Source organism: Arachis hypogaea, chromosome 14, assembly GCF_003086295.3.
Source record: "Arachis hypogaea cultivar Tifrunner chromosome 14, arahy.Tifrunner.gnm2.J5K5, whole genome shotgun sequence".
Lineage (NCBI taxonomy): Eukaryota > Viridiplantae > Streptophyta > Magnoliopsida > Fabales > Fabaceae > Arachis > Arachis hypogaea.
Genome location: NC_092049.1, coordinates 89,384,495 through 89,456,583, shown reverse-complemented (window position 1 = coordinate 89,456,583; position 72,089 = coordinate 89,384,495). Strand labels below are relative to the sequence as shown.

The following is a 72,089-nucleotide window of genomic DNA, read 5'->3' as shown; positions in this document are numbered from 1 at the left end:
TGCATGGACGACACGCACGCGTGGCAAGGCAAAATGCTGGATGACGCGAACACGTGGATGATGCGATCGCGTGACGTGCGTGATCTGCAGAATTCGCTGGGGGCGATTTTGGGCCCTATTTTGACCCAATTTTTGGCCCAGAAAAGCATATTAGAGCCAGGGAACATGCAGAGACGAAAACAACATTCATTCCGCATAATTTTTAGTTTTAGATCTGATTTTACTCCTCCTCTAAGTTTTCTCTCTACATATTCACAGTCTTAGGAATTTGATTTTTATTGCTTTTTGGATTGGGATATTTAGAACAGTTATTACCTTCGTCAAGACTTCGTCATTCTAGTTTGTTTCCTTACTTGTCACTTACTCTTTCATATCCTTAATTTATTCAGAGTTACTATTGGATTATTTTTAGAATTTATTAATACAAGAACTTTTTTTATTTTTAATTGATCCTTTTGATTATTATTCATCATGTCTTTTTTTATTCCCTTTTCTTATTTTGCGAAGTTTACAATCATAATGAGCGAGTAGTTCCATAACTTGATTGGGAGTTGGTTGAAAGGAAGACCTTAAGTTGGAATGCTCAAGAGTAAAATTATAGTTGGGTTTAGCGTTGGGTCGCCCTCTAGTCACTGACACTAGTCCTTCTCAAGGGAGAGGATTAGAACTTGTGAGTAGAAACTGACTTCCAACTTGCTTAACTTTCCTTTATCCGGTAAGGGATAACTGAGCAGACAACCTTCAATTATCAATTAATCTTGGGAGAACTCCAACAAAGATAGGCCTTCCGACTAATCTACTCCCGGTCAAAGTTTTTATTTAAATAACATAAATTCTCTGATTTAATTTCCTGTTTATCAACTCAACCCATTTTAGAAAACATCTTATTAATAAAATAGCACATCTTTCTGCAACTCGTTGGGAGACGACCTGGGATTCATACTCCCAGTATTTTAATTCTAATTTTGTGACAACCCTTCTAAATTGATAAGCGGATTTTTGGTTGGTTAATAACTATGCTTGCAACGTATCTTTCATAATAATTTCTTAACTCGCCAATTTCCGCCACGTCAATTTTTGGCGCTGTTGCAGGGGAGTTGCAATAGAGTGCTAAGTTATTGATTGGAATTTATTTATTTGCATTTTATATTATGTTTGCTACTTTGAGCTGCATGTTTCTTTCGTTAAATGACGCGTTCACTTTCTGATCCAAGCTTGCCAGTATTTGATCCTGAGATTGAAAGAACTATTTCCCGTATAAGGCAAGCTTGGCGTCGGTTAGTCCTCCCCGAGGGCGAATCTAAAATGTCACGTAAGGAAGAAACAAGCTCCCTTTATACTGATTCGGTTGATTTACGTGCAGGTGACATGGCAGCACCTAGGAGAGTTACTATCCAGGAGGCTGGAGCCCCTGATTTTACAATACAACCATTTCAAGCGCATCACCCAGTAGTAGCTACAGATTTTGAAATAAAGACTGCACTACTCAACTTGATGCCTAAGTTTCATGGCTTACCTACTCAAGAGCCTATCAAGCACCTTAGGGATTTCTAAGCAGCCTGTTCTACTGTCAGGCGTGATGGTGCAAATGAAACTTCTATTCTGTTAAAAGCCTTCCCATTTTCTCTTGAGAAAAAGGCAAGAGAGTGGTACTACACTCAACCCGCAACAACTGTTTCTGATTGGGATATGCTTAGAAGATAATTTTTGGAAAAATTCTTTCCAACTGAAGTTACTGATAAACTGAGGAAAGACATTTCCATGATTGTTCAAGACGAGTCCGAGACCCTCTATGAATACTGGGAGCGCTTCAACAACATTCTGGAAGCATGCCCTCACCATATGATTGACAAGATAGTGTTGCTCGGCTACGTCACACAGGGCATGAGGCCCCAAGATAAGACCACATTGGAAAGTGCTAGCAATGGGTCTATGAAAAAGTACAAGACCACTAATGAGACATGGCAATTGATCAGCGACTTGGCTGAATCTACTTGGAATCACAGGCAGAAACAAAGCCGGTCAAAAGCTGTTGCAGAGGTATCTTCTAGCAAGAAAACTACTACTCTGACTCAGAGTATATGTGAAATCACCAACTTACTGAAGCAGATGCAGTTAAGTCAACAACAACCGCAGCAAAGCCAACAGTTAGTCCCACAGAGAGTGTGCGGGATCTGCGCTGATTATAGCCATTATACTGACGAATGTCCGCAACTCCAGCAGAAAGACAACACTGTGGCAGCCACTCATAACTTCTATGACCGCCCTAATCAAGGATACAATCAAGGTGGCAGTTACAACCATGAATGGCAGGACAATTTCAACCAAGGTTGGAGAGATAATTCTAACCAGAGTTAGAGGGACAACAATAACAGAGGAGGCAGAGACAATCAAGGATATCAGAGGTGGAATAATAACAACAACAGGCAGCAGAACCAGAACCAGCCTTACAGAGCACCACACCTGAGGCAGTCCCAAGGACCACAGCACAACCAACAACAAGTTCCACAGATCACTCAATCTAATTCCTCTCCGAGTGACGAGGCGCTTCAATCCATTGCGCAAGGACAAAAGAACGTGGAAAGTTCACTTAATGGCCTAGCATCCGCTATACAAGCTCTCATCTCTCAGCTGGCATCACCAATACTTCAAACACTCAACATGCAAGCTCCAGCGAAATTCCTTCTCAACCCTTACCCAATCCAAAGGGTGGCATCAATGCCATCACCCTAAGGTCCAGAACCACACTACAAGAGATGAATCAGGAGGAGCCAATCCCATCAGAACACACCTCAGCTGAAGAGGTGGTGGAAGTAGAGGATGCTGAAGAAGAAGAGGACATACAAGACGTGGTTGAAGAAGAAGATGCCCAACCACAGAAGGAAGCACCAAATGATGTAGATGCTGCAAAAAATGTCCTTCCTATTCCATTTCCACAAATTGCAAGGAAGCCCAGGAAGCAGATAGAACTTGATCCCAAAATGGTAGAAACATTCAAAAAGGTTGAGGTAACTGTTCCCCTTTATTATGTTATTCAGCAGGTACCTAAATACGTAAAGTTTTTAAAAAATTTATGTATACATAAAGACAAAATTAATGAATTAGAAACTATTCCTTTAGGTAGTTCTATATCTGCTTTAATGGGAGGTATACCTGAAAAGTGTAGTGATCCAGGTCCATGTATGGTTAATTGTACTATTAGTGGTGTGATATTTTCTGACTGTATGTGTGATTTAGGAGCATGTGTTAGTATAATGCCTTTGTCTATATATGATACTTTGAGGCTCCCTCCCTTAAAAAGGTCGGCAGCTCGTTTTGTGTTAGCAGATAAAAGCATTATTACAGTGGTTGGAATTGCTGAAGATGTATTAATGAGCATTAAGGGACTCACATTTCCCATTGACTTCTACATTCTGGAAATACCCCCTAATGACTCAGGAAGGCCATCATCAATGCTTCTTGGAAGACCATTCCTGAAGACTTCAAAGTTCAAGCTGGACACATTTTCAAGAACTTATTCTTTTGAAATAGATGGCAGAATGGTGAAATTCAGTTTAAATGAAGCTATGAAGCACCCTCCGGATGATTATTCTATCTCCCAGTGTGACATCATAGATGAAACCGTGGCTGAAGTTCACCAGGAGGAATTAGAAGAGAAGTACACAAAACAAGGTCTAAGTGTGGGGACATTTTCAGAGGACAATGAGGGCACTTTGCCATTATCACCAGCTCCGGATGATCCAGAGCCTGGCCATGAGCAGAAATTAGAATTAAAGCCCCTCCCTCCACACCTCAAGTATGCATATCTTGAGGACAAGCAAAAGTTTCCAGTTATCATTGCAAGGGAACTCACTTCCCAACAAGAAGAACAGCTACTCAGTGTGCTGAGGAAACACAAGAAAGCAATTAGATAGAGCCTGACGGATATAGTAGGCATCAACCCTCAGGTTTGTGAGCATAGAATATTCCTAGAAGAGGGAGAAAAACCCGTCCGTCAACCTCAGAGAAGACTGAATCCCACCATCTTAGAAGTTGTCAAGAAAGAAGTGACCAGGCTACTTGAAGCAGATATCATTTACCCCATCTCAGATAGCGAATGGGTTAGTCCAGTACAAGTGGTGCCCAAGAAAGTCTGGGATCACAACAGTAAGAAATGAGCATGGAGAGCTTCTGACAACTAGAGTACAGAATTCATGGAGAGTTTGCATTGACTATAGGCGTCTCAACCAAGCCACTCGCAAGGATTATTACCCCTTGCCATTCATTGATCAGATGTTTGATCGCCTGTCAGGTAAATCACATTATTACTTTTTAGATGGTTATATAGGCTATTTTCAAATCTATATAGCTCCTGAAGATCAAGAAAAGACTACTTTTACATGTCCTTTTGGCACTTATGCTTATAAGAGAACGCCCTTTGGCTTGTGCAATGCACTAGCTACTTTCCAAAGGTGCATGATGAGTCTTTTCTCTGACCTTATTGAGAACTGTATGGAGGTTTTTATGGATGATTTTAGTGTTTATGGTGATTCATTTAGCCTTTGCTTGGATAGTTTATCTAGAATATTAGATAGATGTGTCAGTACAAACCTTGTATTAAATTTTGAAAAATGTCACTTTATGGTAAAACAAGGGATTGTACTAGGACATGTTGTGTCTCATACTGGCATTTCTGTAGATCCAGCAAAGGTGGATGTTATTTCTAGTTTACCTTACTCCTCCTCTGTGAGGGAAGTCCGTTCGTTCCTTGGCCATGTAGGTTTTTACCGGAGATTCATTAAGGACTTTAGTAAGGTAGCACTACCCTTATCCAGACTACTAGAAAGATATTGAGTTCGAGTTCAGTGAGGATTGCAAATAAGCGTTTGATAAGCTGAAGACCGCCCTGACTCAAGCTCCAATTGTGAGAGGACCAGACTGGAGCCAGCCATTTGAAATCATGTGCGATGCTTTCAACCATGCAGTAGGAGCAACGCTGGCTCAGCGTGAAGGTAAGGACCCTTTTGTAATTGCTTATGCGTCTAAGACTTTAGACGCTGCTCAGTCTAATTATACTACTACTGAGAAAGAGCTTCTTGCTATTGTTTTTGCTCTGGATAAATTCTGAGCCTATTTACTTGGTGCTAAAGTAGTAGTGTACTCAGACCACGCTGCTCTAAAGTATTTATTAGCTAAAAAGAAGTCCAAACCAAGGCTTATACGTTGGATACTGCTACTACAAGAATTTGATTTAGAAATTAAGGACATGAGTGGTAACCAGAATCAAGTGGCAGACCACTTGAGTCACCTTGAGCACATTACGGATACCTCCACTCCTTTAAATGATAATTTCCCATTCGACAACTTACAAGCAGTATCTGAAGTAGTCCCTTGGTATGCACCTGTAGCTAATTATCTAGTTAGCCGCACTTTCCCTCCGAACTTTACTAAGCATCAAAGAGACAAGCTGAAAAGCGCGTCCAAATATTATATATGGGATGACCCATATTTATGGAGATGTGGCACTGACCAGGTAATTAGACGGTGTGTGCCTCAATCAGAATTCCAGTCCATTTTAGAGGCCTGCCACTCATCTGAGAGTGGAGGACATTTTGGCCCTCAAAGAACAGCTAGAAAAATTTTAGACTGTGGATTCTGGTGGCCTACCCTTTTTAAAGACGCTGCTAAATTTTGTAAATCTTATTCCCCATGCCAAAGGTTTGGTAATATATCCAAGAGGGATGAGATGCCTCAACAGACTATGCTTTTCTGTGAAATTTTTTATGTCTGGGGCATTGACTTCATGGGTCCATTTCCAAATTCTAATGGTTATTTTTATATATTGTTAGCTGTAGATTACGTTTTTAAATGGGTGGAAGCAATTCCTACCCGCACTGATGATGCTAGCACTGTTGTTTCCTTTGTTAGAACCCATATTATTTGTCGCTTCGGATCACCACGAGCAATCGTGAGCGATCAAGGCACCCATTTCTGTAACAGGAGACTAACAGGATTACTGAAGAAGCATGGGATAGTTCATAAAGTGGCAACAGCCTACCATCCCCAGACTAATGGGCAAGCTGAGGTGTCTAACAGAGAGATAAAGAGCATATTGCAGAAGATAGTCAAACCTAATAGAAGAGACTGGAGCACCAGGCTACAAGATGCACTCTGGACATACAGAATAGCATACAAGACACCCATTGGGATGAGTCCCTTCCGCTTAGTTTATGGAAAAGCCTGTCACCTCCCAGTTGAGGTAGAGCACAAAGCCTTTTGGGTAGTAAAGGAGTGCAATATGGAATTTGAGAAGGCCGGAACTGAAAGGAAGTTGCAACTGCAAGAATTAGAAAGCCTTCGCCTAGAAGCTTATGAGAACTCAAGGCTGTACAAGGAAAAGATGAAGGCTGTGCATGATAAGCACATCAAGAGGAGAGAGTTCAAACCTGGGGACTTTGTCCTCCTTTACAACTCTAGACTAAAGCTCATGCCAGGCAAGTTGAGATCAAGATGGGAAGGTCCATATAGAGTAGAGAAGGCCGAGCCATACGGAGTTTTCCACCTGAGTCATCCTTCAAGCTCTGAATTCATCAAAGTTAATGGACATCGCTTAAAGCTATATTATGGTGAGAAAGCGACGAAAACCAAGGAGCTAGAGATCTTCCTCTTGGAGGATCCACCCACAGCAGAAGACTGAGCTAGTGGAGCGTCCAACTTAAGGACGTTAAAGAAAAGTGCTGGGTGGGAGACAACCCACCATGGTATGATCGTTCCTTTCCTTCTTCTTAGTTTTCCTTTTCCATAACTCTTCTCATTAATAGCACATTTCGTTTGCATCTTCATTTACACAATTGCATAAAAAAAAAGGGGGGCATGCGACGTGACAGCGTCGCCGACGCGTCCGCGTCGCAGGTGAGTAAGAAAGAAAAATAAATCGAACAGAAAGTCACGCGGGAGCGTGGCTGGAAGTGTGCCTTAGGCACAAATTGATCCACGCGACCGCGTCGCTGACGCGTCCGCGTCACCCACGCGGATGCGTGACCTGAAAATCGACGTAAGAAATGGTGCATGGTCGAAAGTTGTGCTGGAGTAGGGCTGGATTGGCGCTAGACACACAAGCCTTACCATGCGAACGCGTGCCTCACGCGTCCGTGTCGTCTTCCAATATTGGCCACCCACGCGATCGCGTCTACCACGCGAACGCGTCACCCTAGAATTTGGCAACAATACGTTTTGAACAGAGAGTTGTGCGGGCGCGAGGCTACCCTCGCGCCATTAGCTCCGAACGAGTCACGCGTCTGCGTGACCGATGCGACCGCGTCGATTCATATAAGCGCCATACGCGCGAACGCGTACCCCACTCGTCCGCGTCGCTTGCGCCGCACAGCTTATCCTAATCTGCCAAAATATCTTATCTTTCTCTTCCCCAAATCCTACTTTTTTCTTTTCCCTTCTTATTTCTTTCTTCTCCTTTCTTCCTTTTTCCCTCTTTCTCACTTTCTACTTTCTCTCTCTCTCACCACCATTATCAAGGTTTTTCTTTTCTTCTTCCCTCCCTACTTTTCTATTCTTCTTCTTTATTTTATGTTTTCTTCTCCCGTTCTTTTTTTTTTCCTTTTTACTTTCATTATCCATGTTTTCTTTTTCTTTCTTTTTCTTTTAATTGGTGTTGAAAATTTATTTGGGTCATTGTTTCTTATTATATGCTTGTGGATTGTTGCAAAATTGTTTGGCAATTATATATTAATTTTTAAGGATTGCTTGCATGTTCAATTTATTATTTTCATTAGCTTATTTACCATGCATGCTATGTGTTTGTGAAAATGCCCATATGGCATTGTGCACTGTTTTGCGATATCTTTTATCCTACTACTCTAAAATGCTTGCTTTTCACAAAACCCTTTTTCATATCATATTAATTCAATATAATTGTCATTACAAACAGGTTATTAGTTTGAAAGGCTTGGTAATCTAACTTGAACATTGAATGCTTGATCTATGCTATTCATGCCTTTGCCTACATGCCAATAAACACCTTGCATTTAATTGTCATCATATGCACCTGCTATATTCCCATTGATGATTTTTCATATGTAATCATGACCATGTGTTACCATCATTCATCTTTTAATGTGCATTGATTACCACCTTTTCCATTCTCTTCCTTGCTCTAACCCTTAACATTTTAACCTACTTTCTCTTTTCTCTCTTTTAGGATGGCCACCAAGAAAGAAAAGGAGAAAGCTACTCCCAAACCACCAGCAAGAAGAGAAACAAAAAGAGCATTAGTGGCAGAGCCATCTTCAACGGCAGTTAAGCCCTCAACAAAAAGAATTAAGAGGATTATAAAGGTTGATGAAAAAGAGAAAGCCTTCCCAGCAAAGGACACTGCACGATTTACCAATCGCTACTGTGAGAAAGGAGTTACAACAATGAATACCTCCTTATCCTCCCGACCCGTATTGCTGAATTTGTTGAGCCAGAAATTGAACGAAGACAATGGGGTTTCCTACAGAGACAGCCACATCAGGTTAATCTTTCCTGGGTAGTCGAGTTCTACTCCAATTTCCACCTGCCAACCCTGCAGTCTGTCTATGTCCGACAGAAGCAAGTCCCCATTATAGAAGAGGCCATTCAGCGAGCTTTAGATCTTTTCCCTACTCCAGAGGGACTAGACGCATTTCAAGAGGCCGCACTCAAGCGCCAGATGTACCAATTTGACTGGGACTCTGTTCTCAGAGTTATCGCACTACCTGGCAGCAGATGGATCTACGGATACCATCGTTCCCGACCTAAGGGAATATTGGCTTCTGCACTTACCTTGGAGGCTCGCGTGTGGGCATAAATTATGTCCCATTACGTCTTTTCGAGCACCCACGAGTCCTCCTTCACTGCAGACATGGCCGTTCTACTATGGTGTATCCTTACAGACCAGCCTCTGAACCTACCAAGACACATCCGGAATGCTATGGGACACGTACAAATTGTGGGCAACTTACTTTTTTCTGCCTTGGTTTCAGATCTCGTCTCAGCAGCCGGAGTCTCCTACAGAGCTGGAGACACCAAAGCCATGCTCCCACGGGATGATCAATACGTCCCTAACGGGAAGTATATCAGACTTCCAGCAGCCACTACAAGCCAGCCTACTGAACCGGCTGAAGACATTCCTCCTTCAACACCACAAGCACCTACAACAAACCAACTGCTCCATCAGATACTTGAGAGGTTGGATCGGCAGGAACACAAAGCAAAGCTAAGAGAGCGCCGTAACAAGCGTCGATTCACATACCTCAAGGAGCTACTTATGGGAAAATACAAAGACCCAGACACCCCGGACTCCACTTCATTTACCAGCACAGGGAGCCATGACGGTCCCGACTGTGGAGATACTGCTACCAACCCGCCTTTGTTCCTGACAGATGGCACCGAGGACGGTGCAAAGACTTAAGTGTGGGGAGGTCGGACAGTACCTGACTTTTGGAGGTAATTTCTCTTCCCTAACACCAATAAAATAGGATATTTAGTTAGTTTTTCTTTTGTAGAATAGGATAAATTGCATAGTAATAGGTTAGTTGCATGCATGTTCTACTTGATTGAAAAGACAATAAGTTTCTTCTAAGACCCTATTTTTAGAACAAAATTTCACTAATTTTAATCAAAATTTTTATGTTAAATTTACTTGAAGTTGTATTTGGAACATGGTTTTTGAGCTAAAAAACATACAACCTGTGAGACTTTGAGCCTAAATACATGGTTACATTATTTAACCATAATTATTTTATTCTTGTGTGTTTACTTCTCTATGATTGTAATCTATATTTTATTTCATCCTATATGTCCAATGTTTAATATATTTCTATGCTTGCATATGATTGAGACCATTATTTGTTTAGCTCACTTATCCCAAATCAGCCTACCCTTTCCAATTACCTTCGTTAGCCACTTTGAGCTTTTAAATCCCATTTGTTCTTTATTTTACCACATCACTAGCCTTAAGCGAAAAAACAATTATATATCCCAATTGAATCTTGGGTTAGCTTGAGATAGAATTGTGTGTTAATTGAGTATGGGAAGATTGTGGGAACAAAAGATAATAAGAGAATGTGTCATGATAATATAATGGTAATTTGGGTACCTACTCATGTGAAACTATAAAAGAAAAATTAAAATTCTATGTGCATTGATAAGCTGTGTTTATATTAAAAAAAATCCAAAAATATTCAATAAATAAATAAGGGGACAAAATTACCCCAATGCTAAGTTAAAATTCAAGGATCAATGCATATATGATAAAATTAAAATAAAAGTTGATACATGAGTAAGGAATGTGAAAGGGAAATTTTGGGTAGCTAGGTATGAAATTTAAGTTATATAGAATGTATATATGTGTGTTAGGTGAAATCTTGGGTTAATTAAAAATTCAATTTATAAGCCTACTTAGCCATATATGTACCCTTACCCTTACCTTGGCCCCATTACAACCTTGAAAAGACCTCATGATGTTTGCATTGGTACATTAAATATTGTTGATTGGTTAGGTGAAGAACAAAAAAAAATTAGAAAGCATGATTAGAGAAGGATAGAGTGATTACCCTATACACTAGAGAGATTAGAGCGTACATACATCATCAATGAGGGTTCAATGCTTAATTTCTATGTTTCCTACTTTCATGAGCTACCTTCTTGCATTTTTATCTATTGTTACTATATAAGAATTGAATTCGTGGAATTTGATTTGTGATTGTCTTGAAGAGCTTATTTACTTTTAACCAAGTGGACAAGAATCATATAGTTGCATTCATATGTATAGGTTGCATTGCATAACATGAGTTTTACATGTTCCTGCTCATTTACTTTATCTCCTTCAACTAAGCATGAGGACATGCTTATGTCTAAGTGTGGGGAGGTTGATAAACCATTATTTTATAGTTTATATTGTATTTAATTGTCTGGTTTTATCAAATCTTTACCCATTTATTCATTAAATTAGCATGTATTTACAATCCCTTCCCAAAAATTACTCCATGGTTAAAAACTTGCTTCCTAGAGACTTTTAATTATGTATTTTAATTCTCCTTTATTCCATTCGATGCCGTGATCTGTGTGTTAAGTGTTTCAGGCTTTATAGAGCATGAATGACTTGGAGATTGGAAAGGAGGCTTGTAAAAATAGAAGGAACACAAGAAATTGAGGAGATGACCAGCGAAAAGCGATGCGGACGCATGGCTCACGCGACCGCGCGAATTAGAGGAAATTGCAGTGACGCGCTCGCGTGCCTGACGCGAACGCATGGATTGGAAACTGCACAAGTGACGCGAATGCGTGGACGACGCGCATGCGTGGCAAGGCAAAACGCTGGATGACGCGAACGCGTGGATGATGCGATCACGTGATGTGCGTGATCTGCAGAATCTGCAGAATTCGCTGGGGGCGATTTTGGGCCATGTTTTGACCCAATTTTTGGCCCAGAAAAGCATATTAGAGCCAGGGAACATGCAGAGACAAAAACAACATTCATTCCACATAATTTTTAGTTTTAGATCTGATTTTACTCCTCTTCTAGGTTTTCTCTCTACATATTCACAGTTCTTAGGAATTTGATTTTAATTGCTTTTTGGATTGGAATATTGAGAAGAGTTATTACCTTCGTCAAGACTTCGTCATTCTAGTTTGTTTCCTTACTTGTCACTTACTCTTTCATATCCTTAATTTATTCAGAGTTACTATTGGATTATTTTTAGAATTTATTAATATAAGAACTATTTTTATTTTTAATTGATCCTTTTGATTATTATTCATCATGTCTTTTTTTATTCCCTTTTCTTATTTTGCGAAGTTTACATTCATAATGAGCGAGTAGTTCCATAACTTGATTGGGAGTTGGTTGAAAGGAGGACCTTGAGTTGGAATGCTCAAGAGTAAAATTATAGTTGGGTTTAGCGTTGGGCACCCTCTAGTCACTAACACTAGTCCTTCCCAAGGGAGAGGATTAGAACTTGTGAGTAGAAACTGACTTTCAACTTGCTTAACTTTTCTTTATCCGGTAAGGGATAACTGAGCAGACAACCTTCAATTATCAATTAATCTTGGGAGAACTCCAACAAGGATAGGCCTTCCGACTAATCTACTCCCGGTCAAGGTTTTTATTTAAATAACATAAATTCTCTGATTTAATTTCCTGTTTATCAACTCAACCCATTTTAGAAAACATCTAATTAATAAAATAGTACATCTTTCTGCAACTCGTTGGGAGACGATCTGGGATTCATACTCCCAGTATTTTAATTCTAATTTTGCGACAACCCTTCTAAATTGATAAGCAGATTTTTGGTGGGTTAAGAACTATGCTTGCAACGTATCTCTCATAATAATTTCTTAACTCATCAATTTTCGCCACGTCAGTCCACCATAGCTATTAGATTGATATACATCCTAGAATGGCTCTTGCTCATAGTACGTTGGTGGAGGTTGTTGCCAAGAGGGTTGATCAAATCCTTGTGGCTCCTCCTATCTTTGATTGTCCCATCCTTGATGCAAGCCTTCATTATAATCTTCACTTCCTACAACATAATTGTAACCACACTCATAGCCAAAGGGGTGAGAATTCATAATGAAATGAGAAAATAAAAACAAAAACTAAAAGGAAATAATGAAAATAGACTCCCAAAACTAGAAAAAAACTAAAAAAGAAACAAAAAGGCAAACATATTCACAATATTTACAATGACCAATAATAAGGCACACATTTGCAATTCCCCAACAATGGCGCCAAAAATTCGACGGAGAAAAAATGTCGGTAAAGATTTTCACAAAAATTCGCGTTGCAAGTATAGTTCTAAACCGACAAGTAAACCTCGGTCAATGTTTAAATTGTTTGTCACAATACAAACCCAATAAAAATAAACCGAAGCATTTAAACATCGGGTCGTCTCTCAAGGAATTGCAGGGAAGTGTAGTTATTATTGGCTATGGAAAAGTATATTTTTGGGTTTTGAAATAAGGAACAAGTAATGTAAATAACAAGGAAATAAAATAACAACTAAGAAAAGTCCTAACAAGAATTGAGAATTGGAATTTCTATCCTCATTATCATCATAAATTGTAATGGTAATTGTCTTTTTCTTTCACTTAGTTAACCTCTAAGAATGAAGGAAAGTCAAGTGAGAAAAATCAACTTAAGTTCACAAGTCCTAATCAAAGACTAGATTTAGTGAAGTCTAAGCCAACTAGCAAGTCTCAATTACCAATCAACAAAAGAATTTCGATAACTCAAGAGTCTCTAATTGATCAATCTAAGTTAAGAACATAAAAAATCTAATTTAAAATCCAACTAAGCATTTTATCAAACACTTGGAAGGCATAAAATAAAAACATAGGAAAGTAATAAGATAATGTAAAATCTAAAACCAACAATTGTAAGGAATCAATAATAACAAATAAAGGAAGAAGCAATAAACATGAAATACCTCAAATTTCATTAAAAAGGAAATTGAATCTAACATGAAGAGTTCATAAATTAAATTGGAAAAATAAAGACATCAACAAGGGAAAAGAAACCAAGATGCTAGAATAGTAGAATGTAGAAGAGAAACTAAATTAAAACAAGAAGGAAATCTGAATTGAAAAAGAAATAAAACTAAATACCCTAAAACCTAGAGAGAGGACTAGAAAACTACATCTAAACCTAACTAATGTGAATGAAAGTGTGAATGATTGATTTTTCCTTCTAGCTCCACTTTGCAACCTCTAATCTCTATTTTTGGGCCTGAAACTGGCTCAAAAGTAGCCCAGAAATTGCCCCTAGCATTTTCTGTTAATTGAAGCACGTGACGCTCGTCACGCGTACGTGTCAGCCACGCGTACGCGTCACTGAAAGAAATTCCTTGTCACGCGTACACGTGCCAGCTGCACTGGTCACGCGTGCGCGTCGCTACCAGCTTCTGAAATTCCTGTTTTCCTGTGTTCCTTTCACTTTTACATGCTTCCTTTCCATCCTCTAAGTCATTCCTGCCCTATAAACCATGAAAACACTTAACAAATGTATCACAACATCGAATGATAATAGGAGAGAATTAAAATTAGAAAATTTAAGGCCAAAGAAGCATGTTTTCAATCACAGCACAAAATTAGGAAGGAAAATGTAAAACATGCGAATTATATGAATAAGTATGAGAATAATGGATAAAATTCACTCAATTCAGCCTAAAATGTACCACGAAATAGTGGTGCATCAAATCTCCCAACACTTAAACATTAGCATGTCCTCATGCTAAGCTCAAGAGAACCAAAAGAGTGAGGATGAATGGTAGAAATTATTAAATGCAAACTATCTATATGAATGCAACTATATGCAAAATGCTTTTACCTACTTGGTTAAAAGTAAATAAATCTTTCAAGAAAAATATGAACTGAATCTCACTAATTCAAATCACAAAATAAAATACAAATAGACTTGCAAGAAGAAAGCTCGTGAAAGCCGGGAACAAAGAATCGAGCATCGAACCCTCACCGGAAGTGTATACACTCTAATCACTCAAGTGTTTAAGGTTCGATTCTCTCGATTCTCTACTAATCTTACTTTCTAATACTTGCTCTTCTTCTACCAATCAACAAAATTTAATGCACAAATACACATATCAAGAGGTTTTTTAAGGGTTGTAATAAGGTTAGGGTCAAGGTAGGATTGTATTTGGTCAAGTGGACTAAAATCTGAATCCTTGATTAACCCAAACTTCTCACCTAACCTTAAGACAATCCATGTAATCAGAATATAAAATCTAACTACACATTAACTATGTTCTGCCACATATTCATGCATCCAAAATTTGAATACAATACATATGCATTGCTACCACCATTTACGTTGGGGCATTTTGTCCCCTTTTTATTATTTACTCTTTTTTCATTTCTTTTTCTTTTTTTTTTATTTTCTTTTATTTTTCTCAATGCATATGATTAAGGTATTGAATGCATGAACATGTCCTCAACATTCTTTTCACATTTTCACAAAAAAGTCTAACATACTCAATTCCCAAACCAAATATCTCGAAACCCAACTTCCTCACACTTAAATCATGAGCACTCTCACTAGTCTAAGCTAACCAAGGATTCAAATGAAGGACATTATTATTTTCTGCTTAGAGTTAGTGATGAGCTAGAGTAAAGAATAAATGGGGTAAAATAGGCTCAACATTGGTTTGCAAAGGATGATAAAAAGGTTAAGGCCATATGGGTATGTGAGCTATAGTGAACAAAGGCCTCAATCACATAAGTGCATGCATACATCAAACAATGGAAATATAGAATTAAGCAAGACAAAGATCACAATTCTAGAGAGAACAACACACACCAAAATAAAACATTGGTTGATAAGATGCAACCAATCAAATAGGTTCAAAAATCTTATTGGGTTTGTGTGTTCAAGCTCTAAACCCTGTTCCAAAATAAAATTCTTCAAGAAATTTCAACAAAAATTTTTAATTCAAATTAGTGAAATGCTCTAAAATAGTTTCTTGAAAAAGAATTCATCACTTCAACCAAGTAGTACATAAATGCAAACAATTAACTACACATGCAAACTATCATGCAATGCAACACTAACTAACAAAGAAAATTAAACATTGGTGTTGAAAAGAAAGTAACTAACCCACGAAAGTCAGTATCGACCTCCCCACACTTAAAGATTGCACCGTCCTCGGTGCATGCAAAGATATGCAAGTGGACGGGTTGCTACAACTGATGCTTTTTCTCCAAAGATTTTATACATGAACTTGTTTGTCGCCAATTTGGAAGCCGTTCCTCTCCCCTCTTGGTGGCCATCCTGAAAGAAAAGGAAAAGGAAGAAGAATAACCCACAAAGGTATGAAAAGAAATAAAATATATGTGGTCTATTGCCAAATAATGAGGTTCTCAACTATATGGTAGCTACAACATGCAAGTGAGAAAACAATAAAAGCAAAGGGCATCGCAACTAAATAGCAAACAAGTCAAAAAGCACCCAAAACAATGCAAGAAATATGCAATAGTTGAGTAAGAAAATGTAACACCAATGTGAAAATAATAAATATAGAAAAGAAAAGGAGAAGAAACAACAAAGTTAAAATGCAATGAATGTGAGTATGCAAATGTAATAAGTAAAAGAGAATGAAAGAAAATGAGGATGAGAAGTTAAAGAGATGAAGAAAAAGAAAGTAAGAAAGGAAGAAGAAGGAGAGAAGAAAGAAGAAGAAAGGAGAGAAGAAAGATGAAAAATGGAAAACAGGATGCGACGCGTAAGCGTCGCCCACGTGTATACATGGGTTGCAGGATAAGGAAGTGACGCGTACGCATCGATCACACGTACGCGTGACCACTCGTCGTGCCGGATGCACGATTCCAACCTCATACCCGCACAACTCTCTGTTCAATTCATCAGTTTACGCCAATTTTTCATACCACGCATACGCCTCGCTGACGTACACGCGTGGAACCACAAAATTGCTAGTGACGCGTACGCATGGATCACGCGTACGCGTGGATCACGCGTACGCGTGGATCACGCGTACGCATGGGGTGGGTTGTGCGCCAAGCACCCCTCCCACACTGTTCCAGCGTAACTCTCTGTTCAGAAATACATGAGAGCGAACCTCCACATGACGCGTGCGCGTCATTGACACGTGTGCGTCGGCCACAATTTTTTTTTATAAACTAACAAGCTACCAGAGTAAAGCCAAACTTTATTAAATAAGTAAGACCACAACTTAAACTCAATAATCCTAACTAAAAATAAAAATTCAAATTACTACCAATATAAATAAAAGAGAAAATAGGAAGTATTTACCATGGTGAGGGGTCTCCCACCTAGCACTTTTAGTTAAAGTCCTTAAGTTGGACATTTGGTGAGCTCCTTGTCATGGTGGCTTGTGCTTGAACTCATCTTGAAACTTCCACCAATGCTTGGACTTCCAATAAGCTCCAACATTTCCAAGTGAATTCACCAAGTCTTGATGAAGTTCTTCACAAGCTTTGAGCTCCCAAAGCTAATCCTCTTGTATGCTGAGATCCCAAATCTTGTTTCTACACCCGTCTTCAAGTTGATCATCATTGTTCCAACTGGGTGGCAAGTAATCTGAATTCTCACTGAGGCATCCCAACAACTTCCTAGACCCAAAAAAATGAGAACTATACCAACCATTGCATTAGACCTTGAACATCCAACCATAACGAGTCTAGAATTGTGTTGCCAACCACTAACCATCCCCCTTTTACTCTTAAAGCTAGAGAGAGCTCTAAGTTGTCCATCCGTCTCAAGAAAACTGTATGCAAGCAAGAAATTAAAGCTCAAGGAGTAGAGATTTACCCCCTTGAATGACAGGACGGATGGTGATGGCTTCTGGAGAGGTGTCTCCAATGGTGGCCTTGCCAATGTATGTTTCAGTATCTTGGACTCCTCTTTGATGATCTCCACCTTTTGATAAGCTTCTTCAACATTAACCTCTTCTTCAAGTCCAATGGGAGAGGATTCAATTGTGGACAGAAATTCATTAATTATTGAATTCATCTCTTGATCAACCTCCTCAAAGTCTTCAACCATGATATGCTTTGGAGGTTGTACACCCTCCTCAACATCAAATTCAAACATCTTGGAAGGAGGCTCTATGACTTGAGTTTCCCATGGAGGTTCCGCATCTCCTAAGTCTTCAACCACTTCCTCTTCTTCGATAATTTTGACTTTCTCCACTTGCTCTAGTACAAAATCCAGCTCCTCCTTAATGACTTCCACCTCTTGACAACTTTCTTTAAGGGTCTCTCCTACCTCCACATTTTGGGTCTCCTCTTGCTTCTCTTGAAGTATGGATGCGTGAACCCGATCCATTAAGTCCCTAAGACGATCCCTTCTCTCTTGTTCCATGTCAATAGCATAATTGGCATCATGTTGCTCTTGGATTGATGGATATGGGTGAAAAGAAAGTGCACTAGAGTTTGAGGGTTGAGTATTGGGGGTAGAGGATGGATCCACACGGGATATAAGAGCTTGGAGAGTAGAGGTGAGACCGGTGAGAGTAGAGGTAAGTGCGATTTGAAGATCCTATTGCCCTTGGCAAATAACACTAAAGGTATCATCTATGAGAGCTTGGGATGGATAGGAGGGTTCATTTGTTAGGAGAAATGGCTCATAATGGGAAGGTGGTTCATCTTGATACGGATATGGAGATGGTGTATATTGAGGTGGTCGTTCTTGGGGGTAATTGTGTTGAAATGTGGGTGGTTCTATGAATAGTTCATATGGTTCATATGATGATTGGTATGGTGGATAAGGATTAGGGTCATATGGAAGTGTTTGGTTATAGGTGACTTATGAGTATGGTGGTTCAAAGCTATGTTGAGGAGGGGGTTCATAGGCATATGGTGGGGTTTGTTGGTAACTACAAGGGGGTCCACCATAGCTATTATATTGATATGCATCTTGGAATGGCTATTGCTCATAGTACGTTGGTGAAGGTTGTTGCCAAGAGGGTTGATTAAATCCTTGTGGCTCCTCCCATCTTTGATTGTTCCATCTTTGATGCAAGCCTTCATTGTAATTTCCACTTCCTACAACATAATTGTAACCACACTCATAGCCAAAGGGGTGAGAATTCATAATGAAATGAGAAAATAAAAATAAAAACTAATAAGAAATAATGAAAATAAACTCCCAAAACTAGAAAAAACTAACAAAGAAACAAAAAGGCAAACATATTCACAATATTCACAATAACTAATAATAAGGCACACATTTGCAATTCCCCGACAACGGCACCAAAAATATGACGGAGAAAAAATGTCGGTAAAGATTTTCACAAAAATTCGCGTTGCAAGTATAGTTCTAAACCGACAAGTAAATCTCAGTCAATGTTTAAATTGTTTGTCACAATACAAACCCAATAAAAATAAACCAAAGTATTTAAACCTCGGGTCGTCTCTCAAGGAATTTCAGGGAAGTATAGTTATTATTGTTTATGAGAAAGTATATTTTTGGGTTTTGAAATAAGGAACAAGTAATGTAAATAACAAGGAAATAAAATAACAACTAAGAATAGTCCTAACAAGGATTGAGAATTGGAATTCCTATCCTCATTATCATCATCAATTGTGATGGTAATTGTCTTTTGCTTTCACTTAGTTAACCTCTAACAATGAAAAAAAGTCAAGTGAGAAAAATCAACTTAAGTTCACAAGTCTTAATCAAAGACTAGATTTAGTGAAGGCTAAGCCAACTAGCAATGCAAGTCTCAATCACCAATCAACAAAAGAATTTCGATAACTCAAGAGTCTCTAACTGATCAATCCAAGTTAAGAACATAAAAAATCTAATTTAAAATCCAACCAAGCATTTTATCAAACACTTGGAAGGCATAAAATAAAAACATAGGAAAGTAATAAGAGAATGTAAAATCTAAAACCAACAATTGCAAGGAATCAATAATAACAAATAAAGGAAGAAGCAATAAACATGAAATACCTCAAATTGCATTAAAAAGGAAATTGAATCTAACATGAAGAGTTCATAAATTAAATTGGAAAAATAAAGACATCAACAAGGGAAAAGAAACCAAGATGCTCGAATAGTAGAATGTAGAAGAGAAACTAAATTAAAACAAGATGGAAATTTGAATTGAAGAAAAAATAAAACTAAAAACCCTAAAACCTTGAGAGAGGAGACAGGAGAGAGCCTCTCTCTCTAGAAAACTACATCTAAACCTAACTAATGTGAATGAAAGTGTGAATGATTGATTTTTCCTTCCAGCTCTACTCTGCAGCCTCTAATCTCTATTTTCATGCCTGAAACTCGGTCAAAAGCAGCCCAGAAATTGCCCCCAGCGTTTTCTTTTAATTACAGCATGTGACGCTCGTCACGCATACGCGTCAGCCACGCGTACGCGTCGTTGAAAGAAATTCTTTGTCACGCGTACACGTCATCTATGCGTACGTGTCGCTTGCCAGCTGCACTGGTCACGCGCACGCGTCGCCCATGCATGTGCGTCACCCATGCGTGCGCGTCGCTACCAGCTTCTGAAATTCCTGTTTTCTTGTGTTCCTTCCACTTTTGCATGCTTCCATTCCATCTTCTAAGCCATTTCTGCCCTATAAACCCTGAAAACACTTAACAAACGTATCACGACATCGAATGGTGATAGGAGAGTATTAAAATTAGTAATTTAAGGCCAAAGAAGCATGTTTTTTATCACAGCACAAAATTAGGAAGGAAAATGTAAAACATGCAAATTTCATGAATAAGTATGAGAATAATGGATAAAATCCACCCAATTCAGCCTAAAATGTACTACAAAATAGTGGTGCATCATTGGGTTGTGGTCATTTGGATGACTGGAAATGAATTTGGCTTGTGAACATTAGAAAAATTGGTGATTTCTGTCTTTGGGTAAAGAACTTATTTTTGACCAACTTCGGCAGTCTGTAACTCGGTCCTCGCAGTTAGGAATTCTTAAAAATTGGATTTTTATGAAAGTTCATTCAACGATCTTTCCAACGGTTAAGAAATGGTTGAAAAAGAAATTTTGTAGAAGAAGTTATGTGTGGCGGAAGTTTGAGATTTGAAAATAAAATTATGCAGCTTTTTAACTTAGTAAAATTTTTCGTAAAATGTACTCCGACGTGCACGCATGGCCGACGCGCATGCGTCACTCACGATTTTTACTCTCTCACGCGTGCGCCTGGCCGACGCGTACGCGTCGCTGTATTGATGCAGATGTCTGGTATAAAATTCCAGAGAGTTGTGATGGTAGCGTGTCGGTTTTGTGCGAGGAGCACAAAACGCATCCACGTGTACGCGTGGCTGACGCGCACGCGTCACCCTACCTCTCTACTTCCCACTCATGGGCATGGGCGACGCTTACGCATCACATGCTTTTCTTCGCTTCCCACGTGTGCGCGTGGGCGACGCGCACGCGTGACCCCGCTTTCAGCAAAAATTGATTTTTGAGTTTTTAAAGCCTAATTTCAGACTTCTAAGCCTCCATTTTCATCCTTTAAGTCCTAAATTTTTATAGTACGCCTAGTAATGAGAAGAAACTAGGAAATATGATAACTTTTTAATGAAGAAAGACTTGGAGTAATGAATTGTGATTGAGGAAGTACAGAAATGATAGTTTGAAAATGAATGTGACGTGTGACCCCGGGTAGTAGGCAGTGGCGTTGTCCATTTGCTCCGAGTATGAGATAGGGAAGGAGAATTATGATAAATGAGTTTAATTATGGAGTTTTGGATGAATGTATGTCTGTGATACCTGGGTAGTAGCAAGGGTCGTGGTTCGTCCCGCTTGAGAATTGGTAATAATGAAGAGTGATTATGAATGAATGTGTATTTGTGATACCTGGGTAGTAGCAAGGGTTGTGGTTCATTTCGCTTGCTCCAGGTTAATGTTTGAGATTTGATAACAATGATGATTGATTTTAAACTGAATGAATGTATGTTTTGAGATCTTGGGCAGTAGCAAGGGTTATGGTTCGTCCCACTTGCTCCAGGTCAGAGATTGTGACGCATAGGTAGTAGCAGTAGTAGTGGTGATTTCACTCACTCCAGGTTGAGCTTTTAAATACCCGCCTGGGTAGTAGCCGCAGTAGTGGTTGTTCCACTGGCTCTGGGTTAAGCGGGTAGTAGTAAGGGATTTGTAGCTCAAGCCCACTTGCTCCGCATGGGTGTTTCTATCCATGGTTAGCTACCAGGACATATCAGGCTGGCTATATAACCGACAGATGATATCATCAGCCATAGGGCAGGCATACATCATATGCATATGTTTGAATTGTTTGGGTTTGCCTAATTTTTTAGATTGCTATATCATATATGCTATGTTACCTGATTATGTGCTACTTATTCTACTTGTACCTTGTTGTGTATTACTTTCCTGTATTGCTTGTATTTGTATAACTGAGAGGTCCCTCAGGCTGGTGTCGGTTGACGCTGAGGGCTGTTCTTGTTTAGATGGAGTAATGATATGATTAATTTAAAATGATGATTATTGAATGAGGTAATTTGAGTTCCATGGGTAGACGCAGTGAAGTGATTTCACTGCTCCAGGTAGAAAATGAGATAATTTGAGCTCCCTGAGTAGACGCAGTGAAGTGATTCCACTTGCTCCAGGTGAGGATATAAAGTATTGATATAGAATTGTTGGGACAAAATAACTGGTGATAGTTTTGTTCATGATTCTGATTCTGATTCTGATTCGTTGGAGAGTTAAAAAGTTGGGAAGCATGAGGAAGATGAATTAGATTTAGCATTCCCTTATGACAGTTGCCTATTTATAGATTAGCGAGAACATAGGATGAATGTTTGGTGAAAGGAAGTTTTGGATGCTTAGTGAGTTTTTATTACAATGCATTGTACTTATTTGGCACTTTTACCATACTGGGAACCCATGGGTCAGGGGTTCTCATTCCGTATATATCTATTATTTTTCAGATACAGGTCCAGGTGCTCAGAAGTGAGTTGTGGTTCATCTGAGAGATGGCGAAGATCTTTATATTCTCTACTTTATATTTTGCCTAGAATCTCTCCACCTTTATTTTGAAAAGCTTATATTATGTATTGAACTCTTTTGAACTTGCCTATAGAGGCTTTTTATGTTTCTTTTGGGAGAGATTAGGAGATACTGTTGTCAATTACTGTTATACTGTACCCTAGCCAGCCTAAACTTCGCGGGTCGCGACTAGTGGCTATCTACTTATGTTATATATCTATATACTGTCCTTCTCTTATTCTCCTTAATGCCTTCATTTGTATATCGCTTTCGACTTCACGTTTTATCTTTTAGTTGTCGATACGTGAATGATACGACTTCGCGATTTTATTTTTACTCTTTTCATGCTTATCGATTAATACTCCTTTCAATCTTACTTATAATTATGTATTAAAAATTCTCCTTGAGAGTCGTACCACCTTATTATCATTGACTTATGATTCGAGTATAAGGATTTGAATATTAGGGTGTTACAATCAAAACAATATTAATTGGAGATTTGGGAGGTTTTGTTGTTGGAACTACCTTTAATAATAATTATTTTCAAAATAATTAAATAAAGATTCAAGAAATTAGATATATAAAAATTGCAAAGTCTAAAACATTATGTTTTTACAAAGAAAAATGCCACTCACAATAAAATATAGAGAACAAAACATAACCATTAAAAATATTATTTTTGTCCGTAATATTTGGGATAAGTTTTAAAATTGTCCTTAACGTCAAATTGGTCCTATTTAAGTTTCTAACATTTTAAAATCTTCTCAATATTATCTTATGATCAACTTTATTAAAAATTTAAATAGGACAATTCAAACGTTAGAGACAATTTAAAATTTATCCCAAATTTTAAGAACAAAAACAATATTTTTTCATTTTAACAAATTGAATGAATTATGCTGCAGAGAAGTCCACAATCTACGTCATTTGGTACAAAAACAAAATGCACAAATATGGAGAATATCCATGGATTTCTATAAATAAAAGTAGTATTATTTTCCCAAATATTTAATAGAGTTATCGGTAAACAACCTTTTTTAAAGGAGTCCCCTAAATCCTTTGCCTACAAAGAATTGCAAATCCAGGTTTAACACAACTAATTAGGGATAATTCACGTAAACAAATAAAATGAATCCCAATATTATATAATTTTCTTAAAACTAAAAAACTGATATACATGTCTTCTTTCGAGAATAATTTTAGGTAAATCAAAGATATTGAATTCGATTTACATTTTTTCTAATATAAATTAAATCAAATAAATTTAATTTAATTATAGTAATAATAAATCGAATTGAATAGATTTGATAATTTACTAATGCGGAGGATTGTTTCTAATTAATTCGAACCAACTTATTTTAATTTAGCATGGGTTGGATATACGCCAAGTAAATCGAGTCTAATTGATTCGATTTACTACATACTGAGTCAAAAATATAAATCGAATTCAGTTAATTTGATTTAGTAACAAATTTAACCTATATAAATGCAACCAAAACGTTAAACCTTCATCAGAGTGGCACTCATAATGGCAATGAAGATAGTTTTTTAGTTCTCGTGCACTACAGAGGGGCGATTGATGAATCCACATTTTATGGTGTTTATTTGCTCTATTTGGATAGATTTCATCAACTTTTCTTGTATTTATCCATTGAAATAGCATAGTTTCATAATTTCTCCCTAAATTGTGCTTGAAAGTGAAAACATGCTTTTTAAGCTTTATAATTGCTAAATTTCATTCACTTTAATTCCATTTGATGCCTTGATGTGTTTGTTGAGTAATTTCAGGCTTACAAGGCAAGTATGGATTGAAGAAGTGGAAGGAAAGCATGCAAAATGGGTGAATTCAAGAAATCAAGGATTTGTAAAGCTGCCAGTCCTGACCTCTCGGTACTAAAGTGATCATAACTTGAGCTATAGAGGTCTAAATGAGGCGGTTCCAGCGGCATTAGAAAGCTAACGTCCGGAATTTCAAAATAATATACAATTTGCTATAGTGTACATAAGTCTAAGTGTGCGGATGCACACAATTTGTGTGTACGCACAAGTCAGAAAATAGCAAGTGTGCGGACGCACACATCTGTGCGTCCGCACAGGTCCTGGCACGTGAGCTCATTAATTACAAACCACTGGGGGCGATTTCTAGTCCCTCAAAACCCAATCCAACTCATTTCTAAAGCTATTTCAAGCCAAATTGAAGAGGGATGAGGGGGGAGCACTTAGGTTTAGGTTTTTACATGTTTTTGTTAGTTTTCTAGAGAGAGAAACTCCCCCTTCTCTCTAGAATTAGGGTTTTTATCTTCATTATCTCTTTAATTTCTCTCTTTAATTCTTGTTTTATTGAAATTTCATTTACATTTTCATGTTCTATTGCCTTTAATCTCTTAGTTTTCTTTGTTAATTTCACTTTCATGCCACTTTTATTTTATGAATACTCTTGTTACTTTTAATTTCATTTAATATAATTTTGATGTTTTATATTTCTTTAATGCTTGTTTGAGTTGTTATTTTCATTTTATTGCAATTGATAGTTATAGAATTTATTTTTATTGTAATTTATGATATTTTTCCTTTTATGCATGCTAGGTGTTTGATAAAATATCTCTTTTAGCTTTTGCCTAGTTTTTCACACTCTTAGCTTGGAATTGGATAATTAGGTGATCTTGAGTCATAGATGTCCATTCGATATTGTTATTAGAATTGTTAGTTGGTTTGTTTTCTACTAACGCTAGTCTTTCACTAAGTTAATTAGTGAGTTGATTAGGACTTGTGGATTGAGATCAATTATGCCCTTTTGACTTATTCTCGATGTTAGGATAAACTAATTGGGATTAATTGTAAGATCCAGAACTTTTAAAAAGTCTTATTATGATCAAGTCTCAAATCATGTAGTTATTTATAGCCTTAATTTCAGAAATTATTTTATTAAAGATAATTAAGGCGAGTTTTGATTTGTTGAATTTGAGATAAGTTATGATTATTATCCAATTTGATAATTATTGGATTATTTTCTATAATTATATTATAAAATTGGTAGTTGTGAAATAATAAGGATTTTTATATGATTTGGATTAAATAATTACTATTTTAAATATTAATACTGTTAATTTGAAAAATAAAGGGTTTAATTATATTATTTCTAATTATTTTGATTTGGGCATTTTATGGAAAATAATTTGTAAAATTGGTGAGCAAATAGTATTTTCTATATGCAATTAGTGTTGGATTTAATGTGGGTTTCAATTACTATATTATCCACAATTTTATTAGAAATTACTAAAATGCCCCTAACCCTAATTTTGCCAAACCTATTCCCTTCCATCCTTCCTCCACGCTACGCAGCCCAACCCCTTTCCTCACTGCCTTCACTGCGCAGCAACAACAACAACAACACACAAAAATTTCCTTGGTGTTCCCTGAAAGAAAAATAAATCCGAAGGGGGAGTGGGGTGAGGAATCCACGGAGAAGGAAGGAGAGGGGGAAGAAGAGAGAGGCGGCGCGGTGGGTGCCACTGCCATCGTCGCCGCCGTTGCTAGCCGAAGGGAGAAGAAGGATCTGTTCATGCCGTCACCACGCGGTTGCTGAGCCATGCCGTCGCCGCCAATGCTGTCCTGTTCTTGGAACCTGAGCCGCACCTCTGTCACCGAACCAGAGGAGCTCATCCTTGCTGAGTCACCGCCATATTGCCCCTGCCGACGAGCGCGAAGAGTGAGGGAGAGCGCGACAGGGGAGACCATCGCCGCCTGGGTCACCGTCGCCGGGCCTCCTTGCCGTCGCCAGTCCTGCTTGTTCTGACGCCGGGAAACTCGTCGCTATTGGGGTCTCACCGCCGCTGTCCCTGTTGTGGCTGGTGTCGCGCCGGAGAGCCATCATTGCGGGTTGGGGCTGATCTTTTTGCTGCCGTTTCATCGTTGTTGCGGCTGAGTTGCGGCCGTTGGATCTGGCCAGAGAGGAAGGTGGTAACGGTGGTGGATGTTGGTGCTGGGTTAGCGCCGACACTGCTGCTGGCCGTTCCGAGCTGCTCCGCCGTCTTTGCCGCCGGAGAATGCAGCTTAGTCGCCGGAAAACCACTGCCGTTGCGGTTGTCGGGGTTTTTCGCCGCCACTGCCGCTTGAGATGGCCGATGGAGCCGCTGCCGGGTTGATATGGAGCTGCAGCTGCTTCGTTTTGTTAAGTCAGTGAGTATTTCTGTTTCGAAAGCCCTGCATTAATGTTCTTAGAGTTTAGTAACTGAGGTTGCTTGCTGTAATTTAGAGCTGGTTATGCTGCTGCGAAAATGTGTGGGGCTGTGCTTTGAAGCTACCTTTGATTTCGAGTTGAGGCAAAAAGAACTTATGAGGCGTTTGGATTATGGATTTGCGTTTTGAGGTAGGGGCGCTTTCCAAAAACTATATTTTATATATTGGAATTATTATATATGGATGCTGATGTGAGTGAATGTGTATTTGGTGATTGTATCGGTCTTATGTATGGCTTGATTTGCCTTGGTTGGTTATGAACGTCTGTTGGTTGAATTGTTGTGTGGTTTTGTGAAACGAAATGCTTTTCAAGTTGATTCTTTTAAAGCTTTGAGATCGAGTTTAACCCATTGAGAATTGATTTGAGTTAATTTTATTGAGAATGTGAAAAATAGAATTCACTCTTGAATTCAGCTTGGCTTGCTTTAAATGATCTGGTTTGATAAATGATTGTTGCTGAACCGTTTCTTTAAAGCCTTGGAAATGAGTTAAATCGGTTGATATTGAGTTGATTTTGAAATGGTTTTCTTGAGATATGCCACTGAGGCGACTGTTGGATTTAGCTTGCTTTGAATTGATTTCTGGTTTTGAGCTGTTGAAAAGGAATGAGAAACGGTTTAGTTGGGACCCAAACCGGGTGGCAAAAGTCCAAGTTTTAGGGGAGGTGTTGCCGAAATTTTTACAAAATCCTAGTCTTGTTTGAAAAGTTATTTAAAAAGGATTGGATTTGAGAAGTTGTATTATTTGATTTATTAAGAGAATATTTATATTTTCAAGCTTAATTTATTTAGTGAACTTTATGCCTTGAGTTTGACTTATTTAGAAATGAACTATTTTTACCGTTTGAATCACTGAAGGAAAGAATGATGCTCCAATATCGATTTCAATATAAAAAGGAGCTTTTAGTGATTTCAAAGGAATCTAGACTTTTGATTGAGTAATTAAGTTTGAGGCATTTTGGAAGAGTTAGAAAAATGGGTTCCAAAAAGAAACCTGAAACTGGTTTGATTCAAATGAACCGGTTCCTTTTCAAATGAGTTGATTTTTGGACCGGGTTGGAACTTGTGATTTTGTATGGTCGGTTTCATAATAAATTCAGTTTTATTTACTTGAACCGAGAATCCATGATTTTAAGAGTTTCAATGAATTTTAAGGAATTGATATAGGTTGACCTTCCCTAAAGACTTGGGACTCTGCCGAGAAGCTTTTGTTATAAAATCCCATTGTTGGACGGGTGGTTTTGAATACTTTGAAATAAATCCTTAACTTGCCATGGTTTTGGAAGTTTTGTAAAGAGAATGCCGAGAGTGGCTTTGTTTTAAACAAGGAACTCACTTTGAGTAAATTTGGCTTATGAGCCTGAGATGATTTGAGAAATGAGATCTTTAAAGCCAAGGCTGAAAAGAGTTGAAATTTGATTTCAAAGTGAAATGGCTTGAGAAAAGTGATTTGTGGCTTAAATACCGGTTTTATGAATTTGATGATGTTGAATGGTTGAAGTGATTTTTTGTTATGGGCCAGAATGGCTGTGTATGATTATGAATATTGGCAGGTTCTGGATTGAACCGTGACCCGGAATGGCTGTGTATGATATTGATTTATGGTTGATTGCCGAATGAGTTATGGGCCGTATGGCTGACTATGAATTATGAATTTAAGCCGGATGGCTGAGATGGATGTTGATCCATAGCTGGAACTGAATGAATATATGCTTGAGATACCTGGGTAGTAGCAAGGGTTGTGGTTCGTCCCACTTGCTCCAGGTCAGAGACTGTGACGCCTGGGTAGTAGCGGTAGTAGTGATGATTCCACTCGCTCCAGGTTGAGCTTTTAAACACCCGCCTGGGTAGTAGCCGCAGTAGTGGTTATTCCACTGGCTCTGGGTTGAGCGGGTAGTAGCAATGGGGTTGAAGCTCAAACCTACTTGCTCCGCGATGGGTGTTTCTGTCCATGGTTAGCTACCAGGACGTGTCGGGTTGGCTATATAACCGACAGATGATATCATCAGCCACTAGGGACAGGCATGCATCATATGCATCTATGTGACATTGTTTGGGTGTGCATATTGTACTTGGTTTGCCTTTGTGACTACTTGTGATTAACTGCTATTTGTTCTACTTGCTGTAACTGTTTGTTTGTGCTTGAACTTCCTATTTGTGTTTGCAACTGGGACTCTGTTGGATTGTGGTGATTGGTTGATGGTTGGATTGTTTGGGCCTAGGGCCGTGGTTGAAATGAGATGAGCCGATGGTTGATTTTGGTTTGTGTTTCTGGTTTGGAAAAATATGAAAGGCTATTTTAGTTCAGCATAGATAAACATTTTTTTAAAGGCTTTTGAGTTTTTGAGAATTGAACGGTTTTTCTTTCAGAAAGGATTTTTAGACTTTACTTTTATTGTAAACCGTTGCTTTTGAAAAGGAGGCATAAGACGGTTACTAATCACTGGTACGGTTTATCTTCACGTATCCTTTTATAGTAATTCTCAAAAACCCTCTACTGAGAACCCTTTCGAGGATGATGTTCTCACCCCCCTACATTTTCCCCTTTCAGGATATGGGCGCAGAAGTCACGAAGAGTTTATTTAGTTGTTGTTGAGATGCTCTGTATTGCTTTAGATTATTTATTGTACCCTCACCTGTATCTTGATATATTCTGTAAGAGGGTTAGAGATTGTATTGGTTAATGCTTGTAATATGATATATATATCTATGTATATATATAGATGTATCCTTTATGAGTTTTTGTAAGTTGTATGGTATCTATGGATGTATGTTATCGAACGAAAGTATTTTTAGGAGTGGTATTGCGGTTTAAAGTTTTAAACAGGCTCATATTTTAGTATTAAATAATATAAAAGTCGTCGTAATTTCCGAGCTATCAGAGTCGTGCAGCCGGAAGCGTGAGCTTTGGTAGTTAGGGTGTTACATTAATTCTTAGCAATTATCATGTTTGTGGTCTATGATTATGATAGGAATCCTTAACTCCCAATCCTTGCTAAGAGTTCCTCCTTTTTGCCACTTGAATTACATTTTTTATTTCCTTGCTTTGAGCTTTAATTTCTTGCATGACTATTTACTTCCTTGCACTTTAATTTCTTGCTCCTTGCAATTACAACCCCCAATCCCTCATAGCTAACAATTGAACACTCCATTGCATTTCCTAGGGAGAACGACCCGAGAGTTTAGTACTCTTGGTTTTTTTGTGTTGAATTGTGACATCTTTAATTTAAACTTTGATTGAAAATTAATTGTTGGTCTAGACTATGCTTGCAACGAGATTCTCTATTTTTGTGAAATTCTAGATCAACATAAATTCTCACATCAAGTTTTTGGTGCCGTTGCCGGGGATTTGCAATGGTGTTACATTATTGGCTATTGTTAATATGTGAATATGTGAATAGTTTGTTTTTGATTGGTTGCTTGTTTTTTCTTGTAATATGTCTCTTGGTTATTTGCTTGCCTTAATAGATTTTTGTTTTAAAGTGCATATGTGAATAGTTAGTAATTTTGTTTAAATTGCCTTTTTGACTTGAGTTGCATGTTTAAAATTTTTTATTAATTTTTTTGTGATTAAAATAGTTTTGGTAGATTCTTGTTTGTGCATATTAAAAATGGTTTAAATAGTCCATGATTTTGATTTGGAAGATAAAATCTTGGATTAATTTTAAAGTTAATGTACATAGTTACATATTTTTGTTAATCTCTTGTATATATACATTTTGCATTGTTGGGTCTCATAGACACCCTTTACTCGCAGCGTTTGCACAGTGTGTGCATACGCACTATTGTCCATTTTCCTCTCCGTACGCACTAGCGTACGCACCCCAAATTCACCCTTCTCTGTTGGGAGCACCCGCAAGCTATGTGCGTCCGCATCCCCCTGTTCTGCCCTTCCTTGAGCCAATCATTCACCATCAACGTCTTCATCTTCTTCACCATCATCACCATACATCACTGTCTCAAACCACCGCCCCTCACCCCATCCCTTCTTCCTCTTCTCTCACCCCTCATCGCCGAACCCGAGCCAAGGATCACCGCAGCCCTTCTCTTTTCTGTTTCAACTTCTCCAACCACCAGAATCGCCAGCGTCGAACGACCCGCCACCATGACCGCCGGCTACCGCCGCACCCTTTCTCCCTCTTCTTCCCTTTTCTCTCATCTCTTCTCTCGTCCCGCCATCCCTGGTTCTCTGTCTTCCTCAGCCACACCGCGCTCTGCAACCGCAACCTCCACCTTCTCCTCCCTCTCTCTCATTGCCCGAACCACCGCACTGTCGGCGAGCCACAGCGACACCGACGACGAGTCTCCACATCCCTTTCTTCTCTTCTTCTCTTCTTCTCACCTCCGCCGAGCCCAGAAACCACAGCTACCTTCTCATCCCTCTTTCTCCCTTCTCGCTGAACCAAAGGACCCCCTATCAGAGCCCCTTTCCGTCGAGCTCAACACCGCGCGCCATACCCCTGTTCCCTCTCCTTCGTACGAAGCCCTTCCCCTCTCCTCTGATTATCGTCACCCCTTACCTCCGCCACCACAATCGCGAACCCTAGCCATGTCTCAAACTCCGGTCTCGACCACCGCGTTCAGCCTCCTCCCTCTACCCTTTCTGTCGCCATCAGGTGCAATGGCACAAGTATCCTTGTCTCTCTCGTTCCTTCTGGTTTGAAGAACAGAGCAAGTTCACGCTCCTGTTCGCTTCGTCTGAGTTGGGTTCCAGCTGTTGCAACACCACCCCTATTTCTTTGCTGCGCCCCTCCTCCGCTGCTGCCATTGGAGCAGCTCCACCACCAGGCCAGCTGAGTTACTCCAGCCGTTCACTCACCATCATCAACCTTCTTCTTCCTTTCCCTTCCTCTGTTCTAATTCTGCTTCCCAGGTTCACTTTTTTCTTTAATTGAGTTCTGTTTCAGTCATTAGTTTACTGTAAGTTAATTTTGTTTAGCTTAATTTAGTTAGAAATGCATGTTAGTTGATTAGGTTGTTAGAGAATCTGAGCTGGATAGTGGATTTAGGTTTGTTTTGATTAATAATGCTGTTTGGAATGTTGCTCTTTCATGATTTGCCCCTGTGCAATTGATGCTGCTGCCTGGTTATCTGTTATTGCTTTGTTCTTGCTAAATGCTGTTGGCTGAGTTCTTGTTCCCAATTGCAGTTCATTGTTGGATTCAATTATGAGTAATTGCTTGAATTCATACTGCTTGCTTTTGGAACGATTATCGAATTCAATGCAACGAATGTTAATTGAGTCCATTATATGTTGTGCATTGCTGCTGTTTTGGTTACTGCTGGATTAATTCACTACTGTTCGGGTTGCTCATTGTGATGGAACCACAGATTCTAAATTTCTGTTTATGATGTGAAATCACTGATTCTGATTTGATTTTTCTGATTGAATTGCTGGAAATTTGCTGTTGAGTTTGGTTGAAAATTTTCTTGATTGTGTGGAGATTTGCTGATTTACTGCCAGTTTTGATGACTTTTGAGGCTGAAATTGACGGGATAATGTGTGATTGTTGCATGTTTAATTGTCTGGAATTGTTTTGATCATTTGGATACTTGTTACTTCATTGTGTTACAATTGTTTTTGCTAAAACTTTGCTGCTGTTAGGTTGCTTTGGAGTAGGAGTAGTACAAGTTCATAGGTAATTAATCATGCTATTATGCTTCTTAAGTTTGAATTTCATTTGGTTTGAACTGGCTTGCCTGAATTGCTGCTGAAGTCTTCTTTCAATTTTGCACTTGACTGTTTGAATTCAAATTGTCTGCTTGTTAAATGGTTCATTGTTTTGGTGCTGTATTTTTTGTTCTTGCTATATTTTGGCTCACTTTCTGATTTCCTATGAAGTCATATATGATTTTTTGTGAATTTGAGTGTTAAAGCATTCATAGGAAATCTGAATTGATTGGTTGAATTGGGAAATAGGCCAATTTACTGCTGAAATGCTGCTGGATTTTTCCTAACCTTAGTTTATTAAGTGACATTGTGTTATTTGGGGCGACAAGATTCTATTTGACGGATTTCTATGTCAAAATAGACCCTTGTTTGCTACATGATTTCTGATTTCCTCAAGAACTTCTTTGCAAGTTTTGGTCATGCTTCTAACATTCTTTGCTTGTTTGTAATGCTAATTTACTTCTATGCATTGAGTAGTTCAAGTGAATTATTTTCAAATTGACCATAAACTTGAAATTCTTTTAAAAGTAGAGCCTCTTTTGCATAAACTCACAAGTTTGAAGGTTTTAAATCTAAGTGGCTGAATTGATTCATTTTATTTTTGCCTAACTTTTATTAAGTCACTTAGATCATGAGGTTTTCAATTCTTGTTTCAACTTGTGACTTTTATGCTTCCTTATGATTTGGTGTTTGAATTTCATTTATGTGCATTGTTCATTAAAGTTTTAACTTGCCAATACCAAATTGCTTCCACTTATGCCAATTTACTTGATTATGTGCTTTACACATACATGTGCATCACTTGTTTTGGCATTTTGAATTGTTGAGAAGTGAATACAAACTTGCTTATTTTAAAATTTTTGAAACTTTTTGGAATTAAGGAACTTGTGACTATGCACCTAACTTTTGATTTTTCTTCCATTTCTTTTACTAACTTTTCCCTTCTTTTTACATAACATTTAACTTTTGTTTTCTTTTTCAACTAACTTTTTCTTCTCCTTCACCTAACTTTAAATTTCTTTTCTCTTTCAATTAACCATTTTCCTTTTTACTAACATAAGTTTTAACTTTTAACTTTCTTTTTATTTTTTCAACTAACATTAACCTTCAACTTTTAACTGTTTTCTTTTTCTTTGTGCATAGTAACAATGCTCCTTCCTTCTTTTATTCTTTGATAAACAAGCAAGTTAGCTTTCCCCATGTTCTGAATTTGATTGGAAGTTGTTTGTGTTTGATTTAACTTGATTCTCATATATGCTTCCATTCAAATTTTTATTACTTGTTCACTTCATATGCTGTTTTGTGACTTAGCTCTTTCCGTTTCAGCACCACCATCACTCTTGCAGCCAATTTTGTATGGTGAGACAATGACGACTCCTTCCACTCCGCATGATCGTGAGCACCAAGGACGGTGCTACATCTTAAGTGTGGGGAGGTTGCCCAACTTCACCAGCGCATTTTGGGTGACAAGCTTCATTTCCGAACACTTTTAGTTTAGTTTCTTTGTATGCTTTTTAGTTGTTTTCTATATATTTTATCTTTTGAAAACCTTTTTACTTAGTTATTGCACTTTCTTAGTTTATTGCACTTTTTAATTTTGCTTGTACATAACTTAGTATTATATAGTAGTTATGCATATTTTGACATTTTGCTCTTAATTTTGGCTTGTACATATGTTCTTTTTGGTTTTTAGTCTTGATTGTGATTTGGGATGATGTGATGATTGCACCTAAGTTTGGTTTCCTATATACTTGTTATTTTGGTTTGATTGAAATTAGGAATTAAACTTAGGATTTTTTACCTTTTTTCATCCAATCACACTATATACATATATAGAATAAGTGTTAGTCAAATTAATGAAATTTCCAAGAAGCTTACTTTTTATTTAGGCCATTGAAATTCAAATTGAATTGAGTTTAAAAATTTCATTGAAACTTGCATGATTTATACATTGGGGAATATGGTTTTTGAGTTAAAGAACATACAACTTGTGAGTTTTTGAGCTTTATTGTGTGGTTACATCATTTAACCACTTATCTCATTCTTGTGTGTTGCTCTTCTCTATGATTGCAATCCTTGGTTTGTTTAAGTCTATATATCCATTGTTTAATGTATTTTTATGCATTTATGTGATTGAGGGCATCATTTCTTTATAGCTCACTTTACCCAAATAGCCTACCATTTCATTCACCTTTGTTTGCCACTTTGAGCCTTTTTAATCTTTTTTTGTTCTTTATTTTGCCACATCATTAATCTTAAGCGAAAAACAATGAAATGTCCTTTATTTGAATCTTTGAGTAGTTTAAGGTAGTGAGAGTGTGTGATGTTTAAGTGTGGGGAAGATTTGGGAACATTGGTAGATAAAAATGTGTTTTATTCTTTGTTGAAAAATAATGGAAATTTGGGGTACATGCTCATGTAAGACTATGGAAACCATATGCATTGATGAGTTGGTGTATATATTATGTTAAAAAAAAGAAAAAAAAAAGAAAAGAAAAACAAAAATGAAAAAGGGGACAAAATTACCCCAATGAGAAATTCAATAATAATCAATGCATATGTGATTGAAGTAACTTTGATGCATGAGTGTGTGTGTTAGGTTGTGTGTGTGTTAGGTGATAATCTATGCTAATCAAAGATTCAAATGCAAGCTCACCTAGCTATATATACATCCTTACTTTTAACCTTAGCCACATTACAACCTTGAAAAGACCTCATGATTTTTGCATATGTACATTAAATTTCTGTTGATTGGTTAAATGAAGAACAAACTTTAGAAAGCATGATTAGAGGAGAATTGAGTGGATTGACCCTTAGACACTTGAGTGATTAGAGTGCATACACATATCCGTTGAAGGTTCAATTACTCAATTCCATATTTTCATCTATGAACATTGTTATCTTGCAAGTTTTCTTAAATTCTTTTTATATGACTCAATTCAATTGTGAATGTTATTTGGTTATAGTTGCTTTAGCCCTTGGTTGTATATAGATGCTTTCTTGGATATTGATTTACTTGGACTAATTAAATACATATATAGTTAGATAGTATAGTTATATACATATAGGTAGATTGCATATAGTTAGTTACATTGAATAATTGTTGATCCCCCGTCTTCTCTTCCTTTGGTATAGCATGGGGACATGCTATTGTTTAAGTGTGGGGATGTGTTGAATCCACATTTTATGGTGTTTATTTGCTCTATTTGGGTGGATTTCATCAACTTTTCTTGTATTTATCCATTGAAATAGCATAGTTTCATAATTTCTCCCTAAATTGTGCTTGAAAGTGAAAATATGCTTTTTAAGCTTTATAATTGCTAAATTTTATTCACTTTAATTCCATTTGATGTCTTGATGTGTTTGTTGAGTAATTTCAGGCTTACAAGGCAAGTATAGATTGAAGAAGTGGAAGGAAAGCATGCAAAATGGGAGAATTCAAGAAATAAAGGATTTGTAAAGCTGCCAGTCCTGACTTCTCGGTACTAAAGTGATCATAACTTGAGCTACAGAGGTCCAAATGAGGCAGTTCTAGCGGCATTGGAAAGCTAACGTCCGGGGCTTCAAAATGATATACAATTTGCTATAGTGGACATAAGTCTAAGTGTGCGGACACAAACAATTTGTGTGTACGCACAAGTTAGAAAATAGCAAGTGTGCGGACGCACACATCTGTGCGTCCGCACAAGTCCTGGCACGTGAGCTCATTAATTGCAAACTGCTGGGGGCGATTTCTGAGCCCCTAAAACCCAATCCAACTCATTTCTGAAGCTATTTCAAGCCAAATTGAAGAGGGATGAGGGGGGAGCACTTAGGTTTATGTTTTTACATGTTTTCGTTAGTTTTCTAAAGAGAGAAGCTCCCCCTTCTCTCTAGAATTAGGGTTTTTATCTTCATTATCTCTTTAATTTCTCTCTTTAATTCTTGTTTTATTGTAGTTTCATTTACATTTTCATGTTCTATTGCTTTTAATCTCTTAGTTTCCTTTGTTAATTTCACTTTCATGCCACTTTTTTTTATGAACACTCTTGTTACTTTTAATTTCATTTAATACAATTTTGATGTTTTATATTTTTTTAATACTTGTTTGAGTTGTTATTTTCATTTTATTGCAATTGATAGTTATAGAATTTATTTTTATTGCAATTTATGATGTTTTTCCTTTTATGTATGCTAGGCGTTTGATAAAATATCTCTTTTAGCTTTTGCCTAGTTTTTCACACTCTTGGCTTGGAATTGGATAATTAGGTGACCTTGAGTCATAGATGTCCATTCGATATTGTGATTAGAATTGTTAGTTGGTTTGTTTTCCACTAACGCTAGTCTTTCACTAAGTTAATTAGTGAGTTGATTAGGACTTGTGGATTGAGATCAATTATGTCCTTTTGACTTATTCTCGATGTTAGGATAGACTAATTGGAGTTAATTCTTAATAATTATCATGTTTGTGGTCTATGATTATGATAGAAATCCTTAACTCCCAATCATTGCTAAGAGTTCCTCCTTTTTGCCACTTGAATTACATTTTTTATTTCCTTGCTTTGAGCTTTAATTTCTTGCATGTCTATTTACTTCCTTACACTTTAATTTCTTGCTCCTTGCAATCACAATCCCCAATCCCTCATAGCCAACAATTGAACACTCTATTGCATTTCCTTGGGAGAATGACCCGGGAGTTTAATACTCTTGGTTATTTTGTGTTGAATTGTGACATCTTTGATTTAAACTTTGATTGAGAGTTAATTGTTGGTCTAGACTATGCTTGCAACGAAATTCTCTATTTTTGTGAAATTTTAGATCAACATAAATTCTCACATCAACGATTAAGAAAAAATGCGAGAGAAAATAAAATTTACTTATAAAGATCCGTTGAGTGTATTTATCAAACCTTCACGACTTTTGTTGAGTTGCAAAATACTGTAATCTGAAAATTGAGACTGCATGGCATAAAACGGAAGGAGAAGTTATTTTATAGAATTCCGATTTCTGTTGTTTGAGATGGGGTGAAGTACAATTCCTTTATAATAGAGAGTGACAAAGATTTGCAAGTTTTGTTTCATATCGTTGTCAGTTTTTCGAGGAGAGAACCACGATTCCTTTATAATCGACAGTGACAAAGATTTGCAAGTTTTGTTTCATATCGTTGTCAATTTTCCGAGGAGAGAACCCATAGATTATTGGTCAAGCTTGGAAATGCGGTCTCTAGTGGTTCAAGAAGATTAAATCGAAATCATCAATCAGTAGCAATGGCAGTAGCCTCGAATTCAACCTCTGTTGTTGTCTCTTTATTTGTGCCTGTAACTGCACCTACGACAGTTTTGATGGCATCTCCGTCATTCACAGTTGATCTAAACCGAGATGACAATGGAGACATAGGTGATAATTGATCTTTTGATGAGCTTCCTTTTGCGATGGTAGATACTCTTATAATCCCAGACATCTACTGACATACTCACTGTTGATCGGAAAGCCTAACTGGTGCGCTACATACTATAGCGTAATTATGCACTCTCCAAACAGCATATGAAAAGTATGCATCTCCGAATTCCATCTCTCTACGAATGCATTGACTAGCAGCTCATCCAACCTAAACCAGTGATCGTTGATCCTCACAAGATGGTATAACCTGACCATTTACAAGTATGATATGATTCTATCATCCAGAGACATATCATGCTGCCTCCTCGTGCTGATAATACATTGAATGGACTACATAATAATAATAATAAAATTTTAAGAACCATAATAATTAACAACACAATACATTAAAAAAATTTAAAATTATGCATGTCCTACTGTAAGAAATACCAATAGCCAAAAATTATAATCTTGGAATATATTAACCATATTCATAAAAATCAATTCCTTGCTAAATCTAAATTCACCTAACATGAACAATTCTAATAAAAAAACTTTAATATAAAATATAAAACAATTATCATTGACATTTTTAACTTAAAATAAATTCTAGAAAAACTTCTAGTCGCTAATCATTCTAACATTTATAATTTAAATATTCTAACAATTTTTAATCACTACTCTAACTAACATTTGTAGTTTCAAATTTCTAACAAAATTTTAAGTCACTACTCTAACTAATTATTTATACCTAAGTTTAAAAATTCTAACTAACGATTATAATTGTATACTCTAAACGACTTAATACTGTTAACATTTTTGATTTGTCGTGAAGAAAATAAATTTCATTTACCAACCTCTTTATTAATGCTATCAGTAATATAAACAACTCCGTCTAATCGATAGATATAAATATACAATCCAAGTCATCTTTCATATCCGCAATTTTGAATCTTGTCGTGTTAGGATCTCACTTTTCTCTCTCGCGTGGGTTGTTGAAAAAGGAAAATATTGTGGCTGTGATTCAAAACAAGCTAATTTGAATTCTATATATATAATATATGAAGGCTAAATCGAATCTAACAGAGTCGATTTACGTAGTTACCGTTAGAGCGTAGTTTGAATCTATTTGATTCGATTTACCTAAGGCTCTTTTAACTATAAATCGAATTCAATTGTTTTGATATATTGTGGGCTGTAAATCGAATTCAATTATTTTGATTTACTATGGGTCATAAATTAAACTCATTTACTTTAATTTATTATGGATTAGATTTTTTTAGAAGTGTATTTTTACTAATCGAATATACTTATTTCGATTTAATATCGAATCTAATTGAATTCAATTTACATCAATATATAAACAAGACGTGCGTATAACCTGTTTCACTTTAGAATATTTGTGTATTTTTTTTTTCAATTGATTTATCTATGTGAATTATCCGCTAATTAACTAATGTTTATTAGATACAAGCTCATAAACATTATTTTTTGTTCAATAAACATGGTAACGGAATAAAAATTATGAAAAGAGGTTAAAACTTAAAAAACCGACTAAAACAGATAATTGTTAATTTATTATATTGGCCCAAAAGACAAAAAAAAACACCTTAGATGTTATCCTGAATCGATAATGAGGCCCATTAATGACTATTTTAATTAAATACACTAAGATAAATTTAACAGCTATTTAAGCACACGAGTTAAAAGTAATTGGGTTAGAAAAAGTCTGCACCACCATCTGAAAGCACGTACCCCTTCAAATCATAGCTCAGATCTTGCCTTCTCTATCTGACTATTTGTCACAAGCTCTATTATGACACCATATTTTTATATGAATAGAAAATTTAATACTTTTACGTCATAACATTTATTATTGTTTTTTTTTCTTATAATTTAGTTTGATAATTTTTAAAAAAAAAGATATTTGTATTTAAAAGTATAAATTTATTATTTTATGTTTGATAAACAAAAAAAATTATGTGTTTGTGTTTGTAATTTTTATAAAAAAAATACTTTTAAAAATATCTAAGATTAAATTTTTTAAAATTAATTTGTGATCAAAATTAAAAGTCTAATATAATTTTATACATTAATAAATATTTAAATTTACTATTATATTTATATTTATTATAATATTTTTAAATTTTAAAAATTATCTGACTAAATATATTTGTTGTTGCTTATACTTTTTAAAAATTAATTTTAATTTAATTTATTAAATATAGATATTATAATTTTTGAAAAACTATATTTAAAAAATTAGTTTTTACAAATTATTTTTACAAAATAAAAATTTTATCAAATTAAACCTATGCCTACGCAACAACAGCAGTGTTACCCAAACTATACTTTAGCTAATAACTTAACTAGTTTAACAACAACCTCTTCCACCATGAAATACATAATCATTCAATTGGAGATAAAACTTATCCTAGGTATATAGTAAAATAGGCCTAATGCATGTTTTCCATTATAATTAATATTTATATTTATTCTGTCAACATAACCAATTGATTAATATTTAGATATTAATCCGAATAAAAATGATAATTATAAGACATTGATGGATCTCTATCTTAATTATTATTTAAAAATTAATAAGTGGACTTGTGTCGAATTATTGCATGATATATGCTCCTAGTAGATTGAATGGTAGGTATACATATGAAAAACTCCTATGAAATGAAATTAGGTATGCCATGCATGTTATTGTTATCTTTCCACTAGACTCTTGCGGGCAATAATTTTATTTTTAACTAGTATAATTTATAGAATAATTTATTTTTTATTGTTATGTTTTAAAAAATCATGTTAGACGAATGCATTCACAATTGAGTGGAGGCAACTGCCTAGTAAAATTTAAAAATTACTAATTACTTTCCAATAAAAAAAATTAATTGCCCCACTTCCAAAATAATTTAAACCCCTTCTCCAAAATTAAAATTCCTAAGTTGTAACCCTTCTCCTTCTTCCCTTCTCAATTTGTCTCTGCTCTCCTTTTTTCCCTCATGTAGCTGTACAGTTCACCGGCTACCTCCTAATCTGTCCACAGTCTGCGTCATTGTCGCGGAGTTGTTGACGTCACTGGTTTGCCGTTGGCTCACTGTCTTAGTGTCTCCTGACCTGTCCTATTCGCCTGTTTACTTGTTTCTTGTTTTTGCATTTACTGTCTCCTGCTAGTCGCTGGCTCGTTGTTCCATCATTGTCTCTTGTGGTCTTACACTCTCAATCTCTCTTCATTCCTTCTGTCCGTCATCGACTCATTGGTTCTGAGTGTCTCGTCACTCCGTCGTCTCTACCGTTCTGCCTCTGCGTCTTTGACTCTCTTGCGGTCTCGCCTCTCCACTCTCGAGTAAGAATTGATTTTATCAATTTAGAAATAAGAATTTGATGTTGTTTGAATAATTGATGTAAATTAGGATATTAATGCAAAACTGTAAGTTTAAATATTTGATGTGAAACTATGAATTTGAATATTTGATGATGTTTGAATAATATTGATGTGAATTAGGATATTGATGTAAAACTGTGAATTTAAATATTTGATGTTGTTTAAATAATTGGATCATTGGATGATTTATGTTTTTCTATATTGATGTATAATTGAATTAGGATATTGCATTTTGTTACTGAAAATTAATTTGAATAATTTTTACAGTAAATCTCATTATTGAAAGATAATATATAAGATGAGAAACAATGTTATGGATATTCATTTTTGACAATCATTGCAATTAAGTGGTGATTTGTACTTTGGTAGCTTATTGACTTACTGTTATTGCAATTGTATTGTGTAACATTTACATTTTTTATTTTTTTTATTATATATAGTCTTAATTTGGTATTATATTATTGTGTATTTTTTTATTTTTTGGTTTATGTTTTATATTTATAATTTTATATTGTACTTTTAAATTTGAATGAAATTATGAATTGTTTTTATTAATCAATTAACTTAGGTTTATAAATTTATCCTTTTAATAATGGAGAAATATTTCAAAAGAATATTGTCGTTGGAAATTAGATCTTAAAATAATTCAATCTTCTCAAAATATAAAACTTAGAAGAATAAAATTTTAAATTATTTATTATTATTTTAAATTATTATTTTATTATTTTACTTTGTTAGTTAAATAATTTAAAGAGTAATCATATTTTATAATATCATAGTATAATTATAAAAATTATTATTATATTATGTATATTTTATTTTCACTGACAAAATTTTTTGAATCCATCACTAACTATTTAATATTTATTTTAAAATAAAAATATAATTATATTACATGATAAACATTTATACTCTAATTCAACTTTCTAAATTTCTATTCTACCATTTTTTATTTTTTTCCATTTCATCTTTCCAACTTCACTTCCATTTCCCACACATCCCACCACTAGACTCATCATTCTGTCCCAGCCACAACTCACTGACTAATCTTTCACTTTCACCCAAGGTTCTGAAAATTGGACCAATCATCAAATTGCTCTAGTCACTGATTTATTAATCCAACCGGTCTAATCGTAATTTAACTAAAAAAACCATTTTATAAAAAAAATTAAAATTATAAATAAATACCCTAAAAAGTACAAATATCAAAATATTATTCAAACTTTAATGGCATTATGTATATCACTTGATGACTACGATTAAATTATTATTGCATAATGGCATGATACTCATAATTTATATGAAAAAATAAGATAGTAAATTAAAAAGAAAATTTTTTCACCATATCACTATATTTAAAAACTCATATCCACCTTAAACTAAGACAAATAAATTAATCTAAAAATTAAGACAGTTATAATGCAGCATAATTTATGAAGCTACACACAAATATCACTCTTTAAACCCAAATAAAAGGGTGCTTATAGAACATAATTTATATTTCCTAGCACTAATACAACACGATCCCTTATAATTCAAAGGAAAAATTTATTAATGCTATTGTCCTAGAATAAAAGCTCTAATTTTCACAATCGAGGCAGAAGCAATCTATTTCCAGCATTCAAAGGACAGCAAGGTTGGGGATGTTTTGAACAAAATATTAGAGTTCAATTAATTATTAAGACAGTCATAATCTACACATAATTAAGTCAGAAACAGTAAAACACAAAGCAGCACATCACTTTCCAAAAAAATCACAACACAAAACAGCGGCAAAACAAAGTCGCTAGAGCTAATCAATAATCATTAATTAGATAATCATTCAATAAAAAACACAAAACATTCAATAATCGTTCAATAATTTCTGAAAAGCGCATAAAAAGAACAAGAACAAGTGAGCACTAACTGCGGCTGGTGAAGACTCGAAGAGACAAAGCAATTCATCACCAGCAGTGCAGCACCCATCACAACCCAAAAACACACAAAATAATTCATCACCAGCAAGTAGCAGCACATCACAACCCAAAAAAAAAAAAAAACCCAAAATAGTAAACACAAAACAATTCATCACTAGCAGACAGCAGCACATCACAACCCAAAAAAATTGCATAATAGAAAACACAAAACAACATCAGAAAGCTAATCAATAATCATCAACCAGATGATCATTCAATAAAATACAAAATATTCAATAATCATTCAATGATTTCTGAACAAAGCATAAAAAAAAAAAAAAAGAAAAACGAAGAACAAGTGAGGTCTGAGTAACTGACCTTTGATCGCTGAGGAGGATGGATGGTGACAGACGACGGTGACAAGATCACAGCTGCCGAGCTCGAGGAAGAAACAGTGCGCCTGCGACTGGTGACTGCGAACAGATCGAGGACTTAGAGAACTCCCCGGACTGGGACGCACGAAGACTCGAGGAGACAAACCCCTGATTGCGTCAGATGGCGACAAACAACGGTGACAAGACGACGGTCGCCGAGCTCAAGGAAGAAGCGGCGCACCTGCGACTTGTGACTACAAACAGATTGAAGACTTGGAAAAAACTCTCCTGATTGCGTCGCACGAAGACTCAAGGAGACAAACCCCTGACTATGATGGACGGCGGCAAACACGGCTCCTCCTTACTGTGGTGGTGGCGGCTGGTTTTTCCCTTGGTTGAGCTGGGCGTGTTTGCTCGAAGGAATAAGGAAGGAGATGGAGAAGACGCATTTTGGCTTCTTTGATTTCCCCTTAAGTGCGAAACTATGCCATTTTTTTCAAACCGTCCGGTTCCAGTTTTGGTTCAACCAACCAGTTCAGCAGTTTACATCCGGTTTTGTGATTACTAGTTTCAGACATCAGACCGAACTGTTATTGTCTTCAGTTTGTGATTGAACCGGTCGAACTGGCCAGTTCGGTCTGATTTTCAGAACCATGCTTTCACCTCTTTGACCCCACCTCTATCCTCCATGTCCACCATAATTGGACTCATCACTCTACCTACATCTCACCATTACTTCTAAAACATCTCGATATCCATCACTTTTAGTGCAACACCACCCCTAATCTCTCACTTTACCACCACACCTATTTCCACCATCGTACTTCACCATTGTCACCCCACCCTAACAATAAAATAACAACAAAAATTAAAAGGGAGAGGTAGCAGGAGACATAGATCTCGATGATAAGAAGGGAGGCAATGAAAATGTCAAAGCAAAGCAGAAGCAGAAAGGAAGGAGAGGTAGAGGTAGATATGGATCTCAACTATAAGGAGGGAGGCATTGATAGTGGCAAAAGCGAATGAGAGGTAGATGGAGAGGAGAGGCAGAGCCAAAAGCAGAGGCAAACAACAGGGATGGAGAAATACAGGCGAGCAGTGGTGAAGAAGGTTGCATTGTCGTTGGAGAGTGGAGGCCTGACCGGCGGGTGGTGACCCTGAGCTCTGAGTAGAGGGTGTCATTTGTGACTTTGTGGGAGAAGGAGAGGTGATGCTGAGCTCTGAAAAGGTGAGGCTGATTTCTGATAATGATGATGATGATAATAAAGAGGGATTATGGTTTATTTTATTTTTATTTTTTTAATTAACAAGGATATTTAAATAATTTTATTCAGAGTAATTATCCAAATCAGTTCTAAGAATTTTAAAAGCAGCTATTTTGGTCTCCAAGAAAAATTTTCACAAAAACATTTTAAGATTTTACTCTAGCAGACATATCAGTCCTTAGTTTATTTTTCGGCGGAGTAATTATCCAAATCAGTCCCCAAGGATTTAAAAGTGGACATTTTAGTCTCCAAAGAAAATTAATACAGATCAATCCCCAATAATTTTTCCTATCAGATATAACACTCTCCCATCTATTTTTCAACGTGACTCACTAACGAAGAATGCTGAGTTAGCACACAAACCTGCACACGTGACAGTTAAGTTGCAAATTTGACCCAATTTCGTTTGTTGACATGATTTTTGTACACATTAAAAATCAAAGAAAAATAATATGTATGTGCCGCATGGATTTATATGTTACGTTAGTCTAATTATGAAGTAGAAATTCATTTAGCTTTTTGAGTTAATTGATAATTTAGTGATCAAGTTGAGATTCAAGTGAAAATAGAAGAATAACTTTGATACTTAATTTCTAGCTATCACACCAAGTTATATTATATAGAAAACAATCCCGCTAGAAAACCAAGAGAGGTATAGCCAACAACAAGCCAACAAGCATATTTAAACTACACTCTATACTAAATAATTGTCATTAATTATTAATTATATAAATTTTATTTTTTAAAAAATACAAAATTAATGATTATTAATTACCTCTTTTTACTCTAATTCATCTTTTACCATTTATTATGCAAACTCTAATTTCTCTTTAAAAAAAATGTCCAAACTCCAAAAAAAAAAACCAAAATATAAGATAAAGAAGCATCCAAATCCTTAAAAAAAAAATATACAAAACATAGGAAAAAGAATCATCCAAAACTAATAAAAAGAATCATCCAAAATTTAGGAAAAAGAAACATAAAAAACTATTTAAAAGAATCATTCAAAACCAAATTAGGAGAAGAGAAGAAGAAGAGCCGTAGGATGACTGGTGACGACATCTTGGACGGTATTGCGTGTATGATACACCACTATTTTATGATATATTTTGGACTGAATTGAGTGGGTTTTGTTAACTATTCTCACACTTATTCATGTAAATTGTATGTTTTTAAGTTTCCTTCCTAATTTTGTGCTATGATTGAAAACATGTTTCCTAGACCTTAAAATTGTTAATTTTTAATTTTCCTTTATTACCATTCGATGCCGTGATATTTTTGTTAAGTATTTTCAGGTTTATAGAGCATGAATGGCTAAAAGGATGAAGATGAAGCATGTTAAAGTGGAAGGAACACAAGAAATTAAAGACTTGAGAAGCAAGGAGCGACGCGCATGCATGGCTGACGCGTGCACGTGATCAGGAGCGTCTTTCAGTGACGCGCACGCGTGACTGACGCGTACGCGTGGCCAAGTGCAAGGTTCAGCGACGCGTACACGTGACTGACGTGTATGCGTTACAGAGCGTCACGTGCTGCACTTAACAAAACTCGCTAGGGGCGATTTTTGGGCTAATTTGGACCCAGTTTCAAGCCCAAAAACGCAGAATAGAGGGAGGGATGGAGCTGAGACTGAACACACTTCACTTTTCACTTGAGTTTTTTTATTAGTTTTGAATTCTAGTGAGAGAAACTCCTACTTCTCTCTAGGGTTTTGGCATTCTTACTGTGATTTTCAATTGGATCTTGAGAGAGCTGTTGCTACCTTCATTTTGCATCATTTAATTTCTTGTTTCTTTTTTCATTCTCTTATTACTCTTTTCCATTTGATTATTGAATTCATGTTTGGATCTTGTTATTCTTGAATTTTATTAATGCATTGAATTATTTTTATGTTTATTTTTATTACTTGTTTGATCATTGTTAATTATTGTTAGTGCTAATTTTGATTTAATTAATTTCTCATAATTATCATGTCTTTTATTTACACCTACCATGTGTTTATGAAAATGGCATTCATGTTAATGGAGTAAAGCTCCCAACTTGGTTGGGGGTTGAGTAATTGGAACCCCTTGAGTTGTTATACCCAAGTATTAATTTGTAATTGGAAATTGCTGGCTAGCTCGATTCTCACGAACTCTAGTTCTTCCCTATGAAGTGACTAGGACTTGTGAGCTAGAGTTAGTGACGCCCACTTGACTTTCCTTCAATTGCTAGAGGATAACTAATTGGGAGCAATGAACCTTTATCATTACACTTGGGAAAGACAACAAGGATAGAAACTCCAATTCTCTCTCCTAACCAAGGCCTTTTATTTTGATTACTTATCATCTCTTGCTAGTTATTCATTGCTTTAATTCCTAGCTATTTATTTTTCCGTTCTCAATTTCAAAAATATTTAGAAAAATCCTAACCAATAATTTGCATCTTGTGTCAACTCTTAGGGAAACGACCCGTGATTCTACTTTTGGTTATTTATTATTAATTATAACACATTCTAAATTGATAGTGAAAATTTCGTCGGTTAAGGCTGTACTTGCAACGCTATTTTAGAAAATACTTTTATAAATTCTTAATCGGTATTTATCCACCCATCAATTTTTGGCGCTGTTTCTGGGGAGTTACATATGTATGCTAAGTTATTGGTAGGTGTAAATATATTTATATTTCCATAATTGCATCTTTTATTGTGTGCTTTTTGTTTATTAATTAGTAGTATTTATTATTTATTTTTTGTAGTATATTTTGTTGCCATGAGCTCTATGTTTCTTTTATTGAATGACGCGTTCATTACCAGATCCGAGTCTAGCCGCATTTGATCCTGAAATTGAAAAAAATATTTCACATATTAGGCGAGCTCGGCGTCGGTTAGCCTCCGAGGGTGGTGAAGGGGTTTCTCCCAATTCACCAATCTTACCCGAGGTTGAGTCTGAAGCGTCATTTGAGGAAGAAACTAACTCCTCTCCTACTAAATTCATTGACGTCTCTTCTATTGATTTAGGTGCAGATACTATGGTAGCTCCTAGAAGGATTACTCTCAAGTATTAATATTGCAAGTGTGAAGAGTGCATGAAGTTAGTCCCACATCAAAGAAAGCAAGAAAGAGTGAGGAGTTTATAAGATGAGAGACCCATTAACTTACTACCTTAAGGTTTTGAGTTGGATGTGGTGTCTTCTCATCTTATGTTCTCTCGCTTGATTTCTCTCCGAAGTCTCTCCGGTGGTCAAGAGCTATCCACGGTTGGCCCAACAAAGTGGTATCTGAGCAAGGACTTGTATGATCCTGTGGAGGGGGATAAATCCAAAGGTACCAAATCCGATGCTGAATGGAAGAAGCTGAATCGGAAGGCAGTTGCTTTGATTAGGCAATGGCTTGATCTTAGTGTGTATCCACATGTTGACACCAAAACGAATGCTGAGAAGATGTGGAACAAATTAAAAGAGTTATATGAGAGGAAGAATGTGCAAAACAAAGAATTCTTGATTAGGAAGCTTGTCAATATGAAGTATATTGAAGGTAAATCAATGCCGGAGTACTTGAGCATTTTTCAGGAGACGGTGAACCAACTGACAAATAATGAAATCACTTTGAATGATGAGTTGCAAGCCTTGTTGTTGTTGAGCTCTTTTCCTGATAGCTGGGAAGTTTTGGTTGTGACACTGACTAACTCAGCTCCAAATTGGAAGTTGACGTTGTGATGAGCGGATAATTTATACCCTTTTTGGCATTGCTTTTACATAGTTTTTAGTATGATTTATTTACTTTTTATTATATTTTTATTAGTTTTTATGCAAAAATCACATATCTAGACTTTACTGTGAGTTTGTTTATTTTTCTATGATTTCAGGTATTTTCTGGCTGAAATTGAAGGACCTGAGCAAAAATCTTATCGAGAGGCTGAAAAAGGACTGCAGATGCTGTTGGATTCTGCCCCTCCTGCACTCGAAGTGGATTTTCTGGAGCTACAGAAGCCCAATTGGCACGCTCTCAATTGCGTTGGAAGGTACACATCCTGGGGTTTCTAGTAATATATAATAGTCTATACTTTGCCTGAGATTTGATGGCCCAAACTGGCGTTCAAAGCCAGCCTAAAACATCTTGGCATAAAACGCCCAAACTGGCACCAGAATTGGAGTTAAATGCCCAAACTGGCACCAAAGCTAGTGTTTAACTCCAGGAGCAGCCTATGCATGTGTAAAGCTCAATGCTCAGCCCAAGCACACACCAAGTGGGCCCCGGAAGTGGATTTCTGCACTATCTGCACTTAGTTACTCATTTTCTATAACCCTAGGCTACTTGTTTAGTATAAAAACTACTTTTAGAGATTTATTTTAAATCTTTGGAATATCTTTTGATCACTTTGATCTTAGAGACCATTGTTCACGTTTTGGGGGTTGGCCTCATGGCCATGCCTAGACCTTTTTCACTTATGTATTTTCAACGGTGGAGTTTTTACACCCCATAGATTAAGGTGTGGAGCTCTGCTGTTCTTCATGAATTAATGCAATTACTACTGTTTTTTCTATTCAATTCACACCTACTTCTTCTCCAAGATATACTCTCGTACTTAATTTAGTTAAGTCAGAATGAAGGGGTGACCCGTGACAATCACCTAATCTTCGTTACTTGCTTAGCCAAGATCGCGTGCCTGACAACCACAAAGCGGTCTACATGATGTTCAACGTAGTCATTGGACGACAGCTGGAGTATACTCTCTTGGATATCTAATATACGGACCGAGTCTGTGAGATTAGTATCTTCGTGGTATAGGCTAGAATTATTGACAGTCATTCCTGGGATCTAGAAAGTCTAAACCTTGTCTGTGGTATTCCGAGTAGGATCCGGGAAGGAATGACTGTGAGGAGCTTCAAACCTGCGAATGTTGGGCGCAAGTGACAGTGTGCAAAAGGATCAATGGATTCTATTCCGACGCTAGCGAGAACCAAAGATGATTAGCCATGCGGTAGCTGTACCTGGTATTTTTCATCCGAGACGAGAAATCCGACAGTTGATTAGCCGTGCAGAAACCGTAGAGGACCATTTTCACTGAGAGGATCTTACAGCTTGCCATGGAAGGAAGTAACGCATGGTTGGAAGAAGGCAATAGGAAAGCAGAGGTTCAGAAGCAACAAAGCATCTCCAGACGCTTATATGAAATTTCCACCAATGAATTACATAAGTAACTTTATCTTATTTTATGTTTTATTTATATTTTAATTATCAAAACCTCATAATCAATTGAATTCGCCTGACTGAGATTTACAAGATGACCATAGCTTGCTTCAAGCCGACAATCTCCGTGAGATCGACCCTTACTCACGTAAGGTATTACTTGGACGACCCAGTGCACTTGCTGGTCAGCTGCATTGAGTTGTGAGGAAAGTGTGAGATCACGATTCCGTGTACCAAAATTTTGGCGCTGTTGCCGGGGATTGTTCGAATTTGGACAACTGACGGTTCATCTTGTTGCTTAGATTAGGTAATTTTATTTCATGTTTAAGCTTTTTATTTTTATTTTCGAAAAAAAGTTTTTACAAAAAAATAATATAGTTTTCGAAAAAATTCAAAAAAAAAATATTTGTTCTTCAGAATTTTTAAGAATGAATTCTAGAGTTTCAGATGATATGTGAAGCCTGGCTGGCTGCTAAGCCATGTCTAATTTTTTGGATTGAGGCTTCCACTTATCATGGCAAGAGCCTTTGGATTCCCATCTATTTGGCTGTTGTATGTCTGAATTTGTATGCTGAAGCTTGGCTGGCCATTTGGCCATGTCTAATCTTTTGGACTGAAGCTTTCACATAAAGCTTGGTTGGCTATTTAGCCATGTCTAAATTTTTGGACCGAAGCTTTAGACTAACATTGCATGATTCCTAGAATTCTTATTAAAAATTTTTGAATTTCTTTATTTTCCTTTTCTAAAATAATTTTCAAAAAATACAAAAAAAATTAATAAATCATAAAAACCAAAAAAGTTTGTGTTTCTTGTTTGAGTCTTGTGTCAAATTTTAAGTTTGGTGTCAATTGCATCTTTTTAATTCTCTTAAAATTTTTGAAAATTCATGCATGTGTTCTTCATTGATCTTCAAGTTGTTCTTGATGATTGTTTTTGTTTGATCTTTACATTTTCTTGTTTTGCATCTTTTCTTGTTTTTCATATGCATTCTTGAATTATTAGTGTCTATAGATTAAAACTTTCTAAGTTTGGTGTCTTGCATGTTCTTCTTTTCTAAAAAATTTTCAAAAACATGTTCTTGGTGTTCATCATGATCTTCAAAGTGTTCTTGGTATTCATCTTGACATTCAAAGTGTTCTTGCATGCATTAAATGTTTTGATTTTAAACTTTTATGTTTTGTGTCATTTTTGGGTTTTTCTCTCTCATCATTAAAAATTCAAAAAATAAAAAATATCTTTCCCTTGTTTTACTCATAAAATTCAAAATTTTGAATTGATTTGGTAAAAAAATTTCAAAATTTAGTTGTTTCTTATTATTCAAGTCAAAATTTCAATTTAAAAAAAATTATCTTTTTCAAAAATCAAATCTTTTTCATGTTTTATTTATTTTCGAAAATTTTAAAATTGAGTTTCAAAATTTTTTCCTTATTTTTATTTCATATTTTCGAATTTATTACTAACATTTAATGTTTTAATTCAAAAATTTTAAATTGTTACTTGCCTATTAAGAAAGGATCAATCTTTAAATTCTAGAATCATATCTTTTAGTTTTTTGTTAGTCAAGTAATCAACTTTAATTTCAAAAATCAAATCTTTTTAATTTTCTTTTCAAAGCTTTTTCAATCATAATTTTCAATCATATCTTTTTCAAAATTTAGTTTCTAAATCTTTTTCTAACTTCTTATCTTTTCAAAATTGATTTTCAAATCTTTTTCAATTAACTACTTGACTTTTTGTTTGATTTCAAAAGTTTTCTATTTCAATCATATCTTTTCAAAACCACCAACTACTTCTCTCTCTCTAATTTTCGAAAATCACTAACCATTTTTTTTTTCAAAATTCTTTTTAATTAATTAATTATTTTAAATTCTAATTTTATTTTATTTTCCTTCTTATTTTCGAATTCTAACTAATAATTAAAATAAAAACAAAAATATTTTTCTTTTCTTTTGAATTAAAAAATCGAAAACTCTCCCTCTCTCATCTCTTTCTATTTATTTTATTTATTTACTAACACTTCTCCTCTTCTTAAAAATTCGAACCCTCTCCCTCTTTCTGTGTTCGAATTCTTCTTCTCCCTTCTTCATTCTATTTCTTCTATTCTTCTACTCACATAAAGGAATCTCTATACTGTGACATAGAGGATTCCTCTTCTTTTCTATTCTCTTCTTTTTCATATGAGCAGGAGCAAGGATAAGAACATTCTTGTTGAAGCTGATCCTGAACCTGAAAGGACTCTGAAGAGAAAGCTAAGAGAAGCTAAAGCACAACACCCTGGAGAGGACCTGACAGAATTTTTCGAAAAAGAAGAAGAGATGGCCGAACCCACTAACAATGGTAGAGATGCAAGGAAGATGCTTGGTGACTTTACTACACCCACTTCTGACTTCTATGGAAGAAGCATCTCAATTCCTGCAATTGGAGCAAACAACTTTGAGCTTAAGCCTCAATTAGTTTCTCTAATGCAGCATAATTGCAAGTTTCATAGACTTCCATTAGAAGATCCTCATCAGTTCTTAGCTGAATTCTTGCAAATCTGTGACACTGTTAAGACCAATGGGGTTAATCTTGAGGTCTACAGACTTATGCTTTTCCCCTTTGCTGTAAGAGACAGAGCTAGGACATGGTTGGACTCACAACCTAAAGAAAGCCTAAACTCTTGGGAAGAGTTGGTCAATGCTTTCTTGGCCAAATTCTTTAAACCTCAAAAATTGAGCAAGCTTAGAGTGGAAGTCCAAACCTTCAAATAGAAGGAAGGTGAATCCCTCTATGAAGCTTGGGAAAGATACAAGCAATTGATCAGAAGGTGTCCTTCTGACATGCTTTCAGAATGGAGCATCCTATGCATATTCTATGATGGTCTGTCTGAATTGTCCAAGATGTCATTGGATCACTCTGCTGGTGGATCTCTTCATCTGAAGAAGATGCCTGCAGAAGCCCAGAAACTCATTGAAATGGTTGCAAATAACCAGTTCATGTACACTTTTGAAAGAAATCTTGTGAATAATGGGACAACTCAGAAGAAAGGAGTTCTTGAGATTGATACTCTGAATGCCATATTGGCTCAGAATAAAATATTGACTCAGCAAGTCAATATGATTTTTCAGAGTCTGACTGGAATGCAAGCTGCATCCGGCAGTACTAAAGAAGCTTCCTCTGAAGAAGAAGCTTATGACCCTGAGAATCCTGCAATGGAAGAGGTGAATTACATGGGAGAATCCTATGGAAACACCTATAATCCTTCATGGAGAAATCACTCAAATTTCTCATGGAAGGATCAGTAGAAGCCTAATCAAGGCTTCAATAAAAATAATGGTGGAAAAAATAGGTTTGGCAATAGCAAGCCTTTTCCATCATCTTTTGAGCAACACACAGAGAATTCTAAGCAGAGCCTCTCTAACTTAGCAACCATAGTCTCTGATCTATTTAAGACCACTCACAGTTTCATGACTGAAGCAAGGTCCTCCATTAGAAATTTGGAGGCACAAGTGGGTCAACTGAGTAAAAGAGTTACTGAAATCCCTCCTAGTACTCTTCCAAGCAATACAGAAGAGAATCCAAATAGAGAGTGCAAGGCCATCAATATACCCAACATGGCCGAATGCACAAAGGAGGAAGAGGCAGTGAATGCCAGTGAGGAAGACCACAATGGACGTTCACTGGCCACTAAGGAGTTCCCTATTGAGGAACCAAAGGAATCTGAGTCTCATACAAAGACCATAGAGATTTCACTGAATTTACTATTGCCATTCATGAGCTCTGATGAGTATTCTTCCTCTAAAGAGGATGAAGATATTACTGAAGAGCAAGTTGCTTAGTATTTAGGAGCAATTATGAAGCTGAATGCCAAGTTATTTGGTAATGAGACTTGAGAGGATGAACCTCCATTGCTCATCAATGAACTAAATACCTTGGTTCAACAGAAATTACCTCAGAAGAAACCGGATCCTGGAAAGTTCTTAATACCTTGCATCATAGGCACCAAGACCTTTAAGAAGGCTCTGTGTGACCTTGGTTCAAGAATAAACCTCATGCAACTCTCTGTAATGGAGAAACTAGGGATCCTTGAGGTACAAGCTGCAAAAATTTCACTAGAGATGGCATACAATTGAGGCTCTTCTCTCATAATTCTCTTGATCAATACACTCTTAGTTGGTACGTGACATATAATCTCTTTGAGTTGAGGTCTTGAGGGTTGTGTGGCTTTTGGATTAGAAATTGAACTTCACCTCTTCTCATGAGCAATTAGATCAAGAGATTGGCAATTGATTATGTGAAGAGAAATTAAATCACCAAGAGATTGGGGTTTAATTACTCATAATCCGCCATGGATCTACCTTACATGATTGAGAAGGAGTGAGACCCATTAATTCATGAGGAATCAACATCTCTAATCCCTTATGCTTTCCATCTTTACTTTCTGTCATTTACTTTTTTACATTTTTTTACTTCCTTGTACTTTACTTTCCAGCATTTTATTTCCCCTGCACTTTACTTTAATGTTCTTTACTTTCTTGCAATTTTACTTTCCAGTACTTTACATTCATGTCATTTATTTTTCTTGCAATTTATTGCTTTCCTTTATCTTCATGTCATTTACACATCCTGTTGTTTGCTCATCACTCTAAAATGATTGTCTAACTAGAATAATCAATTTACTATAGATTGCTTAATCCGTTAATCCTCGTAGGATCGACCTCACTCTAAGTGAGTTTTATTACTTGATACGATAGAGTATACTTGCCGGTAGTAAATACGTGAAATTTCTTAATTTTTCGCGTATCAAGTTTTTGGCACCGTTGCCGGGGATTAATTGTGATTAACAATCTACCGGTGGTTGATTACCTAGATTAGACACTTTTTCTTTCTCTTTGTTTTAGTCATTTTTTTAATACTTTTTTCTATTGTCCCCAACTATTTGTGTTAATGCCTCACCAAGAAATCCTTACTCGTGACAATCTTTTCTTTTGGTGATTATGTTATTAACATACAATAGTTTCTTTTGCTTAGTTTCATTCCAAATAAATTGGCATATGATTGCATTCTAAGTTTGGTGTTGCATAGGAACAAAATTTGTTTCCAATCTTTCCTGGATACTTGCATCAATTCCAAGTGAAATTGTCACACTAAGTTTGGTGTGTCAGTTATCTTTCATGCAATGTATCATGCACACCCCACTTGTTTTTGCAATCAATGTCTCTGTTTCTTGTGCCTTCATTGTCATTTTTTTTATTTCGCTTGCTTGAACACATGTACTACTAACACTCTATTGTTAAAGACACTCATGACCCATCATAAACCCCATCACCACTGTTTTAATTATTGCTTGAGGACAAGCAATCATTCTAAGTTTGGTGTGGGAGGTGGAAGAGTAGGAGGAAAATGACAACAACAATGAAGATGAAATACAAGGTAGTAAAGTTCCTTTTCCTCTTATTTATTTCCAGCACTTTAAATTGCATGACTGTCTTCCATTTTCTTTGTATGCATGTGTAATTACTCCTTGTGAATAAGCATAATTTGGTATTTGATTTGTAACATGTTGCTATGATATCATGATTATCATCTTGAATTTTACTTGCACCCAATATCTCTAAGAATGCAACAAAGAAATAATTCTTTTGAAAGGAAAATGTTGAAGAATTTTATAAATCTTGGGGCAAGTAAAAGATTAAGAGGAGTGGAGGTTCTGATTGTATGATTGTGTATTGAGGTTACATGTTTGTAAAAACTTGCATGGGATCTCATAGATAGGAAATAAAGTTTAGAGAAGTATTATGAAATGTCTCAAACATCTATTGATCCAAGAAGCAGTAACAAAAGAAAACAAAAGAAAAAGAAAAACAAAGGACAAGCTCAAGGCTCTGAGCATCAATTACTAGGAAGAAAAAGAAAGAAACAAGAACTCAAAGAGTTATTGTCCTAGTTAAATGCTTGTGGTGGATTTGTGTCAAAGAGAGAGGCTTGAGCAAGTAAATCCTAAGGGGTGCTTCAACACATAATACCTTAAAACCAACTGGTTTGGGAGTATTGATTGAAAGCTTATCTAAAGAGCCACTTTGAGACATGACACTTAGAGTCAAGCCCAAGACACAAAAACTATAAGCTGCTTCAGGGTGATTATCTATAAAGAGACTTCCATAATATCATTTGAATGAAAGTTCTAAGATCTAAGACTTCCAAAATGTAAGGACTAATGAGCACTGGAATCCTTGTATAAGCATATAAATTGGAGTTCACCCCACTATCACTTAATCACTTCACCCACTAAGGCATCATAAGAAATTCTTCAATACATTCCAATTAAGAGAGTTCTTTGTGCATAGTTCCTTTCTTGCTTGGGGACAAGCAAGATTTAAGTTTGGTGTTGTGATGCCAGGGCATCTTGGCTAGTTTTACTAGCCATTTTTTGTATGCTTTAGGTTGGTTTCATGCATTTTCTTAGACAATAAGCAAGTATTTGGATGAGAATTGTATGCATGCCTTGATTCAATCAAACATTGTTAATTATGTGTATTTTTATGAGATTTATGCAAAAATTGTTTGATGTTATAAATGATGCAAAATCTTATGATTTAGCAAGGCTTTGATGCATGTGTTTGGTTGATGATAGGTGAAGCAAAGAGCCCTGGAGCTAGGAGGAAGAAGTTGAGGGCATTGCCAACTCCAAATTCAAGTTAGCAATGCCATTAAGACTTAACTCCAGGAAGAGCATGAACACCCTTGCAAGAATTTGGCTTCTTGGAATGCAGAGTGCACGTTGCCAACTTGGGGGAAGGCTAGCGTGTTCCTAGACAACGCTGGCAACAACGCCAGAATCTTGGAGCAGAGCGAGGAAGAGCTCGAAGAGCGTTGCCAAGCAGAGGATGAAGTGGCGTGTTCATCAACAACGCCAGCAACAACGCCAAGGCCAAGGCAAGCATGGAGTCACTAGTACGTTGGCACTAGAGTGTTTGATGGCAACTTCACCAACAACTCCAGCAAAGTTGGCAGCCTGACCTTGCCTCCTTCAAGGATGCATAACTTGAGCTAGGAAGATTCAATTGAGATGTCCCTCAGTTGCATTGGAAAGCTGACATTCAGAGCTTTTCAATGATATATAATAGTCCATAGTGAAGCATGAAATGGAAGCTCGAATCAGAGTCAGCTTTAGGCCCCAAAAACAAGAACATGAAGATTGAAACTAAAGGAAGCATGAATGAGCCAAGGAAGCTCGAGAGCGTTGCCAAGGAAAGGGATGAACTGGCGTGTTACTTGGCAACTCCAGCAACAACGCCAAGGCCAAGAATTTGGGCTAGGGGAGTTCACTAGCACGTTGGCACTAGCGTGTTTGGTAAAAACGTCCCAACCAAGGCAGCTTGACCTTACCTTCTTCAAGGATGCATAACTGGAGCTACAAAGCTCTAATTGAGGTGATTCCAGTGGCATTGGAAAGTAGGGATCAAGAGCTTTCCAAGAATATATGGCACTACATGGTGGACATTAAATTTGAGGGAGAAAATTATCCCGAAATTTCATAGATGAACATGGTATCAACCTGTAGTAAGGCCAGCTGACCTCTTCATCTTCCATGGAGTATATCCTGAACTCTAGAGCTTTAAATGATGAAATCTCAATGGAATTGGAAAGTAGACATCCAGAGCTTTCCAACGATATATCATAGTATGGGTTTGGCATTCAGTTAAAGCTTCAAAAGCCGGCTTCATTTAGAGCTTCAGAATCTGAGCACGTTGGCAACGCTGGAAACAAAGGCGTGTTCACCAAAAACGCCTGCGATTTTGGCAGGCTGACATTACCCTCTTCAATGGAGCATAACTTGAGCTACAGAGATCCAATTGAAGTGCTTCTAGTTGCGTTGGAAAGCTGACATTCAAAGCTTTCCAACCATGTATAATAGTCTATATTAAAGCAGAAGATTGAAGCTCAAACCATAGGATAATTTAAGCATCAAAAGGTGAGTCCAAGAAGAAGAGAGTCACGTTTTTGGCAATAACTTGGGCTAGCAACGCCCATCACCAAGCCCCCAGCCCAGGAAATTCACTAGCATGTTGATGAGCGGATAATTTATACGCTTTTTGGCATTGTTTTTAGTATGTTTTTAGTATATTTTAGTTAATTTTTATTATATTTTTATTAGTTTTTATTTAAAATTCACTTTTCTGGACTTTACTATGAGTTTGTGTGTTTTTCTGTGATTTCAGATATTTTCTGGCTGAAATTGACAGACCTGAGCAAAAAATCTGATTCAGAGGCTGAAAAAGGACTGCAGATGCTGTTGGATTCTAACCTCCCTACACTCGAAGTGGATTTTTTAGAGCTACCAAAGCCCAATTGGTGCACTCTCAATTGCGTTAGAAAGTAGACATTCTGGGCTTTTCGACAATATATAATAGTCCATACGTTGCTCAATATTTAATGGCCTAAACCGGCATTCCAATTCAGCATAGAAATTCTGGCGTCAAAACGCCAGAACTGGCATAAAAGCTGGAGTTAAACGCCCAAACTGGCACAAAAGCTGGCGTTTAACTCCAAGAAAAATCTCTACACTTAGAAGCTTCAATGCTCAGCCCAAGCACACACCAAGTGGGTCCGGAAAAAGATTTCTGCATTAATTACCTATTTCTTTAAACCCTAGGTTACTAGTTCTCTATAAATAGGACCTTTTGCTATTGTATTTTCATACTTTTCATACACTTGATCACGTTTTGGGAGGCTGGCCTCACGGCGATGCCTGAACCTTGTTCTTATATATTTTCAATGGTGGAATTTCTACACACCATAGATTAAGGTGTGGAGCTTTGCTGTTCTTCATGAATTAATACAAGTACTATTGTTTTTCTATTCAACTCAAATCTATTTCTTCTCCAAGATATTAATTCGCACCTGGTGCACGAAATTGTGATCCTTGGTAATGGCTCCAAAAACTTGGTGCTCTAATCTTAATTTATGATTTGTCACAACTTCGATACAACTAACCAGCAAGTGCACTGGGTCGTCCAAGTAATAAAACCTTACGTGAGTAAGGGTCGATCCCACGGAGATTATCGGTATGAAGCAAGCTATGGTCACCTTGTAAATCTCAGTCAGGCGGATATCAATTGATTATGGAGTTTTCGAAAATAAATAATAAATAAATAGAAAATAAAGATAGAAACACTTATGTAATTCATTGGTGGGAATTTCAGATAAGCGTATAGAGATACTTTCGTTCTTCTGAACTTCTGCTTTCTTGCTGTCTTCATTCAATCAGTCCTACTCCTTTCCATGGCAAGCTTTATGTAAGGGCATCACCGTTGTCAATGGTTACATCCCATCCTCTTGTGAAAAAGGTCCAAATGCTCTGTCACAGCACGGCTAATCATCTGAGGTTCTCGATCATACTGGAATAGGATTCACCCTTCTTTTGCGTCTCTCACTACGCCCAGCACTCGCGAGTTTGAAGTTCGTCACAGTCATTCAATCCCTGAATCATACTCGGAATACCACAGACAAGGTTTAGACTTTCTGGACTCTCATGAATGCCGCCATCAATCTAGCTTATACCACGAAGATTCTGATTAAGAGATCTAAGAGATATTCATTCAATCTAAGGTGGAACGGAAGTGGTTGTCAGGCACGCGTTCGTGGGGGAATGATGATGATTGTCACGTTCATCACATTCATGTTGGAGTACGAATGAATATCTTAGAAGCAAAATAAGTTGAATTGAATAAAAAACAGTAGTACTTTGCATTAATTCATGAGGAACAGCAGAGCTCCACACCTTAATCTATGGAGTGTAGAAACTCTACCGTTGAAAATACATAAGTAATGAAGGTTCAGGTATGGCCGAGAGGCCAGCCCCCAAACATGATCAATATGATTCAAAGATGAACTAAAAATCATAAGATGTCTAAAAGACTAGTAAAAAGTTCTATTTATACTAAACTAGTTACTAGGGTTTACAGAAATAAGTAATTGATGCATAAATCCACTTCCGTGGCCCACTTGGTGTGTGTTTGGGCTGAGCTTGAAGTTTACACGTGCAGAGGCTTCTTCTGGAGTTGAACGCCAAGTTGTAACGTGTTTTTGGCGTTCAACTCTGGTTCGTGATGTGTTTCTGGCGTTTAACTCCAGACTCCAGCGTAGAACTAGCGTTCAACGCCCTTTTGTGTCGTCTAAACTCGGCCAAAGTATGGACTATTATATATTGATGGAAAGCCCTGGATGTCTACTTTCCAACGCAATTGGAAGCGCGCTATTTTGAGTTCTGTAGCTCCAGAAAATCCACTTTGAGTGCAGGGAGGTCAGAATCCAACAGCATCAGCAATCCTTCTTCAACCTCTGAATCTGATTTTTGCTCAAGTCCCTCAATTTCAGCCAGAAAATACCTGAAATCACAGAAAAACACACAAACTCATAGTAAATTCCAGAAATGTGAATTTAACATAAAAACTAATAAAAACATCCCTAAAAGTAACTAGACCCTACTAAAAACATACTAAAAACAATGCCAAAAAGCGTATAAATTATCCGCTCATCACAACACCAAACTTAAATTGTTGCTTGTCCCCAAGCAACTGAAAATCAAATAGGATAAAAAGAAGAGAATATACTATAAATTCCAAACTATCAATGAAACATAGCTCCAATCAGATGAGCGGGACTTGTAGCTTTTTGCCTCTTAAATAGTTTTGGCATCTCACTTTATCCATTGAAGTTCAGAATGATTGGCATCTATAGGAACTCAGAGTTCAGATAGTGTTATTGATTCTCCTAGTTCAGTATGTTGATTCTTGAACATAGTTACTTTATGAGTCTTGGCCGTGGCCCTAAGCACTTTATTTTCCAGTATTACCACCGGATACATAAATGCCACAGACACATAATTGGGTAAATCTTTTCAGATTGTGACTCAGCTTTGCTAAAGTCCCCAATTAGAGGTGTCCAGGGTTCTTAAGCACACTCTTTTTTTGCTTTGGACTTTAACTTTAACCGCTCAGTCTCAAGTTTTCACTTGACACCTTCACGCCACAAGCACATGGTTAGGGACGGCTTGGTTTAGCCGCTTAGGCCAGGATTTTATTCCTTTAGGCCCTCCTATCCACTGATGCTCAAAGCCTTGGGATCCTTTTTATTTACCCTTGCCTTTTGGTTTTAAGGGTTATTGGCTTTTTGCTCTTGCCTTTTGGTTTTAAGAGCTTTTGGCTTTTTCTGCTTGCTTTTTCTCTTTTTTTTTTTTTTTCGCTATTTTTTTCTATTTTTTTTGCAAGATTTTGTATTCACTGCTTTTTCTTGCTTCAAGAATCATTTTTATGATTTTTCAGATTATCAAATAACATGTCTCCTTGTCATCATTCTTTCAAGAGCCAACATATTTAACATTCATGAACAACAACTTCAAAAGACATATGCACTGTTCAGGCATTCATTCAGAAAACAAGAAGCATTGTCACCACATCAATATAATTAAACTAAGTTCAAGGATAAATTTGAAACTCATGTACTTCTTGTTCTTTTGAATTAAAACAGTTTTCATTTAAGAAAGGTAATGGATTCATAGGACATTCATAACTTTAAGACAAAGTTACTAAATACTAATGATCATGTAATAAGACACAAACATGGATAAGCACTTAACATAAAGAAAACGAAAAACAGAAAATGTAAGAACAAGGAATGAGTCCACCTTAGTGATGGTGGCGTTTTCTCCTTGAGGAACCAATGATGTCCTTGAGCTCTTCTATGTCTCTTCCTTGTCTTTGTTGCTCCTCCCTGATTGCTTTTTGATCTTCTCTAATTTCATGAAGGATGATGGAGTGCTCTTGATGTTCCACCCTTAATTGTCCCATGTTGAAACTTAATTCTCCTAGGGAGGTGTTGATTTGCTCCCAAAAATTCTGTGGAGGAAAGTGCATCCCTTGAGGTATCTCAGGGATTTCTTGATGGTGAGCTTCCTCATGCGTTTCTTGAGCTCCATGAGTGGGCTCTCTTGTTTGCTCCATCCTTTTCATAGTGATGGGCTTCTCTTCCTCAATGGGAGTGTCTCCTTCTATGAAAGCTCCAGCTGAGTAACATAGATGGCAAATAAGATGAGGGAAAGCTAGCCTTGCCAAGGGGGAGGGCTTTTCGGCTATTTTGTAGAGTTCAAAGGAGATGACTTCATGAACTTCTACTTCCTCTCTAATCATGATGCTATGGATCATGATGGCCCGATCTACAGTAACTTCAGACCGGTTGCTAGTGGGGATGATGGAGCATTGGATGAACTCCAACCATCCTCTAGCTACAGGCTTAAGGTCCAGTCTTCTCAGTTGAACCGGTTTGCCTTTTGAGTCAATCTTCCATTGAGCTCCTTCCACACATATGTCCATGAGGACTTGGTCTAACCTTTGATCAAAGTTGACCCTTCTAGTGTAGGGGCGTGCATCTCCTTGCATCATAGGCAAGTTGAACGCCAACCTCACATTTTCCGGACTAAAATCTAAGTATTTCCACCGAATCATTGTAATATAATTCTTTGGATTCGGGTTCTTATTTTGATCATGGTTCTTAGTGATCCATGCATTGGCATAGAACTCTTGAACCATTAGGATGCCGACTTGTTAGATGGGGTTTGTTAGAACTTCCCAACCTCTTCTTTGGATTTCATATCGGATCTCCGGATACTCATTTCTCTTGAGCTTGAAAGGGACCTCGGGGATCACCTTCTTCTTGGCCACAACATCATAGAAGTGGTCTTGATGGGTTTGAAGATGAATCTTTCCATCTCCCATGACTCGGAGGTGGAAGCTCTTGTCTTCCCTTTCCCTTTTCTGGAGGATTCTCCGGTCTTAGGTGCCATCAATGGTAATGGAAAAATAAAAAGCTTATGCTTTTACCACACCAAACTTAGAATATTGCTCGCCCTCGAGCAAGAGAAGAAAGAATAGATGAAGAAGAAGAAGAAAATATGGAGGAGAGGAGGGAGAGGTGTATTCAGCCAAGAAGGGGAAGAGAGGGTTGTGTTGTGTGAAAATGAGGAAGAATGGAGGGCTTTATATAGGGAGGGGAGGGGGGTTTAGTTTCGGCCATATAGGGTGGGTTTGGGTGGGAAATTGATTTTGAATTTTGAAGGTAGGTGGAGTTTATAAGGTAGGTTTATGGGGAAGAGTGGATGGATGTGAGTGGTGAAGTAGTGATAGGGAAGAGAGATTGATGTGATTGGTGAAGAGTTTTGGGGAAGAGTGTTTATTGGGAAGAGAGGATGAACATTGAGAAGAGGGAAGAGAGTGAGTGGAGGTAGGTGGGGATCCTGTGGGGTCCACAGATGTTGAGTTGATCCTGTGGGGTCCACAGATCCTGAGGTGTCAAGGATTTGCATCCCTGCACCCATTAGGCATGTGAAATGCCTTTGCATGCAATTCTGGCATTTAAACGCCGAAATGATGCTTGTTCTGGGCGTTCAGCGCCCAGATGCAGCATATTTCTGGCGTTGAACACCAGTTCTATGCTTGTTTCTGGCGTTCAGCGCCAGCTTTCCTCACTGTGCATTTCTGGCGTCTGAACGCCAGGATGCTGCTTGTTTCTGGCGTTCAACGCCAGATCCATGCGCTGTTCTGGCGTTGAACGCCAGCCAGATGCTCCTTACTGGCGTTTAAACGCCAGTAAGATCCTCCTCCAGGGTGTGATTTTTCTTCTGCTGTTTTTGATTCTGTTTTCAATTTTTTGATTTATTTTGTGACTCCACATGATCATGAACCTAATAAAAATGAAATTACAATAAAAATAAATTAAAATTAGATAAATAAAAATTGGGTTGCCTCCCAACAAGCGCTTCTTTAATGTCAATAGCTTGACAGTGGGCTCTCATGGAGCCTCACAGATGTTCAGAGCATTGTTGAGACTTCCCAATACCAAACTTAGAGTTTGGATATTGGAGTTCAACACCAAACTTAGAGTTTGGTTGTGGCCTCCCAACACCAAACTTAGAGTTTGACTGTGGGGGCTCTGGTTGACTCTGAAGTGGGAGAAGCTTACTGTGCCTCTTTTCCATGTTTACAGAAGGGTAACCTTGAGTTTTAAACACAAGGGAGTCCTCATTTAATTGAAGGATTAGTTCACCTCTGTCAACATCAATCATAGCTCTTGCTGTGGCTAGGAAGGGTCTTCCAAGGATGATGGATTCATCCTCATCCTTCCCAGTATCTAGGATTATGAAATCAGCAGGGATGTAAAGGCCTTCAACCTTTACTAATATGTCCTCTACTTGTCCATAAGCCTGTTTTCTGGAATTGTTTGCCATCTCTAATGAGATTTTAGCAGCTTGTACCTTAAAAATTCCCAATTTCTCCATTACAGAGAGTGGCATGAGGTTTATTCCTGACCCCAGGTCACATAGAGCCTTCTCAAAGGTCATGGTGCCTATGGTACAAGGTATTAGGAACTTTCCAGGATCCTGTTTCTTCTGAGGCAGTCTCAGTTGATCCAATGCATTTAGTTCATTGGTGAACAGGGGAGGTTCATCTCCCCAAGTCTCATTACCAAATAAATTGGCATTCAGCTTCATGATTGCACCAAGGAACTTGGCAACTTGTTCTTCAGTGACATCCTCATTCTCTTCAGAAGAAGAATACTCATCAGAACTCATGAATGGCATAAGGAGGTTTAATGGAATCTCTATGGTCTCTAGATGAGCCTCAGAGTCCTTTGGTTCCTCAGAGGGAAACTCCTTATTGATCACTGGACGTCCCAGGAGGTCTTCCTCCTTGGGATTCGCGTCCTTCTCCTCTTTTGTGGGTTCGGCCATGATGGTCAATTCAATGGCCTTGCACTCTCCTTTTGGATTTTCTTCTGTATTGCTTGGGAGAGTACTAGGAGAGTAGGAGGGATTTCAGTGATCCTTTTACTCAGCTGGCCCCCTTGTGCTTCCAAATTTCTAATGGAGGACCTTGTTTCATTCATGAAACTTACAGTGGCCTTGGATAGATCAGAGACTAAGTTTGCTAAATTAGAGGTATTTTGTTCAGAGTTCTCTGTCTGTTGCTGAGAAGATGATGGAAAAGGTTTACTACTGTTAAACCTGTTTCTTCCACCATTATTAAAGCCTTGTTGAGGCTTTTGTTGATCATTCCATGAGAGATTTGGGTGATTTCTCCATGAGCGATTATAAGTGTTTCCATATGGTTCACCCATGTAATTCACCTCTGCTATTGCAGGGTTTTTAGGATCATAAGCTTCTTCTTCAGAAGATGCCTCTTGAGTACTGTTGGATGCAGCTTGCATTCCATTCAGATTCTGAGAAATCATATTGACTTGCTGAGTCAATATTTTATTCTGAGCCAATATGGCATTCAGAGTATCAATTTCAAGAACTCCCTTCTTCTGAGGCGTCCCATTACTCACAGGATTCCTCTCAGAAGTGTACATAAACTGGTTGTTAGCAACCATGTCAATGAGTTCTTGAGCTTCTGCAGGCATTTTCTTTAGGTGAATGGATCCACCTGCAGAAGTATCCAATGACATTTTAGCTAATTCAGATAGACCATCATAGAATATATCCAGGATGGTCCATTCTGAAAGCATGTCAGAAGGACACTTTTTGGTCAGTTCCTTATATCTCTCCCAAGCTTCATAGAGGGTTTCAGCTTCCTTCTGTCTGAAGGTTTGAACATCCACTCTAAGCTTACTCAGCTTTTGAGGAAGAAAGAACTTGGCTAAGAAAGCCTTGACCGGCTTATCCCAAGAGTTCAGGCTATCTTTAGGTTGAGAATCTAACTATATTCTAGCTCTGTCTCTCACAGCAAAAGGGAAAAGCATGAGCCTGTAGACTTCAGGATCTACTCCATTAGTCTTAACAGTATCACATATCTGCAAGAATTCAGTTAAGAACTGAAAAGGATCTTTAGATGGAAGTCCATGAAACTTGCAGTTTTGTTGCATCAGAGAAACTAATTGAGGTTTAAGCTCAAAGTTGTTTGCTCCAATGGTAGGAATTGAGATTCTTCTTCCATGTAAATTGGAATTAGGTTGCCATCTCTTTTTCTTGTTCGAAAATTCCTGTAAGGTTGTCTCTGGATTGTTGTATTTTAGCTTCTCTTAGTTTCCTCTTCAGAGTCCTTTCAGGTTCAGGGTCTGCTTCAACAAGAATGTTCTTGTCCTTGCTCCTGCTCATATGAAAGAGAAGGGCACAGAAAAATAATAATAGGGATCGTTTTTACCACAGTATAGAGGTTCCCTTGTTGTGAGTAGAAGAAGAAAAGAATAAGAATGTAGAAGAGAAGAATTCGAACTCAGAGGAGAAGAAGAGGTTCGAATTTTTGGTGAAGAGAAGTGTTAGTAGATGAATAAATAAATAGAAGGAGATGAGAGAGAAGGAGGATTTTCGAAAATAAAATTTTGAAAAGGGGTTAGTGATTTTCGAAAATTAGGAATGAAATCAAATTAAAATTAAAAATTGAAACAATTAGTTAATTAAAAAGAATTTTTGAAAAAGAGGGAAGAGATTTTCGAAAATTAGAGAGAGAGAGTTAGTTAAGTAGTTTTGAAAAAGATAAGAAACAAACAAAAAGTCAATTAGTTAGTTGAAAAAGATTTGAAAATCAATTTTGAAAAGATAAGAAGATAAGAAGTTAGAAAAGATATTTGAAAATCAAATTTTTGAAAAAGATAAGATTTAAAAAAAAAAGATATGATAGGAAGATATGATTAGAATTAGTTTTGAAAAAGATTTGATTTTTAAAATCATAATTAATGACTTGACTCACAAGAAATCACAAGATATGATTCTAGAATTTAAAGTTTGAATCTTTCTTAACAAGTAAGTAACAAACTCGAAATTTTTGAATCAAAACATTAATTGATGATGTGATTTTCGAAAATATGATATAAAATTAAGAAAAAGATTTTTGAAAAAGATTTTTTAAAATTATAGAAAATAAATAAGAAAAATGAAAAAGATTTGATTTTTGAAAAAGATTTTGAAAAGATAAGATTTTTAAATTGAAAATTTGATTTGACTCATAAGAAACAACTAAATTTTAAAAAGTTTTGAAAAAGTCAACTCAAATTTTCGAAAATTTATGAGTGAAAAAGGGAAAGATATTTTTTTATTTTTGAATTTTTAAAGATGAGAGAGAAAAACATGAAAAATGATGCAATGCATGAAAATTTTGGATCTAAACATGTGATGCATGCAAAAACACTATGAATGTCAAGATGAACACCAAAAACACTTTGAAGATCAAGATGAACAGCAAGACTTATTTCTGAAAAATTTTCAAGAAAAGAAAACATGCAAGACACCAAACTTAGAAAATTTTCATGCATAGACACTATGACTGCAAGAATGCATATGAAAAACAAGAAAAGACACAAAACACGAAAATATGAAGATCAAACAAGAAGACTGGCCAAGAACAACTTGAAGATCATGAAGAACACTATGAATGCATGAATTTTCGAAAAATGCATAATTTTTTTTTTGAAAAAATGCAATTGACACCAAACTTAAGAATTGACTCAAGACTCAAACAAGAAACACAAAATATTTTTGATTTTATGGTTTTATTAATTTTTTTGGATTTTTGTATATTTTTATTTTTTTGAAAATTATTTGAAGAAGAAAAATAAAGATTTCAAAAATTTTAATATGAATTCCAGGAATCTTGTGCTCTTTAGTCTAAAGCTCCAATCTGAGGGTTGACATGGCTTAATAGCCAGTCAAGCTTTAGTATGTAACTTAGATATACTGCTCATTAGTTATCAAATTAACTTGCCTCTATGCTGATGGTCTGGAAGCCTTAGTCCAAAATATTTTAGACATGGCTTTACAGCCAGCCAGGCTTCAACATGCTTTACGAAACTCTAGAATTCATTCTTAAAAATTCTGAAGAAAAAAAAAATATATATTTTTTTTGAAAATATTTTTTTTTGGGAAAAATGAAAAAGAAGAAAATATTTCTGAAAAATTTTTGAAAACTTTTTGAAAATAAAATAAGAAGAAAATTATCCAATCTGAGCAACACGATGAACCGTCAGTTGTCCAAACTCGAACAATCTCCGGCAACGGCGCCAAAAACTTGGTGCATAAAATTGTGATCCCTGGTAATGGCTCCAAAAACTTGGTGCTCTAATCTTAATTTATGATTTGTCACAACTTCGATACAACTAACCAGCAAGTGCACTGGGTCGTCCAAGTAATAAAACCTTACGTGAGTAAGGGTCGTCCAAGCTATGGTCACCTTGTAAATCTCAGTCAGGCGGATATCAATTGATTATGGAGTTTTCGAAAATAAATAATAAATAAATAGAAAATAAAGATAGAAACACTTATGTAATTCATTGGTGGGAATTTCAGATAAGTGTATAGAGATACTTTCGTTCTTCTGAACTTCTGCTTTCTTGCTGTCTTCATCCAATCAGTCCTACTCCTTTCCATGGCAAGCTTTATGTAAGGGCATCACCGTTGTCAATGGTTACATCCCATCCTCTTGTGAAAAAGGTCCAAATGCTCTGTTACAGCACGGCTAATCATCTGAGGTTCTCGATCATACTGGAATAGGATTCACCCTCCTTTTGCGTCTGTCACTATGCCCAACACTCGTGAGTTTGAAGTTCGTCACAGTCATTCAACCCCTGAATCCTACTCGGAATACCACAGACAAGGTTTAGACTTTCCGGACTCTCATGAATGCCGCCATCAATCTAGCTTATACCACGAAGATTCTGATTAAGAGATCCAAGAGATATTCATTCAATCTAAGGTGGAACGGAAGTGGTTGTCAGGCACGCGTTCGTGGGGGAATGATGATGATTGTCATGTTCATCACATTCATGTTGGAGTAAGAATGAATATCTTATAAGCGGAATAAGTTAAATTGAATAAAAAACAGTAGTACTTTGCATTAATTCATGAGGAACAGTAGAGTTCCACACCTTAATCTATGGAGTGTAGAAACTCTACCGTTGAAAATGCATAAGTGATGAAGATTCAGGCATGGCCGAGAGGCCAGCCCCCAAATGTGATCAATATGATTCAAAGATGAACTAAAAATCATAAGATGTCTAAAAGACTAGTAAAAAGTTCTATTTATACTGAACTAGTTACTAGGGTTTACAGAAATAAGTAATTGATGCATAAATCCACTTCCGGGGCCCACTTGGTATGTGCTTGGGCTGAGCTTGAAGTTTACACGTGCAAAGGCTTCTTCTGGAGTTGAACGCCAAGTTGTAACGTGTTTTTGGCGTTCAACTCTGGTTCGTGACGTGTTTCTGGCGTTTAACTCCAGACTTTAGCGTAGAACTGGCGTTCAACACCCTTTTGCATCGTCTAAACTCGGCCAAAGTATAAACTATTATATATTGCTGGAAAGCCCTGGATGTCTACTTTCCAACGCAATTAGAAGCGCACCATTTTGAGTTCTGTAGCTCCAGAAAATCCCCTTTAAGTGCAGGGAGGTCAGAATCCAACAGCATCAGCAGTCCTTCTTCAACCTCTGAATCTGATTTTTGCTTAAGTCCCTCAATTTCAGCCAGAAAATACCTGAAATCATATAAAAACACACAAACTCATAGTAAAGTTCAGAAATGTGAATTTAACATAAAAACTAATAAAAACATCCCTAAAAGTAACTAGATCTTACTAAAAACATACTAAAAACAATGCCAAAAAGCGTATAAATTATCTGCTCATCAGCACCTAAGAACATGATGAATGTGATGATTATGTGACACTCATCACCATTCTCACCTATGAACGCGTGACTGACAACCACTTCCGTTCTACATGCAAACAAGCTTGAATGTGTATCTCTTAGGTTTCTAATCTAAGATTAGAACCTTCGTGGTATAGGCTAGAATTATTGGCGGCCATTCCTGAGATCCAAAACGTCTAAACCTTGTCTGTGGTATTCTGAGTAGGATCTGGGAAGGGATGACTGTGATGAGCTTCAAACTCGCGAGTGTTGGGCGTGTGACAGACGCAAAAGGATCAATGGATCCTATTCCAACATGATCGAGAACTGACAGATGATTAGCCGTGCGGTGATGGCGTGCGTAGAACATTTTCACTGAGAGGACGGGAAGTAGCCATTGACAACGGTGATGCCCAACATAAAGCTTGCCATGGAAAGGAGTATGAATGATTGGAAGAAGGCAATAGGAAAGTAGAGGTTCAGGAGGAACATAGCATCTTCATACGCTTATCTGAAATTCCTACTAATGAATTACATAAGTATCTCTATCTCTATCTTTATTTTATGTTTTATTTATCTTTAATTATCAATCCTCCATAACCATTTGAATCTGCCTGACTGAGATTTACAAGATGACCATAGCTTGCTTCAAGCCAACAGTCTCCGTGGGATCGACCCTTACTCACGTAAGGTATTACTTGGACGACCCAGTGCACTTGCTAGTTAGTTGTGCAGAGTTGTGATAAAGAGTTGAGATTACAATTGTGCGTACCAAGTTCTTGGCGCCATTGATAATCACAATTTCGTGCACCAAATTTTTGGCGCCGTTGCCGGGGATTGTTCGAGTTTGGACAACTGACGGTTCATCTTATTGCTTAGATTAGGTACTTTTCTTTTTATTTTTCAGAATTTTTAAGAATGAATTCTAGAGTTTCAAGGTGATGTTCTTATCATCACAAAAGCTGATTGATTCTCATCAATTTAGCTGCTGAATGTAATGTCCTGCTGAAGCTTGGCTAGCTATGTCTAATCTTTTTTGACTGAAGCTTTAGACTAACATTGCATGATTCCTGGAATTCTTATTAAAAGTTTTGAATCACTTTATTTTCTTTTCCTCTCAATTTTCGAAAAATCACAAAAAATTTTATAAAACCATAAAAATAAAAAATATTTTATGTTTCTTGTTTGAGTCTAGTATCAACTTTTAAGTTTGGTGTCAATTGCATGTCTTTCTTCTTCTTGCATTTTTTCGAATATATGTAATATGTTCTTCATTAATCTTCAAGTTGTTCTTGATGATTTCATTGCTCTGATCTTTAAATTCTCTTATTTTGTGTGTTTTGTTGTTTCTCATATGCATTTTCAAATTGTTATAGTCTTTAGTATACAAAGTTCTAAGTTTGGTGTCCTGCATGCATTGCTTATTTGATCTTAGTTTTTCATGAAGTAGTTGCATTTTAGTTGTTTCTCATTATTAAAAATTCAAAAAAAAATTTCAAAACTATATTTTTTCAAGTCAATAATACAGAGAATTGAAGATTCAGAACATTCAGCAGAGGAATCAAACAGAAAAAGCTGGGCGTTCAAAACGCCCATTGAAGAAGGAAAACTGGCATTTAAATGCCAGCAAGGCACCCTGGCTGGGCGTTAAACGCCCAAAAGGTAGGATTTTGGACGTTAAACGCCAGAATGGATGCCATTCTGGGCGTTTAACGCCAGGATGACACTAGAGGAAAGATTTTGTTTTTAATTCAAATTTTTTTCCAAATTTTCATAATTTTTCAAAATTAAATCTTTTTCAAATCATATCTTTTCAATCATATCTTTTCAAAATCAATTTCTTTCCATTTTTTTATTTATTACTATTTTCGAAAATCCTTGCTACAATTAGTGATTTAATTCAAAATTTTCAAATTGTTACTTGCCTATTAAGAAAGGATCAAATTTTAAATTCTAGAATCATATCTTCTAATTTCTTGTTAGTCAAGTAATCAACTTTAATTTTAAAACCTTCTTTTTAAAAATTGATGTTCAATCAAATCTTCTTAATCATATCTTTTCAATCACATCGTTTTCAAAAATTAATTTTCAATCATATCTTTTTAATTTCTAATTTCAAAATCTTTTTCAAAATCACTTAATTTCTTTCCCAATTTTAATTTTCGAAAATCATCAATCAAATTTTTAAAATTTCTTTTAATTATTTCAAAATCTTTTACTTTAATTTCAAAAATTCTTCCCCTCTTCTCACATCCTTCTATTTAAGGACTAACACTCCTCCACTATCAACAATTCGAACTCTATCCCTCTTGATAAGTTCGAATTCTTCTCTTTCTACCTTCTCCTTCTATTCTTCTTTTCCTCTGACACCTCAAGGAATCTCTATACTGTAACATAGAGAATTCCATACTTTCTTGTTCTCTTCTCTTTCATATGAGCAAGAGCAAAGACAAAGGCATCCTTGTTAAAGCTGATCCTGAACCTAAAAGGACCTTGAAGAGAAAGCTAAGGAACAACTCTCTCTAGAGGGCCTAACAGAGCTCTTCAAGGAGGAAGAAGCCATGGCAGCCGAAAACAATTATGCCAA

The 72,089-nt window shown here is 36.6% G+C and overlaps 1 long non-coding RNA gene and 3 other non-coding genes across 5 annotated transcripts; 2 read left to right on the top strand and 2 right to left on the bottom strand.

Moving 5' to 3' along the window:
• Positions 1–1,740: 1,740 nt before the first annotated feature.
• Positions 1,741–1,848, bottom strand: LOC112746166 (small nucleolar RNA R71). Its single transcript, XR_003174062.1, has one exon. It is a non-coding gene; the product is annotated as a small nucleolar RNA R71 (small nucleolar RNA).
• Positions 1,849–30,444: 28,596 nt separating this feature from the next.
• Positions 30,445–36,473, top strand: LOC112743472 (uncharacterized). 2 transcript variants are annotated; one of them, XR_011870971.1, is made up of 3 exons: positions 30,454–31,595; positions 32,328–32,361; positions 33,720–36,473. It is a non-coding gene; the product is annotated as an uncharacterized lncRNA (long non-coding RNA). The 2 variants fall into 2 exon arrangements; XR_011870970.1 differs by lacking the exon at positions 32,328–32,361 and having other exon boundaries at positions 30,445–31,595.
• A 16,094-nt stretch (positions 36,474–52,567) lies between these two features.
• LOC112746295 (small nucleolar RNA R71) lies at positions 52,568–52,675 on the bottom strand. Its single transcript, XR_003174186.1, has one exon. It is a non-coding gene; the product is annotated as a small nucleolar RNA R71 (small nucleolar RNA).
• A 12,712-nt stretch (positions 52,676–65,387) lies between these two features.
• LOC112746633 (small nucleolar RNA R71) lies at positions 65,388–65,495 on the top strand. Its single transcript, XR_003174504.1, has one exon. It is a non-coding gene; the product is annotated as a small nucleolar RNA R71 (small nucleolar RNA).
• Positions 65,496–72,089: the final 6,594 nt, after the last annotated feature.